At 44.2% G+C, this 58681-nt stretch overlaps 1 protein-coding gene across 2 annotated transcripts; it reads right to left on the reverse strand.

The window, feature by feature from the left end:
• Window positions 1-12227: 12227 nt before the first annotated feature.
• On the reverse strand, window positions 12228-46576 carry LOC144676121 (serotonin N-acetyltransferase-like). 2 transcript variants are annotated; one of them, XM_078536627.1, is made up of 4 exons: window positions 46201-46372; window positions 45727-45911; window positions 33152-33306; window positions 12228-13426 (listed from the first exon to the last, which is right to left on the reverse strand). In XM_078536627.1, exons 2-4 carry the CDS (start codon window positions 45881-45883, stop codon window positions 13121-13123), a joined length of 618 nt encoding a protein of 205 aa, XP_078392753.1. In that variant the 5' UTR covers window positions 45884-45911; window positions 46201-46372; the 3' UTR covers window positions 12228-13120. The 2 variants fall into 2 exon arrangements, with proteins under 2 accessions (XP_078392753.1, XP_078392754.1); XM_078536628.1 differs by lacking the exon at window positions 33152-33306 and having other exon boundaries at window positions 12235-13426; window positions 46201-46576.
• Window positions 46577-58681: the final 12105 nt, after the last annotated feature.

Raw genomic sequence — 58681 nt, forward strand, 5'->3', positions numbered from 1 at the left:
ATTTTTATTAACCAAAGGCATTAAGGGATGTGGGACAAAGGCAGGTATTTGGAGTTCGGTCACAAATTAGCCATGATCTCAGTGAATGGCAGAACAGGTTCAAGGGGTTGAATGGCCTCCTTCTGTCCTATGATCCACTACCCTCTTTGGCAGCGAGTTCCAGGAAACTACCACACTCTGGGTAAAAATGTCCCTTGTGTCTCTTGCCCAAAACATTAAATGTGTCAGTCCCAGAACTCCAGCTAATGAGAACAGCTTTCCTTTGTCCACCTTATCTAAACCTGTCATAATCTTGTACGCTTCTTTCAAATCTTCCCTCAGTTACCCCACTATTTAAGAAAGGAGGGAGACCAAAAACGGGGAACTACAGACCTGTTGGCTGATGTCAGTCATAGGGAAAATGCCACAATCTACTATAAAGGATGTGATAACAGGACACTTAGAAAAAATGGCAGGATTGGGCAGAGTCAGCATGGATTTATGAAAGGGAAATCATCTTTAACAAATCTGAGGATATAACAAGTAGAATAGATAAGGGGAGAGCAGTGGGTGTAGTATATTCAGATTTTCAGAAAGCTTTTGATAAGGTCCTGCACAAGAGGTTAGTAAACCAAATTATGGCCCATGGGATTGGGGGAATATACTGATATGGATTGAGAACTGGTTAATGGACAGAAAACAGAGTCGGAATAAATGGGTTATTTTCAGGTTGGCAGGCTGTGAATGGTTGGGTACCGCAAGGGTCAGTGCTTGGGACCCAGCTATTCACAATCTATATTGATGATCTGGATGTTGGGATTAAATGTAATATTTCCAAGTTTGCAGGTGGCACAAAACCAGGTGGAAGTGTGAGTTGTGAGGAAGATGCAAAGATGCTTCAAGGAGATTTGGAGAGGCTAAGCGAGTGGGCAAAAATTTGGCAGACAGAATATAATGTGGAGAAATATGAGGTTATCCACTTTGGTAGGAAAAACAGAAATACTGAGTATTTCTTAAATGGTGAGAGGCTGGGAAGTGTTGAACTTCAAAGGGACCTGGGTATCCTTGTTCATGAGTCACTGAAAGCTAACATGCAGGTACAGCAAACAATTAAGAAGGCAAATGGTATGTTGTCATTTATTACAAGAGGATTTGAGTAAAGAAGTAAAAATGTATATAGAGTTTTGGTGAGACTGCACCTGGAGTGTTATGTGCAGTTTTAGTCTCCTTACCTAAAGAAAGATATACTTGTCATACAGGGAGTGCAACAAAAGTTAACTAAATTAATTCCTGGGATGGAGAGATTGTCCTATGAGGAAAGATTAAATAGACTGCACCTTTATCAAACATACAAAATTCTTACAGGGCTCGACAGGCTAGACACTGGGGGGATGTTTCCCCTGAACTGGGGGGTCTAGAACTAGGGGACACAGACCCAGACTAAGGGGCAGGCCATTTAGGACTGAGATAAGGAGGAATTTCTTCACTCAGAGGGTGGCGAATCTTTGGAATTCTCTGTCCCAGAGGGCTGTGAAGGCTCAGTCATTGAGTATGATCAAGACTGAGATCGATAGATTTCTACATATTAAAAACATCGAGGGATACGGGGATAGTACAGGAAAATGGGGTTGAAATAGAAGATCAGCCATGATCTCACTGACTGGTGGAGTGGGCTCGAAGGGCTGAATGGCCTTCTCCTGTTTCTTATGTTCTCTCCTTAATTAACTCAAACCTGTAGAACAAAATTCAAGATTCAATGGGAGGTGGGGAGGGTGGTTGACGAATGCTGTGCTCATGGGTTCAAATCCCCACATGGTAGCTGGTGGAATTGTAATTAAATTAATAAATCTGGAATTAAAAGCTATCCTAATGGTGACTATGAAACCATTGTCAATGGTTGTAAAAACCCATCTGGTTCACTAATGTCCTTAAGGGAAGGAAATCTGACCTCCTGGTCTGGCCTACATGTGACTCCTGACCCACAGCAATGTGGTTGACCCTTCAGTGACCCTCTGAAATGGTGCAGCAAGCCACTCGGTTGTATCAAACTGCTACAGTGTCTAAAAGAAATGAAACTGGACGGATTCCGGGGCATTGACCTACGCACTGGATACGACAACAGCAAACCCATCCCTGTCATCCCAGCAAAGTCGTCCTTATTAAAATCTGGGAGCTTGTGCCAACATTGGGAGAACTGTCCCACGGTCAAGCAACAGCCTGTCATATTCACACTCACACAATCATACCCTGCAGACAATATCCCAGACATCACCATCTCCATCCCTGAGTATGTCCTGTCCCATCCAGAGGTGGCGGCACAGTGGTATTTAGTGGGAGGGACTTACCCTTGAAGTCCTCAACATTGACTCTGGATCCCATGGCATCAAGTCAAACATGGTTAGGGAAACCTCCTGCTGATTACCACCTACTGCCTCCCTCACTTGCCCATTCAGCTGATGAATCAGTGCTGCTCCATATTGAACACCAATTGGAGGAAGCACTGAGGGTGGCAAGTGCGCAGAATGTGCACTTGGGAATCTTGGGTACACTGGGTGGGGATCTTCAATGTCCACTACTGACCGAGTGGGCCAAGTCCTAAAGAACATAGCTGCTAGACTGGGTCTGTGGCAGGTGGTGAGGGAACCAACATTAGGGAAACAAGAGGGAAAAATATACTTGACCTCGCCCTTGTCAATCTACCTGCCTCTATCCATGACAGTAGTCGTAGGAGTGACCACCATACAATCCGTGTGAAGATCCTGTCTTCACATAAAGGATACTCTCTGTCATGTAGTGTGGCACTACCACCATGCTAATTTCAAACAGATTTTGAAACTGAAAACTGGGCATCCATGAGGTGCTGTGGGCCATCAGCAGCAGCAGCAGGACAGTATTCAACCACAATCTGTAACCTCATGGCCCAGCATATCCCCCACTCTACCATTACTATCAAGCCAGGAGATCAACCCTGGTTCAATGAAGAGCGCAGGAGGGCATGCCAGGAGCAGCACCAGACATACCTAAAAATGAGGTGTCAACCTGGTGAAGTTACAACACAGGACTAACATGCCAAACAGCGGAAGCAGCATGCAATAGACAGAGCTAAGCAATCCCACAAACCAACAGACTGATCTAAGCTCTGCAGTCTTGCCAAATCCAGTCATGAATAGCGGTGACTATTAAACAACTAACTGGAAGAGGAGACTCCACAAATATCCCCCACCCTAAATAATGGGGAAGCCCAGCACATCGGTACAAAAGACAAGGCAAAGCATTTGCAACAATCTCCAGCCAGAGGTGTGAGTGGATGATCCCTCAAGGCCTCTTCCAAAGGTCCCCAGCATCACAGATGTCAGTCTTCAGCCAATTCGATTCACTCCACATGACATGAAGAAACAACTGAAGGCTCTGGCTACTGCAAAGGCTAAGGACCTTTACAACATTCCACCAGAAACCATCCAATTTCATTCCTTTTAAGCTAATGCTCCAGAACTCATGGCACCCTAGCCAAGCTGTTCCAATACAGCCACAGCACTGGAATCTATTGACAGTGTGGAAAATTGTCCAGGTATGTCCTGTTATTTGTGGACAGGACAATCCAATCCGGCCAATTAATGCCCCATCAGCCTACTCGCGATCATCAGCCAGTCGACAGTGCTATTAAGTAGTTCTTACTCAGCAATAACCTACTCATTGATGCTCAGTTTGGTAGTTTTGCTAGGACCACTCAGCTTCTGACCTCATTACAGCCTTGGTCCAAATGTGGACAAAACAACTGATCTCCTGAGGTGAGGTGAGAGTGACTGCCCTTGACATCAAGGCAGCATTTGACAGTGTGTGTCATCAAGGAGCCCCAGCAAAACTGAAGTCAGTGGGGATCAGGTAGTAAAGTCTCTGCTGGTTGGAGTCACACCTAGCATAAGGAAGATGGTTGTGGTTGTTGGAGGTCAGATATCTCAGCTCCAGGACATCACCACAGGAGTTCCTCAGGGTTGTGTCCTAGGCCCAACCATCTTCAGCTGCTTCATCAATGACCTTCCTTCCATCATAAGGTCAGGAGTGGGGATGTTCGCTGATGATTGCACAATGTTCAGCACCATTTGCGACTCCTCAGATACTGAAGCAGTCCATGTCCAAATGCAGCAAGACCTGGACAATATACAGGCTTGGGCTGACAAATGGCAAGTAACATTCATGCTCCACATGTGCCAGGTAATGACCATCTCCAACAAGAGAGAATCTAACCATTACTCCTTGACACTCAATGACATTACCATCGCTGAATCCCCACTATCAACATCCTGGGGGTTACTATTGACCAGAGACTGAACTGAACTAGCCATATAAATACTGTGGCTACTAGAGCAGGTCAGAGGCTAGGAATCCTGCGCCGTCACTCACCTCCTGACTCCCCAAAGCCTGTCCACCACCTACAAGGCACAAATCAGGAGTGTGATGGAATACTCTCCACTTGCCTGGATGAGTGCAGCTCCCACAACACTCAAGAAGCTCGACACCATACAGGACAAAGCAGCCCGCTTGATTGGCACCCCATCCACCACCTTAAACATTCACTTCCTCCACCACTGATGCAGGGTAGCAGCAGTGTGTACCATCTACAAGGTGCACTACAGGAATTCACCAAGGCTCCTTTGACAGCACCCTCCAAACCCATGACCTTTTGCTACTCAGAAGGGCAACAGACACATGGGAACACCACCAACTGCAAGTTCCCTCCAAGTCACACACCATCCTGACTTGTAACTATATCGCCTGGGTCACTGTCACTGGGTCAAAATCCTGAACTCCCTCCCTAACAGCACTGTGGGTGTACCTACACCACATGGACTGCAGCGGTTCAAGAAGGCAGCTCACCACCACCTTCTCAAGGGCAATTAGGGATGGGCAATAAATGCTGACCTAGCCAGCGATGCCCACATCCTGTGAATGTATTAAGAAAAATGACCTGACCTGAATCTTCAAGGTAAGAATCATAACTCTCAGCTCTCAAATTCCCTGCTCAGACCTCTAATCTCACTACTCATAAGTCTCCCCTCCTCACCTTCTTACAATTCCTGCATTACATTTTACCATACCGCCTTTTGTTGATACATATCTGCTACTTTCAACAATATTTTCATCCCGCCCTTCCTCGCAATTGTGGAAGAATAAAATACATCTACAGGTCAACAAAGGGTTAAACAGTTAAAACCATAGTGGAACACTACAGCACAGTTCCCTCTTTTGTTCTAGCAGGCACACCTGCAGCTGCCAGCTAATTGAGCAGGAAAGGAGAAAAAGAGTATCATAAACAAGCTTCCTAGAATCCTTGAGACAAGGCTAGGATGTCTGCCCCCAACACAAAGAGACAGGATCAAGCAATGGTCATCTGTTCTCTAGAGTGTACACCCCCTAGCACTAAAGATAAGGTCAAGCATGGTTATCTATTCTCTGTCTCACTTTTTTATTACCAGATGGGCTTCCCCCAATATCCTGTATAGTCATAAATTTAGAGTAGACTAATTGTGTGTTGCATGCCAAAGCTCAATGTAATTGATCATTGAAAGTTAGACAGTCTTATCACCTTCAAGCTCTCTTCATATGTACAACTTCTACTATAAGTATTTGTGTAGTCTGATGCTTCCTCAGAGTGTCAGCTAGCTCCATTGTATGCTGCTGGTCTCTCCGTGATATCACGATTTAATAAAGGCTTCTGAGACAAACCTCCTGGGTCTGAGTGTTCACTCCGATTTCCGCGACAGCAATGCTTGCACACTACATAAATACTATTCAACCATGACATAGGCACCTCACAAGACATGTCACAAACACACCCATTCTTGCATGAGAGACATAGTGCTCACCAAACCCCAAAACAGCACCCCCCAACTCAAGGCTAGAGAGACAGACAATGCTCACCCACCCTTATCCCACAGGCTAAAGTTACAGAAAGTGATCTCACCTATATATACTTAAATGACATAAAATATTTACATCTTCGGCAAGAGTCTAGATTGAGCACAGCTGGAATATTGTGAGTAGTTGTAGGGAGGTAGCACCATTGTTTTTTTTACTGGGCTAAGAACAAAGAGGCTTGTACTAATGATCTGCAAACATGGCTGAAATCCCACCATAGCATCTGGGGAATTCAAATTCAATTAAATAAATCTGAAAGTTAAAAAAAAATCTGTAATGGTGACCATGAAACTACTGGATTATTGCAAAAACCCATCTGATTCACTGATGTTCTGATTCACTGATGTTCTTTATGAAAGGAAATCTGGTGTCTACCCAGATGCACAGATTGGGAAGAAGAATGAAAGTGCAATAGTGGTAGGGAATTTGATGGCAAGGGAAACAGACAGGTGTTTCTTCAGCCACAGGCATGGTTCCAGGATGGTATGTTGCCTCCCTGGTGCCAGGGTCAAGAATGTCATTGAGCAGCTACAGGACATTGAGGGAGGGAGGGACAGCCAGAGATTGTGGTCCATATCAGCACCAATGACATGGGCAGAAAGAGGGATGAGGTCCTGCAGGGAGTTTAGGGAGATAGGAGAGAAATTGAAAAGCAGGATCTCAAAGATAATAATCTATGAATTACTGCTGGTGCCAAATGTTAGTGTGTATAGAAATAGGAGGATTGAGTTTGGCTGGGCAGATGGTGCAGTATGTAGGGTTTTAGATTCCTTATGTATTGGGACCACTTCTGGGGAAGGTGGGACCTGTACAAACTGGACAGGTTGGACCTTAACAAGACTGGGACCAATATCCTTACTAGTGTTATTGGGGAGGGTTTAAATTAGTTTGACTGGGGGTTAGAAACCTGAGAATAGATTCAGAAGGCAGTGAAAAAAAATTGGAAATGGAAGGCAGAAACTTAGTAAGCGTATTCAGAAGGCAGAGGAAGCAAAGGCTAGAAAATGGACAACAAGGGAGCTTGGCAGTGCTAAATGATATATACTTCAATGCAAGAAGTTTAGGGAATAAGACAGATGAGCAGATGAGTTGAGAGCAGATTGACATGTGGGAGTATGATATTATCACTATTACTCAGACATGGTTGAAAGGAGGGTAGGGATGGCAGCTCAACATTCCTGGTTATAGGATTTTCAGATGAAATTAACATAGTGAGAGAGGAAGTATTAAGGGGTTGAACATCTTTGAAGTGGATAAATCCACATGCCCAGATGAAAAGCATCCTAGGCTGTTAAGGTAAGCAAGAGGAGAAATAGTGGAGGCTCTGACCATCATTTTCCAATCCTCTCTGGCTACCGGTGTGGTGCCAGAGGGCTGGAGGACATCTAATGTTGTACCATTGTTTATAAAGGGATTACAGGAGGTGATGGTGGGAAAATCATTGGAAAAAATTCTGAGGGACAAGATTAAATTTAATTTATAAAGAGGCAGATTAAACAAGGGTGGTTAACATGAATAGTTAAGAGGAGGTTGTGTCTGATTAACATGATTGAGGTTTTTGAGGAGGTAACAAGGACTGTTGATGAGGGTGGTTTGTTTGATGTAGTCTATATTGATTTTAGCAAGACTTTTGGTAAGGTCCCAAATGACCTCAGAGTGAAGGCACCCCTAGGTAGCAGCTACCACAATATGGTTGAATTTTACATCTAGTTTGAAGGGGAGAAGAGTGGGTCTAAGACTAGCATTTTAAACTTAAATAAGAACAACAATGTGGGAATGAAAGCTGAGCTAGCTGAAGTGAACTGGGATACTAGATCAATAGAGAAGCAGTGGCAGTCATTTAAGGGGATATTTGAAAATACTCAGAATAAGTATATTCCTACTATAAAGAAAAATTTTAAAGGGAGGACCCACCATCCTTGATTAACTAAGGAAGTTACAGAAAGCATCAAACTTAAGGAAAAAGCGTATAACTGCGTAAAGATGAGTGGCAGGTCAGGTGATTGGTCAGAGTATAAAGAATGGCAGAGAATGACTAAAGGGTTAATCAGGAGTAAGAAATTAGAGTATGAGAGGAAGCTAGCTAGAAATGGAAAAATGGATAGGAGTTTCTACAGGTATTTAAAAAGGAAAATAGTAAGTAAAGTGAGTGTTGGTCCTCTAGAGAGTTACAATAAGGAGTTAATAATAGATAATAAGGAAATGGCGGATGAAATGAACAAATATTTTGCTTCTGACTTCACTCTAGAGGATACAAAAAACATTCCAGTAATAGCTGTAAATCAGGAAATGGAAGGGAGAGGGGAACTTGGTGAAATTACAATCGCTGGGGAAGAGTTTATGGAGCAAATTGATGGAATTGCAGCTGACAAGTCTCCGGGTCCTGATGGACTTCGTCCTAGGATCTTAAAAGAGGTGGCTAGTGAGGTAGCACATGCGTTGGTGTTAATTTTCCAAAATTCCCTGGATTCTTGAAAGGTTCCATCAGACTGGAAAGTAGCAAGTATAACTCCTCTATTCAAGAAGGGAGGGAGGCAGAAAACAGGGAATTATAGGCCAGTTAGCTTGACGTCTGTCATGGGGAATGATGTTAGAATTGGTCATTAAGGAGGTTATAGCTGGGCACTTAGAGAAACTCATGGGCACTTAGAGAAACTCAAGGTAATTGGGAAGAGTCAGCATGGTTTGTGAAAGGGAAATCATGTTTAACCAATTTATTGGAGTTCTTTGAAGGAGTAACATGCACAGTGGATAAAGGGGAACCTGTAGACGTGCTGTACTTGGATTTCTGGAAGGCATTTGATAAGGTGCCACATCAAAGGTTATTGCATAAAATAAAAGTTCATGGTGTAGGGGGTAATGTATTAGCCTGGATAGAAGATTGGCTGGCTGACAGAAAATGGAGAGTATGCATAAATGGTTCTTTTTCTGATTGGCAGGATGTGACGAGTGGAGTCCCACAGGGGTCTGTACTGGGGCCTCAACCTTTTATAATTTATATCAATGACTTGGATGAGGGGAGTGAAGGCATGGTAGCTCAATTTGCAGATGACACAAAGATAGGTAGGAAAGTATGTTGTGAAGAGGGCATGAGGAAGTTGCAGATGGATATAGATGGGTTGAATGAGTGGGCAAAAATACGGCAGATGGAGTATAATGTGGGAAAATGTGAAGTTGTTCACTTTGGCAGGAAGAATAAAAAAGCAGAGTATTACTTAAACAGAGAATGGCTGCAAAATTCCAAGATACAGAGAGATCTGGGTGTTCTAGTGCATGAGTCACAAAAAGTTAGTATGCAGGTACAGCAAGTAATTAAGGCGGCTAATGGAATGTTATTCTTTATTATGAGAGGAATTGAACATAAAAGTAAGGATGTTATGCTTCAGTTATACAGGGCATTGGTGAGACCACATCTTGAATACTGTGAGCAGTTTTGGGCTCCTTTTTTAAGGATGTAAATGCATTGGAGGCGGTTCAGAGGAGGTTTACTAGATTGATACCTGGAATGAGTGGGTCGTCTTATGAGGAAAGGTTAGACAGACTGAAATATAGGCTTATTTCCACTGAGTTTCGAAGAGTGAGCGGTGACTTGATTGAAGTATATGATACTGAACGATATTGAGAAGGTGGACATGGGAAGGATGTTTCCTCTTGTGGATGAGTCAATGTCTAGGGGGCACTGTTTCAGAATTAGGGGTCGCTCTTTTAGAACAGATGAGGGGAATTTTTTTCTCTCAGAGTGTTGTGCGACTTTGGAACTCTTCTAGGCAGTAGAGGCGGGGTCACTGAATATTTTTAAGGCGGGGGTATTTAGTTCCTGTTAGGCAAGAGAATCAAAGGTTGTCGGGGGTAGATGGGAATGTGGAATTCGAAACACAAATCGGGCAGCCATGATCTTAATGAATGGCAGAGCAGGCTCGAGGGGCCGAATGGTCTACTTCTGTTCCTATTTTGTGTGTTCGTATGTTCATATGACATTCTGGTTATGAAAATAAACTCACATGGGATCCAAGGCAAGGTGGCAATTTGGATCCAAAATTGGCTCAGAGACAGGAAGCAAAGGGTAATGGTCGATGAGTGTTTTTGTGACTGGAAGACTGTTTCCAGTGGGATTCCACAGGGTTCCGTACTGGGTCCCTTGCATTTTGTGGATTTGAATGTAGGGGATATTAAGAAGTTTGCAGATGATGCAAAAATTAACCATGTGGTTGATAATGAAGAAGAAAGTTGTAGACTGCAGGAAGATATCAATGGACTAGTCAGGTGTGTGGAACAATGGCAAATGGAGTTCAGACTAGAGAAGTGAGAGGTAGTGCATCCCAGGAAAGAAAATACACAATAAATGGTGGGATACAGAGAAGTGCAGAGGAACAGAAGGACCTTGGAATTCATGTCCATAAATACTTGTCGTTTTGGCCAAGGTAAGGATTTTGAAGAGCAGGGAGATTATGCTGGGACAATACAAAACACTAGTTAGGCCACAGCTGGAGGACTGTGAGCAGTTCTGGTCACTATACTATAAGAAAGATGTGATTGCTCTAGAGAGGGCACAGAGAAGATTTACCAGGATGTTTCCTGGACTGGAGAATTCTAGTTATGAGGAAAGATTGGATCGGCTGAGATTGTTTTCTTTTGAATAGAGGAGGCTGAGGGGAAATCTAATTGAGTATATAAAATTATGAAGGGTCTCGGTAGAGTGGACTGGAAGGCCCTATTCTCCTTGATGGAGGGTTACATAACCAGGGGGAATAGATTTGGAGTAGGAGGCGGGAGGTTTAAAGGGGATTTGAGCGGAACTTCTTTCACCCGGGGGCTGGTGGGAATCTGGAACTCATTGCCTAAAAGGATGGTAGAGGCAGAAAGCCTCATTGGATTTTAAAAATACTTGGATATGCACTTGAAGAGGCGTAACCTAGAAGGCTACAGACAGAGCTAGAAAGTGGGGTTAAGCTGGATGTTCCTTGTCAGCCAACGTGGACATCATGGTCCAGACGGTCACCTTTTGTGCTGTAAGTTTCTATGATACCCGGTCTGGCCTAGGTGTGACTCCAGACCCACAGCAATGTGGTCAACTCTTAACTGCCCTCTGGCCTAGCAAGCCATTCATTTAAAAGCAATTAGGGTTAGGCATTAAATGCTGACCTTGCCAGTGCTGCCCAGGTCCCATGAATGAATTTTAAAAAAAGTTCTGGGTATCTCATTATTGGAGGTTCAGTTTACTTTAGCAAAGAGTCAGTAACCTGACATCACACAAAGAATAATTAGCAATAGAACTAGAAAGAAATAAGGAGAAATGAATTTGAAGTTGGGCTGTTAATATTTGGAACATATTTATTTCAAGGGTCTTGGAATTAGATCCCATAGGAACTTTTAAAAAGCGATTGGAGTTGTTCTTGAAGAGGACGGAGGATGAATTTACAGAGCTATGAGATAAGTTGGGGGATGGGACTTAACTGAATGAAACAGCTGTTTTAACAAGTCTGTTCAAACATGATGGATCAAATGATGACCTTCTGTACTGTACAATTCTGAGATTCTACAAGTAGTTGAGGGGATTTTAAGCAGACAGTGAATGGTCAGTCGAAGGCTATTGGGAACAAGACGATATAGTTATGGGGGTTATGGGGGAAAGTTTGAAAAATTGAGATTTTCCATTAAAACAGAGGAATTGAAAGTGCAGGAAATCTAATGAAGGTTTGATTTAAGGGTAGATCTGTATAGATTGAGGATTTTCACTAGGGAGGGAAAAATTACAGGAAATATTTTCAGAGGGTTGGTTGTTGGAACCTTTGACCAGTAGACTGCTGTGACTAGAAATCATTTAAAGAGGATTTGGAGAAGTGTAGGGAAAAGAAGAATGTAAAATGGTGGAAGGAGGGCAGGGAAATGGGATTAAACTAGACTAATTTAAAGACCTAGTACAGCTATGACGGGCCGAATGGCTTGCCTTGTCACATTAATGATTAACACAGGGATCGACAGAAGAGAACCTCCATTAGCAGAATATTGACAAATATTCAAAAATAAATTTTTGATTTGCTAAACATCAAAAGTTATTTAATGAAGCCTCAGGAAGTTAGAGTAGGACAGATCGATTTTACATTCTGGACAGGAGAATGATATGGATATTCACTTTACCGCAAAATCCTGGAACTCTCTTCCTAACAGCACAGTGGGTGTACCTACACTGCACGGTCTACGACGGTTCAAGAAGGCAGCTCACCACCACCTTCTCAAGGGCAATTTAAAAACTCTCACTTCAGCTGCCAAACTCAATTTTAACATTTTTCTGACAATTAGATTCAACAATTATAACAGACAGTAACACAGTTCACTTTTGATGCTTTAATATTTGAGCACTAAATACAACGAAATTGAACTGATCTCACAGCTAGCAAATGAACGAGATGCTCCAACGAGAGATTCAGCACTTCTAACACCGGCTTAAGGAGCAATAAAGGATGGAACTGGGTGGGCTCCAAACAACAACTGGGAGCTGAGAATAGGTAAACAGGATTGATTGCAGCTACACTGGGGTTGGGCACCGCGGGGACTGGGGTGATTTGTTGACCCCTTTAATCACATCTTGGTTTGATGTTTGTAAGGTTCCTTTAAAGTTTTTTTCCTTGATTTTACAGCTGACCTGACTTAGGGGCTGTGCTTAATTTCTCCCTTGTTATTGTTCATTTAGTTAATTGTTTTGACTCGAAAAGAGTTACACTGGGGTTGGGCACCGCGGGGACTGGGGTGTTTTGTTGACCCCTTTAATCACATTTTGGTTTAATGTTTATAAGGTTCCTTTAAAGTTCTTCCTTGATTTTACAGCTGACCTGACTTAGGGGCTGTGCTTGATTTATCCCTTGTTTTTATTAATTTAGTTTACTGTTTTAACTCTACAAGAGTTACACTGGGGTTGGATACAGGTTTAACCTGGAGCTATCTGGTGATATTTGGGACATCTTCTGTACTGATTTACACACTAAACGTGAGAGCTACATTAGAAGCAAACCCAACAGACAATTTAATTCCCGGATCCAACTGCCGCCTCACTTCTGGATTGTGGGACTTGATGAGATTGAAATATTTGGGCTGAATCCAGACGCAGTATAAATTCTAGCCGAGGAGCTACGGGCAGTTTGGGCCGAGAGGTTATTTATTTATTAACTGAGCTCCAATAGAGAAGGTTGTTTCCAGTAGGAGCTGCACTAACATTGAGAAATGGGCTCTAACAGCCACTGTTCCGGCGCATTAGCGCATGTCCCCGGACCGCGGATTCCATTTCGACGAAGGTCAGTGATCCCACCGAGACAGCGGACGGCCCCAGCTCCTCAAAGCCGCACTTGCTGTAGAAAGAAACCAGGAAATCCTCGCACATCAGGACTGCCCGGTGAACATGGGGCAGGCAGCGGAGGTACTGCAGGTAGCGCCAGAGTAAGATGGGTCCTTTCCCCTGCTGGCGGGAGGTGCGGTGCACGGCCAGGACATGGATATGCACCGTGGAACCGTGAGGAACATGCAACACCAGCGCCTCCTGCAGAACAAAGAGGAATAGCAGCTTAACAGCATTGACACAGCTGCCCCACGCAGAGGCTGAACATTGCTCAGAGAAACTGCTGGATTGGGAGGATAAAAGCAGCAACTGAAAATATATAAGGAAGACAGGATTGATTTAACCTTTCAAGGAAGTCTCTTTCAGACGCTAATGTTTCTGTGTATTTTCAGCATTATTATCTCTGATTTAAAAAAAATACATCGACATTTTCATGAACGCAATGACCCAGCAACTTTCAACAGCTGTTTGTACAATCGCCCCAGGTCCAGCTTGGTTTAGCAGCGGTTTATTCAAGGGACGTAGTGGTGTCGATTGGTAAAGTCACTAAATGCCATGGCAGCTGATACAATTTAAATTAGATTTAATTTATTGAATGAATTAGTTTGGAACTGAAAGCTAGTCTTGGTAATGGTGATCATGAAACTATAATCGATTGTTGTAGAAACCCAAAACAAAAACAGAATTACCTGGAAAAACTCAGCAGGTCTGGCAGCATCGGTGGAGAAGAAATCAGTTAACGTTTCGAGTCTTCACGACCCTTCGGCAGAACTTCTCCACCGATGCTGCCAGACCTGCTGAGTTTTTCCAGGTAATTCTGTTTTTGTTTTGGATTTCCAGCATCCGCAGTAGCTTTTAGCTTTTTGTTTTTATCTCTGTGTTGTAGAAACCCATCTGGTTCACTAATGTCCTTTAGGAAAGAGAATCTGCCGTCCTTACCTGGTCTGGCCTACATGTGACTCCAGACCCAAACGCAGACTGGGAGACCGCTTTGTGGAACACCTTCGGTCTGTCCGTAAGTATAACCCAGATCTCTCTGTCGCTTGCCATTTCAACACCCCACCCTGCTCTCTTGCCCACATGTCCGTCCTTGGCCTGCTGCATTGTTCCAGTGAAGCTCAACGCAAACTGGAGGAACAGCACCTCATCTTCCGACTAGGCACTTTACAGCCTTCCGGACTGAATATTGAGTTCAACAACTTTAGATCATGAACTCTCTCCTCCATCCCCACCCCCTTTCCAATCCCCCTATTTCCAATAATTTATAATTTAAAAAAAAAAATATTTTTCTTTTCCCACCTATTTTTAAATTTATTTCGATCCATTGTTTTATCTCCACCTTTTAGCCTATTTCGATCCCTTCCCCCCACCCCACCCCCACTAGGGCCATCTGCCACTAGCTTGTCCTGCTTTCTACCCTTAATGTCCCCATTAGCACATTCCTTAGCTAATATCACCACCATCAACACCCCTTTGTCCTTTTGTCTATGACATCTTTGGCAATCTCTTCTTTGCCTCTACCTATCACTGGCCCTCTATCCAGCTCTACCTGTCCCAACCCCCTCAACCAGCTTATATTTCACCTCATTTCTCTATCTCCTTAGTTCTGATGAAGAGTCATATGGACTCGAAACGCCAACTGTATTCCTCTCCTCAGATGCTGTCAGACTTGCTAAGTTTTTCCAGGTATTTTTGTTTTTGTTCCAAAATAATGTGGTTGACTCTTAACTGCCCTCTGAAATGGCCTAGCAAGACACTAAATTGTACTATTTCACTACAGGAAAAACTGCAGTGCTTTAAGAAGGTGGCTCACCACCACCTTTTCAAAAGCAATTAGGGATGGGCAATAAATGCTGGCCTTACCAGTGATGCACATATTCATAAAGTCATAGAGGTCTACAGCACAGAAAAAGGCCCTTTGGCCCATCGAGTCTGTACTAGTCAAGCAAGTGCCTAACTATTCTAATCCCATTTTCCAGCACTAGGCCCAGAGCCTTGTATGCCATGGCATCGCAAGTGCACATCCAAATACTTCTTAAATGTTATGGGGGTTTGTGCCTCTACCACCCTTTCAGGCAGTGAGTTCCAGATTCCCACCACCCTCTGGGTGAAAAAATTCTTCCTCACATCCCCTCTAAACCTCCTGCCCCTTACCTTAAATCTATGTCCCCTGGTTATTGATCCCTCCGCCAAGGGGAAAAGTTCCTTCCTGTCGACACTATCCATGCCCCTCATAATTTTATACACCTCAATCATGTCCCCCTCAATCTCCTCTGCTCCAGGGAAAATAACCCCAGTCTATCCAATCTCTCCTCATAACTAAAACTCTCCAGCCCAGGGAACACCCTGGTAAATCTCCTCTGCACTCTCTCTAGCGCAATCACATCCTTCCTATAATGCAGATTCCAGAACTGCATTAATACTCTAGCTGTAGCCTAACCAGTGTTTTATACAGTTCCAGCATAACTTCCCTACTCTTATATTCTATGCCACGGCTAATAAAGGCAAGTATCCCATATGCCTTCTTAACCACCTTATCCACCTGTCCCGCTACCTTAAGGGACTGGTGGACATGCACACCAAGGTCCCTCTGATCCTCGGTACTTCCCAGGGTCCTACCATTCATTGTGTACTCCCGTGCCTTGTTTGTCCTGCCCAAGTCCATCACCTCACATTTATCCGGATTAAATTCTATTTGCCACTGATCAGCCCATCTGACCAGCCCGTCTATATCCTCCTGTAATCTAAGGCTATCCTTCTCACTCTTTACCACCCCACCAATTTTTGTGTCATCCGTGAATTTACTGATCAACCCTCCTATATTCAAGTCTAAGTCATTTGTATATACCACAAACAGCAACGGACCCAACACCGATCCCTGTGGAACCCCACTGGACACAGGCATCCAGTCACAAAAACACCCCTCGACCATCACCCTCTGCTTCCTGCCACTCAGCCAATTCTGGATCCAAATTGCCTTGGATCCCATGGGCTCTTACCTTCGTTATCAGTCTCCCATGCGGGACCTTATCAAAAAACTTGCTGAAGTCCAAGTAGACTACATCAAATGCATTGCCCTCATCTACACACCTGGTCACCTCTTCGAAAAATTCAATCAAATTGGTCAGACATGACCTCCCCTTAACAAAACCATGCTGACTGTCCTTGATTAATCCCTGCCTCTCCAAGTGTAGATTAATTCTGTCCCTCAGAATTGCTTCCAATAGTTTCCCCACCCCTGAGGTTAGACTGACAATTCAGTGAAACAATACAGAAATTACACAAAAAATGAAATCTCCACAGAGTGGAATTTCTGAAATGTATAGTTTCACCACATTTTGTTTTCTCAGACCTGCCATTTAATTACCTTGAGTTCAATTTATGCTAAATTGTGGGCTGTTTACACCTTTTGGCCAGAATTCATCCATGGAGGTGAGGGAGTGGTTAGTGTGGGCTTGTGTCAGGCAGGCTCATTGACTGCTTTCTGCCATTGGTCTATTTTCCCAAAAGCAGCCACAGTGGTGAACCATTGGCTGACTGATCAGACATGGGCAGGTACTTTACCAAATAGGCCAGGATCTTCCCTGGTTATTTCGATTTTACCAGTGACAAATGGGAAGCCATGGCGGGTCAGAGGGTCAGAGGCTCATGTACCACAAGCTGAGGAATGAACCTGCAGAGTTGTCTCGATATATGGTAGGTCTCGGAATCTGCATTCAGCGTGTGTCTGCAACCAAGCTACTGGGTGTACTGTACATGGATTTCCAGAAGGCATTTGATAAAGTGCCTCATTAAAGGTTATTGCGGAAAATAAAAGCTCACTGTGTAGGGGGGTAACATATTGGCATGGATAGATTGGCTGGCTAACAGGAAGCAGAGAGTAGGCATAAATGGGTCTTTTTCAGGTTGGCAGGATGTGATGCATGGTGTGCCACAGGGATCAGTGCTGGGACCTCAACTCTTTACAATTTATATAAGTTACTTGGATGAAGGGACTGAAGGAATGGCTGTTAAATTTGCTGATGACCCAAAGATAGGTAGGAAAGTAAATTGTGAAGAGGATGTAAGGAGGCTACAAAGTGTCATAGGTTAAGTGAGTGGGCAAAGATCTGGCAAATGGAGTATAATGTGGGCAAATGTGAAATTGTCCATTCTGGCAGGAAGAATAAAAAACAAGCTTATTATCTAAATGGTGAGAGATTGCAGAGCTCTGAGATTCAGAGGGATCTGGGTGTCCTAGTGCATGAATCACAAAAGGTACAGGGATAGCAGGTAATTCGGAAAGCTAATAGAATGTTATAATTTATTGTGAGAGGAATTGATTACAAAAGTAGGGAGGTTATGCTTCAGTTGTACAGAGCATTGGTGAGACCACATCTGGAGTATTGTGTACAGTACTGGTCTCTTAATTTAAAGAAAGATGTAAATGTGTTAGAAGCAGTTCAGAGAAGGTTTACTAGACTAATACCAGGAATTACCAGGTGGTCCTAAGGCTGGACAGGTTAGCCTTGTATCCGCTGGAGTTTAGAAAAGTAAGAGACAACTTAATTGAAACCTTTAAGATCCTGAGGGTTCTTGACAGGGTGGATGTGGAGAGGATGTTTCCTCTTATGGGAGAATCTAGAACTAGGGGTCACTTTAAAAATAAGGGGTCGATCATTTAAGACAGAATTTTTTTCTCTCAGGGTTGAGTCTTTGGAACTCTATTCCTTAAAAGGTGGTGGAAGCAGAGTCTTCTTAAAGCAGAGCTAGACAGATTCTTGATTAACAAGGGGGTGAAAGGTTATTGGAGGTAGGCGGGAATGTGGGGTTGAGGTTACATTCAGTGATCAGCCATGATCTTATTGAATGGTAGAGCAGGCTCGAGGGGCCGAGTGGCCTACTCCTGCTCCTAATTCATATGTTCATATGTATCACATTTGGTTGCTCTGTAGAGGATGGGGGCAAAAGTGACTTGCTGCTTTTGGAAAGATTACTTAGGATCTGGGAGTTATCACTTAGGGGGCAGGGCAAAGATCCCTAGGAGGCTCTGAGGCAGTGGAGGTTTCATCTGGTGATGGGGTTAGTGTTTTCAGACTCTGGCTCCTGCAGTGAGGAGGAGAGTGGCCCAGAGATTGTAATGCAGCCACATAGTGTGGTTGTACAGTGGTCAAGTGAGCTCCTGTAGCTGGAGGAAGCCACAAGAGGTGGACAAGAAGTGTGAAGAGTTAACCAAGGTAACCTGGTAGCAGAAGGCACAATAGGTGTCTTAGGAGGTGCTTAGCACCATGGAGATGTCCAAGTCTATGCAGACTGCACCTTTCCAGGGAGGTGTTGGTGAAGCTGTGTGGAATAATGGAACCGGAGTTGAGGCCACAGCAAAGTAGGGGTACCTAGTGCTCGTCATCTTAGAGATGACGTTAGCACTCAACCTTTTGGCCAGTGGGATCATTCTAGGGATCATCTAGAGACCTACAGGGCATCCCTCAATCAGCAGCCCATCGCTTCATAAAGAAGGTTTCAGATGCCATGTACTGTCGGACAGGCCAATATATCAAGTTTACAACTGATCAGGCCAGTCAGGCTGAGAGGGGAATCCGCTTCGGGGCCAAGGTGCAGGGAGTCTTTGACTTTACTCTTGTAGCTATCAAGGCTCCCTCACAGCAGCCTTGGTGAACAACATGAGTTTCCACACACTCAGTGTTCAGGTTGTATGTAACCCATGCAGATAAGTGCAAGGTTTCTAGGAAGCTGCTGTGACTCCGACATCCTTAGGCAATCTGAATTACCACGGCTCTTCGGACCACCCGTGAGCCTTCATGGCTTGATCTTGGAGAACAAGGGGTATCCTCTGAAGACATGTCTTCTGACTCCAGTATGCAACCCCAACGCACAGGCAGAGGATACATATAACCATGGACACATACATCCACTACCACCATTGAGCAGGACATACGTGGCAGGGAGATTTGTCAGCAGGCATTTCACTTGAGTACAAGAGGAACGGATGATGAGCTAATTTCTTTCCCAATGGCATGTTGCCAACCTGTCTTCGGAGACCCTCAGCATCTCGAGTGCCCATGACCACCATGCGCAAAGGTCATCATTAAAACAGGAGAGAGAAATCAGGGACCTGGAGGCCAGTTAGCCTAACATCAGTGGTTGGGAAAATGTTGGAATCTATTATTGAGGAAGTCTTTACAATGCACTTAGAAAAAATATAGTATGATTAGAACAAATCAACATGGTTTTAAAAAGGGGAATCCTGTTTGACAAACTTATTAAAGTTTTGTCAGGATGTAAGGAGTAGAGTAGAGTATATGGAGGAACCAATAGCTGGATATACCTAGATTTCCAAAAGGCAGAAGAGCTTAGGAGCAGGAGTAGGCCATTCAGCCCCTCGAGCCTGTTCTGCTATTCAACTAGATCATGGCTGATCATCTACCTTAATATCATTTTCCCACATTATCCTAAAATCCCTTGATGTCATTAGTACCTAGAAATCTATTGATCTCTGTTCGAACATACTCCGTGACTGAGCCTCCACAGCCCTCTGGGATAGAGAATTCCAAAGATTCACCACCCTCTGAGTGAAGAAATTCCTCATCATCTCAGTCCTAAATGGCCTGCCCATTATTCTGAGACTGTGTCCCCTGGTTCTAGACCCACCAGCCAGAAGAAACATCCTTTCTGCATTTACCCTGTCTTGCCCCTTAAAAGTTTCAATGAGATCACCTCTCATTCTTATAAACTCTATACAATACCGGCTCAGTCTCCTCAATCTCTCCTCATAGGTCAGTCCCGCCATCCCAGGCATTAATCTGGTGAACCTCTGCTGCAGACTGCAGCAGTATCGTATAAGGGTCTGGCCTATATAGGGTTAATGTGGGACTGAGTACAGTACCACCCACACGGTGATCTAAAACAAAACATGACCCACACCTAGGGGTCAGTCTAGTGTTGGACAGAGGCAGTGGCATAGCGGTATTGTCACTGGGCTGGTAACCCAGAGACGCAGGGGAATACTGGGTAAATCACTGCAGATGGTGGAATTTGAATTCAATAAATATCTGGAATTAAAAGCCTAATGATGACCATGAAACCATTGTTGAATGTTATAAAAATCAATCTGGTTCACTAATGCCCTCTCTTTAGGGATAGAAATCTGCTGCCCTTACCTGGTCTGGCCCTACATGTGACTCCAGAAAAATGTGGTTGACTCTTAAATGCCCTCTGAACAAGGGAAGGGCAATTAGGGACAGGCTATAAAAGCTGGCCTAGCCAGCGATGCCCACATCCCACAAATGAATTTTTTAAAAAAGCCATGTGCACAAGTGTGAAGACAGTTCCTAGCTTGAACCCTTTACTGTATATATGTACATAGTTCTTATAGTTAATAAATACAGACAGTGAACCTACATTAGACTAGAACATCAAGATCTACCAAGTGGTATCTAATACCTCACAACTTGGTGGCAGCAAATGGAAAAACCTAAAACTTTGCAAAAATGCAGAGAAAACTGAAATGCTTTGAGACTAAAGAAAAATTGGAAGAAGCATTCTGATCTGAAGAGAAGTTTGAGAAGCAAACGTGCAGAGGAAAATCACCAGGGAAAATCTCCAAAGGAAGATTTGGAAGCTGAAGGCCAAAATTTAAAATGCCTCACTGCAGCAGAAGACGCTGTGGAATCTCTTGGAAGTCCAGAGTCAGCAGGGGTTAGCTAAAACCTTACATTCCAGGATACAGCAAGTCGTGAGAAACTTATAGTTCCATGGTCAGAAATTGCCATTTAAAAGCTCTGTCAGAAAATCCAGATTTCCACTCCGCGTCTGAACACGTGACAGCTGAGCTCACTCGAAAAGAAAAAAAAAATTAATTTGGAAGAATTGCAAGAATCTGCTTTAAAAACCAACAAAGCACAGTGCTGAAACGGAGAAGTCTGCACTTAGTCCATTCAGGCTGCTATTGTTGAAGATTTGTTTCTAGGCTGAGCGCGAGTTCCATTGCAGCGGGAGCTGGCCAAACCCAGCAAGCACTGGCTAAACCCTTTGTCTTCAAATGAACAGTGCCGCCACCTTGAATTTCAGCAACTTCTTAAAGCTGAACCTAAACTTTAACATTTTCTTAACCATGGATCAGAAATCTACTCTTCCAGATCAATTTGGATTTATCCAAGGCCCAGATTAATCACATAATCGGAAACTTTGGAGAAAAAGATTCCTGAGATACATGAATGCTTCAGGTCTGAATAAAAAGACAGAAGCGAGCAAGTTAATACGCCGCTTTATTTGGTAGGCCCAATAGCAGATGACATGATTGCCGCACAAGGAATCAACGAATCATCTGATAAATTTGAAGTACTAAAATCATTCAATGTTTATCTTAACCTAAGAAGTAATAAAATCCTCAAAAGGTCTAAATTTAATAAGCGTGTCCAGCAGACAGGAGAACCTGTCGACTTGTTCATTAGTGATTGGTACAGGGTGGCTGAAGGCTGTGAACACAGAGACCTAAAATCTGAACTTATCAGGGATAGAATAGTTGTAGGAGTAGTGGACGACACACTCTCAGACATGCTGCAAACAAAGGAAGATCTAACCCTTGAGAAAGCTATCCAGGTTGTTAGACAGTCTGAACTCTGTGTGCAGCACAGCTACACTTTAAGAGCAGAAAGTAAACTGTGGTACAAAGTAAATCCCACAGTCCATTTAGTTAAACACTGAAACAGGAACACTCCAGGCCAAGAGAAGCAATACCCTAACCAGTAAAGTGATCATGCCAGTACTGTGGAGCAAAGGGCCCCCACAGGCAAGATCAATACCCTGCAACTTCAGCCAATGCTTCCAACGTAACAGGACTGGACAATTGAGCAAACTGCAAGGTCAAAGCATCTAAACGCACAGAAGATCCAAAGATGATTCATGAGGTTGAGGCAGTGTACCAATAGGACACACAGCCATGCTTCTTGGGTGAGGTCAAAGATCCAGGATTTTCCTATCGGAATGTGGACATTTCAGTTAATGGCCATCTCACAAACTTTAAATCGGACACGGGGTCTGTATTACGGTCCTATTGGACAAAGGATATCTTCCTTCACAGAGGACATTGCGATGACCCACAAAGGAAGAATAAGCAAACAATGAGATGGAGATGAGTACAATGCTCAAACAGCCCACACAGAATGGGATGGAACAACAACCATCTATCACTACAGCTGCTGAATCGACAAAGAGCGGTTCAATACCAAGGAAAAAGAGCATGAAAAGAGACCCAGATTCCAGAACAACCTCCAATCCAAGTTTACCTGTAATAACAGAGCCCACAAATCCTCTGACAGACAGTGGTCTGAACAGGATATGGAAGGGTTATAAGGCCTCCGGACTGCCTGAACCTATGAATGCTGAGATTTGAAGGGGTAGTTTGGGTAGTGATAATGATGTAAATATAAGGGGTAAACTAGAATAACATGAAATATATTGGATAAAGGTTTGGGGTGAGGTGTAGTATAAAGATCTGGCACATATAGGGTTAACATGGGACTGAGTACAGTACTGCCCACAAAGTGATGTAAGAGAACACATGGCCTGAACCAAGGGATCAGTCTAGTGTTGGTCAGAGCTGTGTGCACAAGCACAATGGAGACAGTTCCTGACTTAAACCCTTTACTATGCATATGTACATTGTTCTTGTTAAATACATAGTTAACCTAATTAAGATTCCAAAGATGTCATTAAAACCTACTGATCAGTATCCAAAATCCTATAAACAGTAAATATATCCTTCCTTTAGGTAAAGGGATCAAAACTGTACACAATACTCCAGGTGCAGTCAAACCAAGGTTCTAAATATTTGAAGCAAGACATTGTTACTCCTGTACTCCAATCCTCTCTGGATAAGGGGCCGATCATTTAGGACTGAGATGAGGAGAAATTACTTCACTCAAAGGGTTGTGAATCTTTGCAATTCTCAGCCCCAGAGGGTTGTGGATGCTCCATTGTTCAATGTATTTAAGGCTGGGATAGACAGATTTTTAGTCTTGCATGAAATTAAGGGATATGGGGAGCGGGCAGGAAAATGGAGTTGAAGCCCAAGATCAGCCATGATTGTATTGAATGGCAGAGCAGGCCCTACAGGCCATATGGTCTACTTCTGCTCCTATTTCTTGTGTTCTGTGTTCTTATGAAGGCCAACATACCATTTACCTTAATTGCTTGCTGGCTGCATGTTAGCTCTCAGTGACTAATGAACAAGGAAACCCAGGTCCCTTTGGACATCAACACTTCCTAATCTCTCAGCATTTAAGAAATTTTCTGCACCTCCGCTCCTACTGCCAAACTGGATAACCTCTCACTCACCCACATTATATTCCAGCTGCCAGGCTCTTGCCCACTTACTAAGTCTGTCCAAATCCCCTTGAAGCCACTTTGCAACTCCCTCACAACACACATTCCCACCTAGTTTTGTGTCATCAGCAAATTTGGAAATATTATATTTGGTCCCCACATCCAAATCATTGGTATAGATTGTGAACAACTGGGGCACAAGTATTATTCCGTGTGATACCCCACTAGTAACAGCGTGCAAACTTCAGAATGACCTGTTCATTCCTCCTCTGGTTAATGAACAGAAAACAATCAGCAATCCATGCCAGTATATTACCCTCTATCCCATATGCACTAATTTTGTTTACTAACCTGTGTGGGACCTTATCAAGACCCTTAGAGCCATAGAAAAGTTATGGTGCAGAAAGAGGCCATTCAGCTCATTGTGTCTGTGCTGGCCAAAAAGAGAAAAAAGAAATAAAATCAAAAAGACTGGAAAAACTCAGCAGGTCCTTCTCTCTCTCCACAGACGTTGCTAGACCTGAGTTTTTCCAGCATTTTAAAAAAAAATTTCAGATTTCCTGCATCCTGCAGCATTTTACTTCTAAGAGAAAAAACTAGCTGTTCATTTTAATCCCACTTTCCCACCACGGCAAATGGCAGAATTTGAATTTGATAAAAATCTTGGAAATATATCGCCGTTCCTTCACTGTCGCTGGGTCAAAATCCTGGAACTCCCTCCCTAACAGCACTGTGGGTGTACCTACACCACATGGACTGCAGCGGTTCAAGAAGGCAGCTCACCACCACCTTCTCAAGGGCAACTAGGGATGGGCAATAAATGCTGGCCCAGCCAGCGAAGCCCACATCCTGTGAATGAATAAAAATATATATTCTATTCTCCTTTCCTTTGTTTTTTGGTCTCTTTTGCTACATTCTAAAATGCTCCCAACCCTCAGGCTTAATACTTTGGCAACTTTGATCTAATACAATCTTTAACTTCTTTTGTTAGCCACAATTGGCTCACATTTCCTCTTGGGTTAGTGTGCCATATATTTGTTGTAAATCATATATTAATTCTTTCTATAATTGCCATTGCCCATTTACCATCATACCTTTTTAATGTATTTTCCCAATCCAGCACAGCCAACTTGTCCCTCATACCTTCATGGTTTCCTTTGTTTAGATTTAAGTCCTTCGTATCGGATTAAACTACATAGTTTTCAAACTTCAAGTAAAATTTTATCATATTATGGTCACTCTTCCTTAAAGGTTCTTGTATAACAAGATTATTAATTAGTCATTTCTTATTGCATAATACTAGATCCAAAATAGCCTGTTCCCTATTTGGTTCCTTAACATGCTGCTCTAGAAAACCATTTCATACACATTCCAGGAATTCATCATCCACAGCATTGGTGCTCATTAGGTTTACCCAGCCTACGTGTAGATTGAAGTTCCCTATGATTACTGTATTACCCTTGTTATGTACACCTCTAATGTCTTGATTTATACCATGCCCTACAACACCACTAGTGTTTGGTAGCCGACAACTAGCAATGTTTGCTGCCCCCTGCTGTTTCTTAGCTCCACCCAAAAGGATTCTACATCTTGTTCCTTTGATCTCTCATTAATGTACTGATCTCATCCTTTATTAACAATGCTACCTCAGCTCCTTTTCCTTGTTGCCTGTCCATCCTACCCGAATATCCTTGAATATTCAGTTCCTAGCCTTGGTCATCCTGAAGCCAAATCTCCGTAATGGCAATTGGATCATACCCATCTACTTCTATTTGTGCCATCAATCCAGCTACCCTGTTGTGAATGCTGCATGCATTCAGATCGAGTGTCTTTATGCTGTATTTTGACTCCATTTGATGCTGACGTTTGTTTCTGCTGCCCTTCCACTTTTGTTTACTACTTCCCATTATCAGCTTTGTTCTTCTCCTCTCTGAATTCCCTCTCAGATTCCCGTCCCCTGACAAGCTGGTTTAAACTCTCCCCAACAGCACTAGCAAATCTCCCCACAAAAATTTAATCCCGGTCCTGCTAAGGTGTAACCTGTGCTCCTTGTACAGGTCCCACCTGCCCCAGAACCACTCCCAATTCACCAGAAATCTAAAGCCTTCCCTCCTACACCATTTCTCCTGTCATATGTTCATTCACTCAATCCTCCCAATTCCTTACTTACTAGCACTTGGGACTGGGAGTAATCTGGAGATTACTGCCTTAGAGATCCTGCTTTTCAATCTCTTTCCTAGCTCCCCAAAATCTGCTTTTAGGACCTCATCTCTCTTTCTACCTATGTCACTGGTATCAATGTGGACCATAACTGCTAGGTGCTCGCCCTTCCCCAAAAGAATGTCCTGCAGCCACTCAGTGACCAGGGCTAGGAAGAGAAATCATCGGCCCTGGTATTTCTGTTTCCGGCCCTCAGGTGTGACTGCGACAGAACTTTTAAGAGGCCAGAGAAGAAAGATTGAATGGTTCACAACTGTATCTGTTTCTTGATCAGCCAGTCTGAAGACTCTGCTGATTGTTGCTTTTTCCTGTGGTATATTTTCAATATCTACTACGCAACACAACTTTATCACGATATTTCAATACCTTAAAAGACTAATAAAAAGCACCAAGATGGAGTGGGATAATAGGTAAGTAGACAAAAGAACAAGATTGAAATGAATGGAAAAGTTTCTTGAGAATCATGTGCAGCATAAAACAGGTTACTGATTCACTATGAGCTCATTACACACTCCACAACACTTACACATTTACACACTGGCATTCTCACTCCACAAAACACACTCACAGTAAACTTTCATTAACAACAAAATACACAGAACTCTAGCCATGATTCCACCCTATGTTCGCAAGATCATTATAGATGACCAAGGCCACCTAGCCCAGTTCTTCTCATTCATCCCAGAATGACATACGAACATATGTATTAGGAGCAGGAGTCATTCGGCCCCTCGAGCCTGCTCTGCCATTTGATAACATTACCTACATTGTACCAGTGACCACAACTGAATTGGCTGGAAAGCGATTTGGGACATTGTGAAAGGTGCTGTATAAATGTAGATTTTGTCTTTCTTTCATTCTACCTGCATGCAGTAGGCAGAGTGACTGTAGCATTGGTGAAATTGGAGGCCCAATGCTGATTCTCGAAGGGTAACTAGTCACAGAGCAATCGACTGATGTCAGCAAAGTGGCTAAAAAATCACTACATTTACAAAAACAATTCAAATCTATAGTTAATCTCCCCCTAATGCTACCCCTCTATACCCCCTAACCTTTTTTATTCATTCACGGCATGTGGGCTTCGCTGGCTGGGCCAGCATTTATTGCCCATCCCTAGTTGCCCTTGAGAAAGTGATGGTGAGCTGCCTTCTTGAACTGCTGCAGTCCATGTGGTGTAGGTACACCCACAGTGCTATTAGAGAGTTCCAGGATTTTGACCCAGTGACAGTGAAGGAACGGCGATATATTTCCAAGTCAGGATGGTGAGTGACTTGGAGGGGAACTTCTAGGTGGTGGTGTTCCCATCTATCTGCTGCCCTTGTCCTTCTAGATGGTCGTGGTCATAAGTTTGGAAGGTGCTGTTGAAGGAGCCTTGGTGAATTCCTGCAATGTATTTTATTGGTGGTACACACTGTTGCTACTGTGCGTCAGTGGTGGAGACAGCAAATGCTTGTGGATGGGGTGCCAATCAAGTGGGCTGCTCTGTCCTGGACAGCGTCAAACCTCTTGAGTGTTGTTGGAGCTGCGCTCATCCAGGCAAGTGTGGAATATTCCATCACACTCCTGACTTGTGTCATGTAGATAGTGGACAGGCTTTGGGGAGTCAGGAGATGAGTTAGTTATTCATTGCAGGATTCCTAGCCTCTGACCGGCTCTTGTAGCCACAGTATTTATATAGTCCAGTTCAGTTTCTGATCAATGGCAACCCCCAGGATGTTGATTTTAGAGGATTCAGTGAAGGTAATGCCATTGAACATCAGGGGGCGATGGTTGGATTCTCTCTTGTTAGGGATGGTCAATGCCTGACACTTGTGTGGTGCGAATGTTACTTGCCACTTGTCAGCCCAAGACTAGATATTGTCTAGATCTTGCTGCATTTGGACAAGGATTTCTTCAGTATCTGAGTTGTTGTGAATGGTGCTGAACAATGTGCAATCATCAGTGAACTTCCCCACTTCTGACCTTATGATGGAAGGAAGGTTATTGATGAAGCAGCTGAAAATAGTTGGGCCGAGGGTACTACCCTGAGGAACTCCTGCAGCGATGCCCTGGAGTTGAGATGACTGACCTCCAACAACCACAACCATCTTCCTTTGTGCTGGTATGACTACAACTAGTGGAGAGTTTTCCCCCTGATTCCCATTGACTCCAGTTTTGCTAGGGCTCCTTGATGCCACACTCGGTCAAATGCTGCCTTGATGTCAAGGGTAGTCACCCTCACCTCACCTCGCGAGTTCAGCTCTTTTGAACCAAGGCTGTAATGAGGTCAGGAGCTGAGTGACCCTGGTGGAACCCAAACTGGGTGTCAGTGAGCAGGTTATTGCTAAGCAAGTGTCACTTGATAGCACTGTTGATGACCTCTTCCATTACTTTACTGATGATCAAGAGTAGACTGATGGGGTGGTAATTGGCCGGGTTGGATTTGTCCAATTTTTGTGTACAGGACATACCTGGGCAATTTTCCACATAGCCAGGTAGATGCCAGTGTTGTAGCTGTACTGGACCAGCTTGGCTAGGGATGTGGCAAGTTCTGGAGCACAAGTCTTCAGTACTTTTTGCTGGAATATTGTCGGTGCCCATAGCCTTTGCAGTATCCAGTGCCTTCAGTAGTTTCTTGATATCACATGGAGTGAATCGAGTTGGCTGAAGACTGGCACCTGTGATGCTGGGGACCCCCGGATGAGGCAGAGATGGATCATCCACTCGGCACATCTGGCTGAAGATTGTTGCAAATGCTTCAGCCTTATCTTATGCACTGATGCACTGGGCTGCTCCATCATTGAGGTTGGGGATATTTGTGGAGCCTCCTCCTCCAGTGAGTTGTTTAATTGTCTACCACCTTTCACAACTGGATGTGACAGGACTGCAGAGCTTAGATCTGATCCATTGGTTGTGGGATCACTTAGCTCTATCAATTGCTGCCACCTCTGCTGGATCTGCCCTGCCAATGGGACAGGGTGTACTTAGGGATGGTGACGGTGGTGTCTGGAACATTATCTGTAAGGTATAATTCCAGGAGTATGATTATAACAGGTTGTTGCTTGACTAGTCTGTGAGACAGCTCTCCCAATGTTGGCACTGGCCCCCAGGTGTTAGTAAGGAGGACTTTGCAGGGTCGACAGGGCTGTGATTGCCGTTGTTGTTTCCGGTGCTTAGGTTGATGCCGGGTGGTCTGTCCGGTTCCATGCCTTTTTTGTGACTTTGCCGCGGTTTGATACGACTGAGTGGCTTAGCCAGGCCATTTCAGAGGGCATTTTACACATTTTGGGGGGGAGGTAGGGGGCCTGTGGGCCTGCCACATATAACCAGGTAAGGATGACAGATAATTTCCTCCCCTAGTGAACCAGATGGGTTTTTACAAATATCGACAATGGTTTCATTAGACTTTTAATTCCAGATTTTTATTGAATTCAAATTCCACCATTTACGATGGTGGGATTTGAGCCCCAGTCTCTGGTTTATTAGTCCAGTGACAATACCACAACACCAATGCCTCACCACTCCAACCTTCCTCTCCAACCTCCTCTTCCTCCAACCACCCCCCCAACCCTCCCTTCAATCTTCCCCCCCCCATCTTCCCTCCAACCTTACTCCCTACAACCCCCCCTCCAACCTTACTCCCTCCAACTCCCCCTCCTAACTTACTGCCCCCCAACCCCTCCTCCAACCTCTCCCTCCAACCTTCTACCCCCCAACTCCATCTACCCCCCAAACCACCACCTCCCCCCAAGCCCCTCTAACTTGCCCCCCAACCCCCCACCTCCCCCCAACCACCCTCCAATCTTTCCCCCCGACTCCCCCTGCCCTACCCCCCAACCCCTCTCTCCAACCTTCCTCCCCAACCTCTCTGTCCTACCCCTCAAGCCCCCATCTTCCCCCCCAATCCCTCCCTTCAACCTTCCTCCAACCTATTCCTCCAACCATACCCCCTCTAACCTTCAGCCTCCCCCCACCCCTCAACCTCCAGCCCCCAATGCACCCCCCCCCCCCCCCCCCCCCCCCACTGCCCAACCCTGCAGCATCTGATTGGTTGTATAATTACAGGGATGTGACTGAGTATTTTTCAAGCCGGAATACATTCACTCAGGCTACTTCTCACCTCAGGCAGCTTCGTAGTTTCCTGACGAGCTTTTTAAAAATCAATTGGAATTGCGAAGCTGCCTGAAAGTCGGAAGCAGCAGTGAAATTGATTTGACGCTGACAAACCGGCTTAAAGAATAGCGCAACTCTCAGCCTATGGATAGAGAATTGGTTAACGGACAGGAAATAGGGAGTGGGCATAAATGGGGCATTTTCATGTTGACAGGTAGTGACTAGTGAATTGCTGCAAGGATCAGTGCTGGGGCCTCAGCTATTTGCAAACTATATTCATGACTTTGATGAAGAGACAGAGAGTAAGATATTAAAGTTTGCTGATGATACAAAACTACACGGAAAGGTAAACTGCAGGGAGGACACAGAGAGACTGCAAAAGGATATGGACAGGTTAGACCGATTAAACAACAAGGTACAGATGGAGTATAATGTGGTGAAATGTGAAGTTATTCACTTTGACCATAAAAATTGAAAAGCAGATTTTTTTTTTAAAAAAGGTCTGAAACTTATAAATGTTGATGTTCAAAGAGACTTGGGTGTACTGGGTGTACAAGGAACACAGAGAGTTTGCATGTAAGTGCAGCAAGCAATTAGGAAGGCAAATGGCATGTTCACCTTTATTGCAAGGGGATTGGAGTACAGTCGAGTTGTACAGGGGGTCTTGGTGAGACCACATCTGGAGTATTATGTGCAGTTTTGGTCTCCACATTTAAGGAAGGATATACTTGCATTGGAGGCGATACAGTGAAGGTTCACTGCATCGGTCCCTGGGATAAGGGGGTTGTTTTGTGATGAGAGGTTGAGTAAATTGGGTCTATATTCTCTGGAGTTTCGAAGATTGAGAGGTGATCTCATTGAAATATTCAAGACTCTGAAGGGGTTTGATAGGGTAGACAGATAAGAGATTGTTTCTGCTGGCTGGGGGATCGAAAACATGGGGGCACAGTCTCAGAATAAGGTGCCAATCATTTAGGGCTGAGATGAGGAGAAATTACTTCACTCAAAGGGTTGTGAATCTTTGGAATTTTGTATCAAACACGGTTGTGGATGCTCCATCATTGAAGACATTTAAGGCTTTCTATCTGGGATAGACAGATTTTTGATCTCTCGGGGAATTAGGGATATGGGGAGCAGGCGGGAAAGTGGAGTGAGGCCTAGGATCAGTCATGATCATAAGGTCTGCTCCTGCTTCTATTTCTTGTGTTCTTGGGGCCGGCACATTCAAAACAACCTATATCTATGCAGGGCCACACTCAGTCATCAGAGCAGTATCCAGCATGTGTGTCACCATTGAATGGGCTGAGGATGTGTCTTTAGCTAGGTAAGCACCCTGACAGGAGCCCCCATTGCCTGAAGCCTCCCTCTCCTTTGCCCCTTGAGGCTTCACAATCACACCCTGTCACCTGGAATGGCTGCGCTCATGGTGAAAGGGAGATATGTGGCCCACCCGTCACTCTATTAACCTCAAAGAAGAGGCCATGCTTTGGATATCCACCCATGACCACTGTGTCCCCTCAGTGCTACACTCCATATGTGTCTCCTTTACGGTTAGCACAATGAAGGACACCATGTGTTCACATGCCAGAGATATGGAGCCACTCATGTAATGGACTCACTGCTCCATCATTTGCACATGGGACTTCACTGCCTCTGGAAACTTTGGCACATCTTCACTCATTTGACTTGATAGCTTCAGCCTTTGTTGCTTTGATGATTACTGAGACTCGCAATCTAAATGGAGCTGAGCATCACTGGGCCTCTCCTCACTCCTCTGAGGGCAAGATTCCACAGCTGTCAAGTCTGTGTCTGTGATACTCATTCTACATACCCAATTGCATTCACCGACATGAGTGTATCTGTGCTGGTGGAGGGTGTGTAGGAATGAAGGGACGCAGTGTCTTCAGACTGCATTACATTCTGTGAGCTGTCAAGTGTGGCTGGCTCCCATCTGCTGCTGGACCTGGCGGAGATAAATAATCAAAGTGAAACATGTTGCCTTTCAACCAAGGCCTCTTGCCTCCCTTTGGTAAGGAGCTTATAGTGTTGGTGAAGGCTCACACAGGTCCTCATGCCGGACATAGTGTAAGGAATGTTAAGTGCAATCAAATCTTTACACATTCTCCTTACTCTCTACACCTGACTCTCCGTCAGCAACAGGGTGCCCTGCAGATAACAGAAACTCCAACTCCAGTCCATTGGCATTCTTCTCCTGCAAGTATGAACATAGGCAAAGTCAGTGCTGTTTCCTAGTGCCTATGTGCTGCTCACTCTCAGACACTGTAAATGTACAGCACTGCACTGCTGCGATGGCAAGGTGATGTGGCTATTCAGCCATCCCAATGCAGTATTCACCCCTGCCTCAGCATGGGTCTCGTGTGTATGATAATTGGACACCTCATTGTTAAAATTGGTGTCTGGTGCTGACCCATCCATGGGTCTACCATCTGGCCTCAGATTTCACCGCACCCTTCAGTTAGTGCTGGGCCGACAGTTTACACCAATCACCTTTCCAGACTACAGCAGGTCACTAAATCTCTTCCTGCACTGGATCCAGGTTCTGGCAATAATCCCTCGGCTACTCATGATATCCGCCACCTCCAGCCATGCCTTCTTAGTGACTCTTTCTGGCCTCCTCCTGTCTTCTGGATAGAGGATCTGCCTCATTTCACAGACTACTTCCAAAAGTGCTTCAAGGGAGTTCTCACTGAAGTGTGGTGTGACCCTTCCTCATTCTGCCATCATTTCTCTGCTCTCTCAGCTTTCATCCCGCCTTCATTCTTGCTTCTGGGTTCTAGCTGGCTGACTGTCGGGTACCTTTTAAAATCCTAGTTGGTGCGAGTTAGTTAGACTGGAACCCGCCCACCATCATTAGTTGGATGGCTCTCAGAGCAGCCCCTTATTTGGCTGCTGATGGGAAAACACAGGGGGAAGTCCCGCTGCCCATCCGTGTGTGTCAGCTCCGTGCATTTCCACCTGATGTCAGGATCTAAGGGCAAAATCCTGGTCCTTGCTTCTGTGCAGAGCTTTATTTGTTGCTAATTGAAAAGCTCCCTCTTCTTTAAGAGCCTTCTTAAAACCCACCTCTTTGATCTTGCTTTGGTCGTTTTCCCCAGTAGCACCTTTAAGTCAGTGTCTGCCTCTAGAGCCCCTTGGGAAATTTCCTTGAATAAAGTAACTGAATAAAGATAGGTTATGGTCAGGGTTGTTGTTGTAATTGTAGTTCAGGGCTAGGTTAAGTACCTCAGAAGATATGATTATGGGAACAGCGCTGTTTACTTTGCTCTATACCTGAGAGAGCTTCTCTTTATCCCAGAGAGAACCAATGATGAACGCCACCAGTCTCCCCTGTTCAAACAAGCCTAGGGAAAGCTCTGGGCACAGAGTGAGGAAATGACGAACTTCATCGAGATGTAGAGGGCAGTCTCCAGAGACTGAAATAAATGCTGTAACAAAACAAATTATGTCAATGGCACAGAACTAAAACACTAACCGTAAATAAAGCTTTGAATGTGGAGAGAGCATTTTGGGATCATGAAGAGACAGAAATATTTACGAGACTCAAGGAAGCCATTTGACCCAAGGGCCTAGATTTTCACCAATACAGAGATCCTCTCCATTGTGGTGAAAATGGTGGACGGGGACAGAAATTCAGCCCCAAACTGGAGTAGTGCTGGGGTTTGCAGATCCATAGTTTATAGAGGCAGCCGGGCATTTAAATGTCCCGCTGCTTCCACTGAGGTGAGATTTTGATAGGCCAGGAATGTGAAACATGAAGTGTGCAGATTAGACCAGGTAGAGGCTGGTCTGAACTGGAGGGATTTGTTTGGATAGCAAACATGATTATGCACAATCTCATTGGAACTGTCAAATGGTGGGTAAGGGAAAAGGGTGGTGGATATGGGCATGGGTTGGCATGAATTGGCACTAAGTTGGCATAGGTGCTATGAAGGGCCATAGTGATGTGGGGCCATGGGGGATGGATAGGGGGCACTGGTTGGCCTAGGGGGTTTGAGAGGCCATGGGGGTGGGTGGGTGGGGGCATGAGGTGGCATAGGTTGGCATGGGTGGGACATGGGGAATGTGTGAGGGTGGGATAAGAGGGGGTGAGGGCTGGAGAGCTTTTTAAAAAATCTTATTTTTAAAACTTAATTCAACAAAGTGCCGGAGCAGAGTCAGGCCTTCTGCCCAGCCTGTCCCTGTAGCTGGCATACTCTGCACCCGTTCCAGGGGAAGTGGGCCCGATTTCTAATCCAGCCCACATCTCAGGAACAAAAATCTGCTCTGCAGGCAGCAATTTATAAAATAAAAACAAAAAAAAAATAAAAACAGCGCCCGTGGAGAGAGAAACAGGGTTAACGTTGAATCCATGTGACTCTTCTTGAAACGTTAACCCTGTTTCTCTCTCTCCACAGATGATGCCAGACCTGCTGAGTTTTTCCAGCATTTTCTGTTTTTATTTCAGATTTCCAGTCTCCGCAGTATTTTGCTTCCAGTAATTTATAAAGGTCAGGATCGTAGAGCCTGGAATTCTCCTGTCGCTGTGCACCCGACCCCAGCAGCAAAAATCTGGGGCTGCACAGGCAGAGAAAAAGCTATCCTGTCTAATCTGCATTTCCAGCTCATAATCGCAATTCAAGCAAAAATACACATCCTCTGGGGAAGCAACTTCAAAGCTCATCATTCATTCTCAATGAAAATAAAACTGGGGACAGAGGTCAAGCCGGCTGGCAACTCGCCATTGTCGTTTAACACTATCACACCAAGTCAACATGACACGCTCTATGTCCAGCACAACAAGATTCTCTGTGTTTCATATCACGGGCATTGTGTCCTGGGAGGAGAATAGCTTCTTTCAGGAACACCTGGAGAACCTCAGGTTCTGATCTACAGCCACTTCCAGATCTACAAGTTCTGTTACGTTGTCACCAACCTTCCCTGCCCAGAAATTTCCCAGTTGGGAGTAAGTAGTTAATGAGATAAATGGATTACCACTGGGCAATGTGCTAAACGCTGATGAGAATCAGAATCTGGAAATGGAGGATGGGGAGAGTGCCTTTACTCCCTGGACCCAGTCTTCAAAGGAATTCTGATTAAGCAGCCTCGAGTTCCTGTTCAATGTGTGAAAGTGGAATTGCTATCCTTCTATATGGTTAAATGTTGGAGAAGTGGAAGAGTTTAGTACACACATATACAAATCAATCCAGAAGTTTCTCTCAACTCATTAGTACACCCTGAAGAGTGTAACAGTGCGGCACAAAGGGGCCAGACTGAGAGCAGCCACTGCTGCAACAGATGCCTTGAGGGTTAGTCTGAATCCCAGACTTGCACTGAGGGTTATTGTGTCTGTAAAGACATCACTAGGTGGTACTCTGAGAGTGTCCTTAGCACCAGTAAGCTATGAGGAGAGGGCACAGATGCTCCAGGTTGACCCACTTTCTTAAGGCCTGTCAAATGCCTGTACATGAGTGAGTTTAAACCATTGATCTGCACTCATTGACACTGCAAGAGAAAAAGCTATCAGAAGCTCGTCCATCTGGAACAGCTGTTCCACCCTAGGCCTCTATGGTTCCAGGGCACCACCCAGCATGGAGCACCTGGTGGAAACAGCTTTTTGTGGACAGGGTATGTGGAAGATTGCCCAGGCATATCCTATATATGAAAAGTAGACAAATCCAATCTGGCCAATTACCGCTCCTTCATTCTACTCTCAATCATCAGCATTGTTGACAGTGCTATCAAGCGGCACAAACACAGCAATAAACCGCTCACTGTTGCTCAGTTTGGGTTCCGCCAAGGCTACTCACCACAGACCTCAATTACAGTCCTGGTCCGAACATGGACAAAAGAGCTGAACTCAAGACTGGTGAGGTGAGAGTGACTGCCCTTGACATCAAGGCAGCATTTGACTCAGTGTGGTATTAAGAAGCCTTAGCAAAACTGGAGTCAAAGGGAATCAGAGGAGAAAACTCTCCCCTAGCTGGAGTCATGCCTAGCACAAAGGAAGATGGCTGTGGTTGTTGGAGGTCAATCATCTCAGTTCCAGGACATCAGTGCAGGAGTTCCTCAGGCTGTTTCCTACAGACCAACATCTTCATCTGCTTCATCGATTACCTTCCCTCCATCAAGGTCAGAAGTGGGGATGTTTGCTGATGATTGCACAGTGCTCTCTCTCTACCATTCGCAACTGCTCAGATACACATGCAGCAAGACCTCGGGTGAAAATTTATACCGGCTGGATTTGATGGTCCCACCAAAGTCAATGGAGTTTTGAACAGCTCCCCGCATTTTACTGTCCTGCCCCCCACCACGACGGAGCCATAAAATTCTGCCCTGCATAACATTCAGGCTTGGGCTGATAATTGGCAAATAACATATGTGCCACACAAGTGCCAGGCAATGATTATCTCCAACAAGAGAGAATCTAACCATCGCCCCTTGACATTCAATGGCATTACCATCACTGAATCTCCCATTATCAACATCCTGGGGTTACCATTGACCAGAAACTGAACTGGACTAGCCATATAAATACTGTGGCTACAAGAGCAGGTCAGAGGCTGGAAATTCTACAGAGAGTAATTCACCTCCTGATTCCCCAAATTCTGTCCAGCATCTACAAGGCACAAATCAGCAGTGTGATGGAATACTCTCCACTTGCCTGGATGAGTACAACTGGAACAACTCTCAAAAAGCTTTACACCATTCAGGAATAAGTAGCCCAGTTGATTAGCACCCCATCCACCACCTTAATCATTCATTCCCTCTGCCACAGGTACAAGATGCACTGCAGCAACTCACCAAGGCTCCTTCAACAGCATCTTCCAAAGCAGTGACCTCTACCAGCTAGAAGGACAAGGGCAGCAGACACAGAGGAACACCACCACCTACAAGTTCCACTCCAAGCCATGGAAAAAGACAAGAAACAATCTAGTGCAAATTACTTAATTGGAGGGGGGCCAATTTCAGTGGGATGAGAAAGTCCCAGGTAAATTGGAATCAACGACTGTAACAGAAGAATGAGCTGTGTCTTTCAAGAGGGGATGGATACAGTCGAGTTACATTCCCATGAGGGAAAAAGGTAGAACATCCAAAGCCAGAGCTTTGAGAGTAAAACAAAGCAGAAAAGTTGTCCGTGTGACAGATATTGCACTGATAATACAAGTGAGAACCAAGCTGAATATAGAAAGTTCAGAGGGAAAGTGAAAGAGGAAATAAGAGAAGCAAAGAGAGAGTTTGACAAGATACAGCAGTTAAAATAAAAGGGAATCCAAGACTTCAATAGGCATATAAATATTGGTTGGTAAAAGGAGGGGTTGGGCAAATCAAGGACCAAAGGGGAATCTGTGGATGGGGGCGGGGCAAGGCTGAGGTACTAAATATGTATGTTGCATCTGTCTTTACCACTGAAGAAGTTGCTGTCAATGTCATCATGAAAGAGGAAATAGGTGCGATACTGCATGGGCTAAAAATTGATGAAGAGGAGATATCAGAAACCCAGGTTAGATGCATCCAAGGATGCTAAAGGAAGTAAGGGTGGAAATTGTGGAGGTACCGAACATAATCTTCTAATCAACCTTAGATACAGGGATGGTGTCAGAGGACTGGGGAATTGTAAATATTACACCCTTATACAAAAGGTGTAAGGTTAAACCCAGCAACAACAGGTTTGTCAGTGGTGGGAAAGCTTTTAGAAACAATAATCCTGGAGAAAGTTAACAATCACTTGGATAACTGTGGGTTAATTGAGGAAAGCCAGCATGGATTGTTCAGGGAAAATCATGTTAAACTAACTTGATTGAGTTTTTGGTAAGGTAACAGAGAGGATTGATGAGGATATGGTATACAAGGATTTCTAAAAGGTACTTGTGTCATACAATAGGCTTACCAGCAAAGTTGAAGTCCATAGAATAAATAGGACAATGGCAGAATGATACAAAGTTGGCTGAATGACTGGATTTAGCGAGTAGTGGTGGACGGTGATCTTTTGGACTGGAGGAATATATACAGTGAGATTTCCCAAGGGTTTGTACCAGAGCCATTGCTTTTCTTGATATATATCAATGCTGTAGACTTGGGTTATAAGGCACAATACAAAATTTGCAGATAACACAGAGCTTGGAAGTTCCTCATCCCTGGAACCATTCTCGTGAATATTTTCTGCAATCTTTCTCATACCTTCACATCCTTCCTAAAGTGTGGTGCCCAGAAGTGGATACAATACTCCAGTTGAGGCCGAACCAGTGTTTTATACAGGTTTATCATAACTCCCTTGCTTTTGCATTCTATGCTCCTATTCGTAAAGCCCAGGATCTTGTATGTTTTATGAACCGCTTTCTCAACCTGCCCTGCACATTATTTATTATTATTATTTATGCACATACATGTCCAGGTCTCTCTGCTCCTGCAACCTCTTTGGAATTATATCCTTTATTTTATATTGCCACTCCTTGTTCTTCCTAACAAAATGAATCACTTTACACTTCTCTGCATTAAATTTCCTCTGTCACTTGTCGGTTCATTCCACCAGCCTGTCTTATATCCTCTTAAAATTTATCACTAACCTCCTCACAGTTCAAAAACTTCCAGATACTAGAGGTGTTCTTTCATAAAGCTATTAATGTATATAACGTTATTGGAATTTTTTTTAAAATAGAGGGTTAGTCTGTGGGTGTGTCTTAATTAGAGTAAAGCCAGCTAGTCTGGGTGCTTTGTGTATACTAGTTTTGAGATGTAAGAGAGGTAGAGTGCATTCAAGAAGGGCAGTGAAATCTGGCACCTAGTTGGCAGAGACAAAGCAATATTTATATTACTAATAAAATTGGTACTATGAAAGGGGTTTTATTGTTAGAAGAGAGGAGTTCAAAGGGGCTGGTGACACAATGAGAATTTACATTCAATGAGATGTGCTAGGTATAACAGACAGCAGTTTTGTGTGTGCGGAGCAGAGGCAATGTAAGATCAAAGCCTGTAAGCCTATCACCGTGTCTGCAAAGGAACCAAAGTGAAAGGAACCTCATTTTGAATTTGTAAGATGAAAAAGCTTTGCCTGGTGTCTGCTTAACGTCCAAGGGTTGCTGTTGCAATAATGGAGATTAGTTTGGGAATTTGTTAAAAGTTATGATAGTAATTTGTAGCCACATATATATATTTAACTTGTATAAATTAATAAATATCCCCTGTATTTTGATATAAAACATCTCAAGAACTGGTGGTCTGATTCCTGAATTTAGAGCTGCATCTCAAACATATCACTTAAGAATATAGGTTATGACAGTTGTTTAAAGTTTCCCTCTGGGATTTTTAAATAGCTTTACCAACTGCTGTGTCATAACAACTAGGGGCCAGGATAAATATTTCTAATTCCTTGATTGGTTTGAAATTGGTGAATCTTAAGGTTATGAGTATGAGAAGCACTTTGAATTCAGGAGTTGGTGAGGTATTTTAGAAGTGGTGAGACTGCAAGAGGCTTTGGCAATTGCTAAGACTTGTCTGGGAGTAGAAGAGTTAACTCTGATTGGGTTGGAAAAAATAACCAAAAGTAAGTTAACAGAGTTGGCAGATAAGGTAAAATTGGGGTTACCTGAGGGTGCTAGGACAGCAGATATAATTGAGAGTATAGCATAGCGTCTACAGTTGGAAGTGAAACCTGACACTAGACTTCAGTTACAAATGAAGACGCTTGAATTTGAACAAGCAAAGGAACTGAAAAAAATTGAATTAGAAGCAAAGGACAGGGAAATGGCTTTTAAAAGGGAATTAGAAATTGTGCAGATTGAGAAGGAGGAAAGAGAAAAAGAGAGAGAGAATTCCTACTGAAAATGTTGGCAGTTAAAAAAGAGACACCAATAGGTGAGGAAGGACTTATCTCCAGAGTAGAACCTAATGGGGAAATGTTTAAATTTGTACAAGTTCTTCCAAAGTTTGAGGAAAAAGATATTGAAGCATTCTTTATTTCATTTGAGAAGCTAGCTAAAAAGATGAAATGGCCACAGGAAAACTGGACATTATTATTACAGTCTAAGTTGTTAGGTAGGGCGCATGAGAGAAATGTTGGTGAATTATGATGTGGTGTAAAAGGCTATTCTGAGTGTGTATGAGTTGGTTCCTGAAGCAAACAGGCAGAAATTTAGGAATATGAGAGAACAGCCTGGGCAAACTTACACTGAGTATGAAAGAGTAAAACAAAGTAATTTTGACTGGTGGATACGGGCGTTAAAAATAGAGACAACCTATGCAGCTCTTAGGGAAATACTTCTTTTGGAAGAAGTTAAAGATTCAATCCCTTCGGTAGTGAGAACTTGTGGAGGAACAGAGGGTTGATTCTGTAAGACAAGCAGCAGAGGTAGCTGATGATTAGGGGTTAGTTCACAGAGCTAAACCTTTTTGTCATCACCCTTTCAAATTGGAAAAGGATAAAAAGTGGGAAGGTGAAAGGAAGGAAGGGAGGGAGGGAAGAGGAGGAGTAGCTGGAAGTTTCCAGGAAGTTGTTTTTCTCAATAAAAAGGAAGGTGCTGAAGGTAGAAGTGACATTCAAAAACTGAGGTGTTTTCATTGTAATAAAGTGGGGCACGCAAAGTCAGTGTGATGAAGATTACAGGAAAAATCTGTTGGAATTGTTGGGGTACAGAAAAGCTCTGGAAGTAAAAGCACTGTGGGTTCTGAGGTTCAGGCACAGGAGAAACCAGTAGTTTGTGTACAGGTGAAACAGGGAGAATCAGTTACAAGTGAAGAAGTGAGAATGTGTTCACAGTTTACTCGAGAATTCTGAGCAGCAGGTTGCAGAAATTTGTAAAGACTTTGTGTGTGAAGGGAAGTCTTTCCATGTGTACAGGATGGAGTAGGTAAAGATCTTAACATTTTAAGAGACACGGGCTAGTTAATGTTGTGGAATAGTGATATTTGTTGTTCAGAGGGAGTATTGCAGGAGCAGGTAATAATAAGTAGGGTTCAGGAGATGCTAAATCTATTCTGTTATGGAAGGTAAATTTAAAGACCAAATGGAAGACATGTGAAGTTAAAGCTGAAATGCTGGAAAAATTGCCTATTGCAGTGGTTCAATTTATTCTGAGTAATGATATAGCTGGATCACAAATGTGGGTGATGCCTATGGTAGTTGAGCAGCCTGTAGAAGTGTTTTCAACAGAGTTGTTACAGAAAGAACATCCAAGATTGTTTCCTGATTGTGTTGTAACGAGATCAAAGGCTCATAGGGACGAACAAGAAAAACGAGATAAGCAGGTAGTTCAAAGGCAAGAAGAAGGTGTCGAAGTCCAATGAGCTGGCACTGTGATTGATAACATTACTCAGGAGGAAGGGATGCAGGAAAATTCAACTGAAATGTTTAACTCAGAGGTTAGTGGAGTTATAGAAAAATGATTTGAAATTAAAACAGTTATACCAGAAAGCTTATTCAGAAACAAGCAAAATGTATTCCAGTATGTTATTATCTTTGAGGAGATATTTTAATGAGAAAATGGTGGTCGGATTATGTCTCAGTAAATTAAAGCTGGAGGGAGGTGCATCAGATTGTTATCCCATTAGGGTGTAGAAATGAGATTGAGGATTGCTCATGAAATTCCAGTGGGGGTACATTTAGGAATTAGGAAAACACGGGAAAAGAAACAGAGGTATTTTCTTTGGCCAGGATTGTGTAGGGATGTAGTCCAATTCTGTAGAACCTGTTAAACATGTCAAATAACAGGAAAATCACAAGCAGTGATTAAGCCAGCGCCTTTAATCTAATAGCAGCATTTGAAGAATCTTTTACCAGGGTCATGATTGATTATGTAGGACCCCTCCCTAAGACTAAAAGTGGAAATCAGTATTTATTGACAATAATGGATGTGTCTACCAGGTTTCCTGAAGGGATACCTTTAAGAAATATTACAACTAAGAAGATTGTGGAGGAGTTAATTAAATTTTTTACAAGATATGGTTTACCTAAAGAAATACAATCAGATCAGGGCTCAAATTTCATGTCACAGCTGTTTAAGGAAGTAATGAACAGTTTGGGGATAAAACAGTTTAAGCCAACAGCTTATCATTCGGAGTCACAAGGAGCTTTGGAAAGATGGCATCAGACTTTAAAAACTATGATAAGAGCGTACAGTCAGGATTATCCACAGGATTGGGATGCGGGAATTCCATTTTTGTTATTTGGTATTAGAGATGCTCCTAATGCAGCGACTGGATTTAGCCCTTTTGAACTAATTTATGGTCATGAGGTAAGGGGACCACTGAAATTAATTCATGAGAAATTGGTGAGTCAAAATTCAGAAACTATTCTCCTGGATTACGTATCACATTTCAGGGAAAGATTGAACAGAGCACGTGAGTTGGCTAGGGAACATTTAAAGATATCACAGCAAATGATGAAAGTGAAAGCAGATAAGAAAGCTAAAACTTGCAGTTTTATTTCTGGAGAGAAAGTACTAGTTTTGTGACCAGTACTAGGTGATTCATTAAATGCAAGATTTAGTGGGCCTTAGAGGATTGAAAAGAAATTGAGTGAAGTAAATTATTTAATAAATACTCCAGATAGAGGAAAGAAGCAGAGGGTGTGTCATGTAAATATGCTTAAAAAGTACTTTGACAGGGAAGAGGAATAAAAAGAGGTCTTAGTGATGGTGGATGATGAGAAAGACATAGAAGTGCAGGATTCTGAAATTGATTTTTCTCTAATCAAATTGGATAATGAGGGGGTGCTTGAAAATTTGAGTTACCTTCCAAGCAAGTGTCAAAGTGATTTGGAAAAGCTATTACAGTTACACAAACCTATTTGTGGAAATAAGTTGGGAAAGGCGCATTTAGTGATGTATGTACAGAAATTTGATCTTCAATAATGCAACATCCTTATAGATTAAATCCGGCAAAGTTATCACAAGTACGAAAAGAAATTGATTTCATGCTTTAAAATGATATCATTAAGTCTAGTTGCAGTAACTGGAGTTTGCCTGTTGTACTGGTACCGAAACCGGATGGATCACAAAGACTGTGTATGGACTATCGAAAGATGAATTCGATGACAAAAGTGGATTCATATCCCATACCACGGTTCAAAGATTGCATTGAGAAAGTGGGACAATTGAAATTTATCACAAAGGTAGACTTGCTAAAAGGATATTGGCAGGAAAGAGCAAAGGAGATATCAGCTTTTGTAACATCAAGTGAACTATATCAGTTTAAAGTCATGCCATTTGGCACGAAGAATGCACCTGTGACATTTCAAAGACTGACAAAGTAATTGCAGTTCTAAGCAATTGTGCTGTTTATATTGATGATCTAATCATTTTCAGTCAGATGTTGGAGGAGCATTTACAGAATTATTTACTTGACTACAAGAAGCTAATTTGGTGATGAACTTGGCTAAGTGAATTTGCAAAAGCGCAAGTTACGTATCTGGGCCACACCATTGGAAGTGGTAAGGTGGCTCCAAGAGATGCAGAAGTCAAGACTATAACAAAATGAGAAGTTTTGAGATTTCTGGCCATGAGTGGGTTTTACCGGAAATTTGTACCAAATTTTAGCTGAGTGGTCACTCCACTGACTGAACTATTAAAAAAGAACAAGTAGTTTCAATGGACACTAGAGTGTCAGAAGTCATTTGATACTTTGAAAACTGTATTAGCTACTACACCAGTTTTGGCAGTACCCAATTATGCCAAGCAATTTAAGTTGGCCGTTGACGCAAGCGATATAGGCATTGGGGCTGTACTGTTACAAGATGATGACACTGGAATTGAAAAACCAGTGGGTATTTTTCATGGAAGCTGAATGTACATCAGAGAAGATATTCAATGATCGAAAAAGAGTCTTGGAGTTTGGTGTTAGCATTGCAGCATTTTGAAATTTATGTTGCAAACAATTCATCAGAAACAATTGTTTATACACACCATAATCCTTTGCAGTTTTTGGACAAATTTCGAGACAAAAGTGCAAGGTTTTTCAGATGGAGACTATTGTTACAACCATTTAATCTATGGATTATACATATTGCTGGAAGAGAAAATCTGTTGGCAGATATGTTATCAAGAGTTTGAAGCTTAAAGGAAAATTGGACATTTTTAAAACCTAGACACTGAACGGAGTGATTTCTGTTGATACCAAGGACTTGTGTATATGTATTATTATGTTAATGTATGCATCTGGTGATGTAATAGTGTGAGATGGGTTATTAAAATGAAGCTGTCTTTTAGAATTATGACGGTTCAATTTTCGATAGGGAGGGGGATGTCATGAAGAGTGGGTCTAGACAGAGAAGATAGAGAGACAAAATGCTGTCATTCATGAAGAGTCAAGAACCAAGAACATCGATTTAAGGTTAATGGCAAAAGAACCAAACGCAACAAGAAAGCTTTTTTATGCAATATGTGGTTCGAATCTGGAACACACTGCTTGAGAGTGTGGTGGAGGCAGATTCAACTGGTGCTTTCAAAAGGGAATAGTATAAGCACCTGAAAATGAAATATTTGCAGGACTATGGGGAAAGAGTGGGGCATAGGACTAGCTGAGTTGCTCTACAGAGAGCTGGCAAGAACACAGTGGCCTGAATGGCTTCCTTCTGTGCTGTAACCATTCAATGATCCTATGAGTACAAGCCTATATTGTAAACAGTCCTTGTAATTTAATCTCCTTAGCCCTGGTATAATTGTATTGAACCTACACTGCGTCCCTCAAGTGCCAATATATTCTTCCACTGAAAGCGGTACTCCAGATAGGTTCTAACCAGAGCTTTATAAAACTGTAACATAACTCTCTTCTCTTTCTATTCCATTCTCCAAGATAAAGGCCAACATTCCATTTGTGCTTTTGATTCCCAGAAGAGTGGTGATGGCTTCAATGGAGAAGCAACTGTTGTCCTGATCACTCACTTCACCTGTGCCCTTGTTGGTGCCACACAGCCAGCTGTCTCATCCTAAGCTGGGAGGCTGCCATCTAGCTGAAGCCCCCACAACCAGAGCTACTCGGTCACCCACCATCTGCAATATCCCCTATTGGAACCTGATTCTAAATTCATGGAAATAGAGAAATTACAACATGCACCACACATTGTACCTGACCCAGTCTTCAACTGGGACCACTTAGCTCTAACTCCGTTTTGCTGCTCATCCCCATATCCTTTCAAATGCTGATGCAACTCTTAAACTATAGCCCTTGGGAACACACTACTCTGAGGCAAGGTGAAATAGGTAATCATCCTCAATCTGTGCTCCTAGTTATTGGCTCATTGAGGATGATTCTGGACAATCTGTACTTGTTGGCTCACTGACCAGGGATATTTTTGTGGGATACTTATTAATGAGAGGGCTGGTTAATAAGCTGTAATTATTGAGTTTTGTGGATAACTAAATTTAATGAGAGAAACCCGAATAAGTTTCAAGAAGGAACTAATCTGGTTCTTTTCAACAAATGGAATTCAGGTTGAGCCTATACCCACTTGTTGAAATATATAAGATCCTGAGGGGACTGGATAGGGTAGATACTGGGAGAATGTTTCCACTTGGGGAGACCAGAACTTGAGGACATAGTTTAAGAATAAGAGGTCTCCCTTTTAAGACAGAAAAGTGGAGTTTTTTTTCTGAGTGTCATTAGAGTGCAGAATTCTCTTCCCCAGAAGATAGTGGAGGCTGGGGCAAGTAGATTTTTGCTAGAAAAGGGAGTCAAGAGTTATGGGGGGCAGACAGGAAAGTGGAGCTGAGACCAAAGCCACATCAGCCATGATGTTATTGAACAGGCTTAAGGCCTACGCCTGCTCCTAAATCCTATGTTCCTATTATTAAAAATGCATCAAGAGAACATTGGGGATAGGTTGGCTAGATGGGCTGAAGGGGCTGAGATTCCTGAGCAAAACCACAGACTCTTACCTTCTCTCTCTATCTCGAAAACACTGATAGCATCCTCGGGGCTGAGGCAGCGGAGTTCATTGGCTGGCAGAGTGTGACGCCTCTGTCTCCCTGGACTGGTAGCTGGGGGTGGTGAGTACAGGGGCATCAGGCAGGGCACTGCTGTTAACACAGACATCTCTGTGTCCACTCCACTGGCCAGTGATCTGTGAAACACAGCACAACATTACTGCCCCTTCAGCACAAGGGTGATTCCTGAACATGTCCCCAATGCAAGAGGAGGAGGCTATTCAGCCCCTCTAGCCTGTCCTGCTATTGAATTCGAGCGGAGGGAAAGTGCAGCTGGTTGGACAGGGAGCTAGGAGTGGGTGGATTGCTGTGCCCTATCTGGGCGCTGGCAGTGGGCAGCAGCCCCTTGAGCCACCCCCTCAATCCGGGAAGCGCATCAATCTCCCGTTACACCGGAATCGAAAGAAAAAGACTCTCCCGCTTTACCTGAGGTGATGCTGAGAGGTGGCGGCTCCGGGACTGAAGGCGGCTCCTGAGCGCCGGGATTTTATCGGATTGGCCGGATTAAGCAGCAGTAAATCGGAGACGAAATGCGTCAGAGAGGCGGGCGTGCCAAGGCTAGAGACAAGGATTACAGCAGCTGCAGGCTGACAATCCATAATGCTTCATACATACAACATCTAATACATTCTATAAATATAAGAGACGGCAGCTGATAACTAATAAATAAGGTAACATGTCGGATCAGTAAAAGTGGCCACTGAACTGTCAGATTGTGTTGGTTCACCACTGGCCTGGGGAACTCTGCCCTCCTCGCCAGCTCTGACTGCAGAGCCTCAGCAATGTGCCTGACTCTCCCTCTGAAATGCCTGAGCTAACCATTCAGTTACATCAAACCCACTGTCAGCATCAGAACAATCCCACTGACAATCCCACTGTCTCATAAATCAAAAGGCACACACATAAAAATGAAGAGATTTGGTATAAAAATCAAGAGTTGTTATTATTTCCTTGATAATATAGATTGACAATTGGGTTATATCGTCGTTCGTGGTTTCTTTATTACTACAACTGTATTACTGACAATGCTTTATATAAACCTTTAAAGTGATATCTATTATTTCTGCATGAGTTCCCCCACATTGGTTGATACAGCTGCTTTAGAATGAAACCTAATCCGGGTGTCCCAACAAAATGTATTAACACATTTAAAATAATTTATCGACAGTAACTATTTTCAACTCCAAATTTGAGTTATTCAAGATATGACAGTGGCAGTGAAGTTAGTACAAATACATGAACAGTAACGGACTGGTGAAGAACCCCTGCTCCAACTAGCCTGTCCCACAAAATGGCCATACCTTGTGTATCAGTTTTTTAATTCTCTCATGGGATGTGGGTGTCACTGGCAGGGCCAGCATTTGTTGCTCATCCCTAATTGCCCTTGAACTGAGTGGTTTGCTAGGTCATTTCAGAGGGCAGTTAAGAGTCAACCACATTGCTGTGGGTGTGGAGTCACATGTAGACCAGACCTGGTAAGGATGGCAGATTTCCTTCCCTAAAGGACATTAACGTACCAGATGGGTTTTTACTACAATCGATGATAGTTGTCATGGTCACCATTACTGAGACTAGCTTTATATTCCAGATTTATTAATTGAATTTAAATTACACCAGCTGCCATGATGGGATTGAAACCTATGTCCCCAGAGCAATTGCCTGGGCCTCTGGATTACTAGTCCAGTGATGTTACCACTACGCCATGTCTCTCCCATATACTGTATATACACATTGTGATGACTTTTGACCAGGAAGCAGTACAGTAAGGAAAATTTGAAATGTCTTTAAAATGTCTGTGGAATCTGTAATTGTTTTAAATTAAGAATGTTTGAAAAGAACTTTTAAAAGTTTGCATCAATTTTAATGGGATCAATTGTAATTTTCTTGGATAATAAGAAACACTGGTTCATGTGACCTGGCAACCCTTAAGCTGGAAGCAGTACCAGCAGAAAGGAGGTTAAGACCAGAAGCCATTTGGCTGGCAGACACAAAGGAGAGCAACAAGTAGAGGACCTGGAGGGTGAAGGCAATCAGTGCACCGATACAGACACAAAGAGATAGTAGACAGAGACAGAAAGAGGAGCACAAAGAATTCCTGTGAGGAGAAGAAGCAAATCTCTTTCAGAAAGAGGTCAGTTTTTCTGTTTGACAGAAAAGTAGACAGGAATCTTGGAGGTACTGTGCGTGCTGGCTAAAATGGGCTATAGCCTGGAAATCTGTATGACTAGCTTGGAAACACTAAAGAGCTGGGTGTTTTACCAGAAGTTGCCAAACCATGAACTGAATGTCATTGGTTGGTTGGTTGGTTGGAAAGGAACACTGGAAAGCTACACTGACTGCACAATCTTGACCCGAGGGAGAGAGGGCTCATAGAAGTTTGCCTTGCAGATGTTAATCATGTCTGTGAAACTCTTAAGGTGAAAGTTGTTGCTGGATAGGACTCCTGACCTATCCCACATGAATAAAGAATGGCATATTGTGGAACTGTATAGCTATGTGGTGGCACATATCTGCGAGCAATGATGCAGGTGGTTGTGTAAAATGTATCTATGTTGTATTGACTATTTAAAATGTAATTTACTTTTTTATTCAAAGTATCATTTGCCTGTTAATTAATGTTGGTTCTTATTCGTGTTCAAGCAAAAGTTACAAAAACTGAAATCTTGTTGGTTATTTCTTCATCTGGGGGTTGTTTGGTAAATTTGGTTATTTTGATTATGGTTCCCTCAAGTGGAATGCAAAAGAACACTCCCACCCATAAAATGTAAAGATTTCAATCATTAGTTACAACGATCAGTTTTAATCATTATTTTCATGTGCAATATCTTGAAATAATTGGTATAGCAAATGAATGTGTCATAGCACAAAGGAAGATGGTTGTGGTTGTTGAAGGCCAATTATCTCAGTCCTAGGACATCACAGCAGGAGTTCCTCAGGATAGTGTCCTAGGCCCAACCATCTTCATCTGCTTCATCAATGACCTTCCTTCAGAAGTGGGGATGTTCGCTGATGATTGCACAATGTTCAGTACCATTTTCAACTCCTCGGATACTGAAGCAGTCTGTGTCCAGATGCAGCAAGACCTGGACAACATTCAGCCTTGTGCTGATAAGTGACAAGACCACACAAGTGCCAGGCAATGACCATCTCCAACAAGAGAGAATCTAACCATATCTTCTTGACATTCAATAGCAATACTGTCACCGAGTCCCCCACCAACAACATCCTGGGGGGTTACCATTGGCTAGAAATTGAACAGGACCAACCATATAAATACTGTGGCTACAATAACTAGTCAAAGGCTTGGAATTCTGCAGCAAGTAACTCGCCTCCTGACTCCCCAGAGCCCATTCACCATCTACAAGGTACAAGTCAGGAGTGCGATGGAATATTCTCCACTTGCCTGGATGAGTTCAGCTCCAACAACACTTAAGAGGTTTGATACCATCCAGGATAAAGAAAGCTATTTGATTGGCAACCCATCTAGCACCTTGAACATTCACTCCTTCCATCACTAGTGCACAGTGCAGCAGTCAGTACCATCTATTAGATGCACTACCACAACTCACCAAGGCTTCTTCAACAGTACCTTCCAAAGCTGTGACCTCTACCACCTAGAAGGATAAGGCATCAGATGCATGGGAACACCACCAACTGGAAATTCTGCTTCAAGCCCCACACCATCCTCACTTGGAAATATATCGCTATTTCTTCACTGTCACTGGGTCAAAATCCTGGAATCCCCTTCCTAACAGCACTGTGGTTGTATCTAGACCACATGGACTGCAGTGGTTCAAGAAGGCAGCTCACCACCACCTTCTCAAGGGCAATTAGGATGGACAATAAATGCTGGCCTAGCTAATGACACCCACATCCTGTGAACACATTTTAAAAAAGTGGAATAACAATAGAGTTGACCTCTTTCAACGCTAAGAAACAAAATATGCATTTCCATAACACTCCAAATGCAGGCTCACACTTCAGAGTGCTTTAATTGAAGAGTGCAAAACAGGGGAAGAAAAGCAGGAGGGGATAGTTTAAAATCAAAGAATAGATTGGGAAATGAACGGCACAATAAAAGAAAAGTTTTTTAAAGAAAACAAAGAGAGTGGAAAGCTGAATAGAATGTAGTGTCTCAGTAAAGGGCCATAAACAGTGAAGAAGTGAAAAACAGGCCAGAGTGGAGGGACCATGCAGGAATTTGAAAATTAGGCCAAGAATTTAACGCAATTCCCCAGAGATTCCACAGTATCGGAGCTGAGAGTAAGAGAGAAAGGTGGTACCTAAACTCTGGCCTTCTTGCTCACCATCTTCAGCCTTTCCTCCACAGGATACTTTTCCTTACCTCATTAAAAGACAAGCCAGTGGCAGCCTTGGGACCTGGCAGAGCTTCACTCCGTAGCCAAGTTGTCGATTAGCAGACAGAGAGTCATCAACCCTGTCTTAACTTGGCTCCCCAAGCAAATGTTGGCAGTAGAAAAATCCTGAGATTTCTCATGAAATTGCAAATGAAGCTGAATTTGACTGAGAAATAGCATCTCTTGTGATCAATTCATCAGACTGGTGTGTCTGAGCAGTTCAAGAAGAAGGTTACCACAAACATATGTATGAAGGGCAACCCCTTATTTTTAAACAGTGACCCCTAGTTCTAGATTCTCCCACAAGAGGAAACATCCTCTCCACATCCACCCTGTCAAGACCCCTCAGGATCTTATGTTTCAATCAAGTCGCCCCTCACTCTTCTAAACTCCCGTGGATACAGGTCTAGTCTGTCCAACCTTTCCTCGTAAGACAACCCACCCATTCCTGGTATTAATCTAGTAAACCTTCTCTGAACTGCTTCCAATGCATTTACATCTTTCCTTAAATAAGGAGACCAGTACTATATATAGTATTCCAGATGTGGTCTCACTAGTGTCCTGTACAACTGAAGCATAACCTCCCTACTCGTTTATTCAATTCCCCTTGCAATAAGCAATAACATTCTATTAGCTTTCCTTATTACTTGAATTACTTGGATTCCTAGCCTCTGACCTGCTCTTGTAATTATTTGGCTGGTCCAGTTCAGTTTCTGATGGTCAATGGTAACCCTCAGGATGTTGATAGTGGGGTATTTAGCAATGATAATGCCATTGAATGTCAAGGGGAGATGGTTAGATTCTCTCTTGCTGGAGATGGTCATTGCTTGGCACTTGTGTGGTGTGAATGTTACTTGCCACTTGTCAGCCCAAGCCTGGATATTGTCTAAGTCTTGCTGGTTTTGGACATAGACTGCATCAGTATCTGAGGAGTCATGAATGTTGCTGAACATTGTGCAATCATCAGTGAACATCCCCACTTCTAACCTTATGATGGAAGGAAGGTCATCGATGAAGCAGCTGAAGATGGGCCCAGGTCACTACCCTGAGGAACCCCTGCAGTGATGGCCTGGAGCTGAGATGATTGACCTCCTACAACCACAACCTTTTGCGGAAGTGGGTTGAGTGGAAGTGCCAAAATCTTCCAATATTCCCTAAATATGGGGGAGCTGACAGAGGATTGGAGACTGGTAAATGTGATACCCTTATTCAAGGGTGTACGGACATTCCTAGTAACTACAGGCCGGTCAGTGTGACATTTGTGGTGGGTAAGGTTTTAGAAACAATGATCATGGAAAGAGTCAATGGGCACTTGGAGAAGTTTGAATTAATTAAGGAGAACCAGCATAATTTGAAAAAAGACAGATCATGCTTGACTAATCTAATTGAATTTTTTGATGAAGTAACAGAGAAGGTTCATGGAGGGAAGGGAATGGATGTTGTCGATATGGATTTTAAGAAAGGATTTGACAAAATATCAGATAAAGGCTGGTCAACAATTGAGGTTCATGGAATAGGAGTCAGCTTGAATAAAAATTGGCTTAAGAACAAAAAACAGCAAGTTATAGTAAAAGTTGCTTTTCATACTGGAGTATAAGAACCTAGGTAGCAGCAATCATACTATGATCGAATTTTACATTCACTTTGACAGAGAGAAGAGTGGTTCCAGGACTAGTATTTTAAACTTAAACAAGGGTCATTGTGAGAGCGTGAAAGCAGAACTAGCTAAAGTGAACTGGCAAATGAGGTTAAGAAATAGGTCAATAGAGACGCGGTAGCAGGCATTTAAAGGAATATTTCAGAATACTCAGAATAGATACATTTCGACGAGAAAGAAAAATTCCAAGGGGTGGATCCACCATCTGTGGTTAACTAAGAAAGTTAACGATAGATCAAACTTAAAGAAAAAGCATATAGTTGCTCAAGGATGGGTGGCAAGTCAGAAAAGTGGACAGAATATAAAGAACTGCAAGGGAAGATAAAAGATTAATGAAGGAAAATTAGAGTACGAGAGGAAGCCAACTAGAAATATAAAAACAGATATAAGAGTTTCTATATATATTTAAAGAAGAAAAGAATTAACAAAGTGAGCATTGATCCTAATGAAAGTGAGTCTGGGGAATTAATAATGGAAAATCAGAAAGTGGCAGATGAATTGAACAGGTATTTTGCATTGGTCTCTATCATGTGATTTGGGAATAGGTGGGAAAATGGAATTATAGCCCAAGATCAGCCATGATTGTACTGAATGGCAAAGCAGGCTTGGTGAGCCATTTGGTCTACTCCTGCTCCGATCTCTTCTGTTGCTATGAGTACAAAAGCAGGGAAGTTACACTGAACCCTTATAACATTCTGGTTTGGCCACAATTAGAGTATTGCATCTAGTTCTTGTCACTACATTTTAGGAAGGATATGAGGGTCCTTGAGAGGGTGGAATGGTTCCTGGGATGGAGGATATTTGCTTCAAGGTTAGGTTGGGGAAGCTGGGTTGTTCTCCTTGAAGCAAAGGAAATTGAGTGGAGATTTGATAGAGATGTACAAGATTATGACAAGTTTAGATAAGGTAAACAAATAAGCACTGTTTCCATTAGCTGATGGTAAGAAGAGCCAGGGAATACAGGTATAAGAGTTTGGGCAAGAGATTCAGGGGGAATGTGAGGAAGAACCTTTTTACACAATGCGTGGTAACAATCTGGAACTCCTTGCCTGAGAGGGCGGTGGACATGGAGATGATGAATGCTTTCAAAAGGAAATTGGTGGGTACTTGGTGGATATAAACTTGTAGGACTACAGGGATCGAGAGGGGGAATGCGACTGACTGGATTGCTGCACAGGGAGTCAGCTTGGATTTGATGGGCCAAATGGCCCCCTTCTGTTCTGTTATGACTCTCTGATGCTATGTTTGACAACACTGAGGACAGAGCCACCTTCTTGATTGGCATCATAATCACCACCTTAAACATTCACTCCCTGCACCACTGGTCCATAGTGGCAGCAGTGGTACCATTTCCAAGATACAGTTCAACAACTCACCAGGGCTCCTTTGACAGCACCTTCTGAATTGCCATCTAGAAGGACAAGGGCAGCAGGCACATGGGAACACTACCGCCTGCAAGTTTCCCTCTAAGCTACACACTATCATTGTCTGCAGGTCCCTTGAAACGAGGATGACATCTGCCAGGCTTCATGATTTGTACGTCCTAAGGTGTGAAGGCAGGCCAATCCTGCAGCCACAATTCTTTGGCAGAGAAAACAAGGATTGCTCCGAGGACTGTTGTTCTCGAGCCAGGGTTCTGATCGCTTTCCTTTTGCTTTTGTCACTTCTCTGCAGCAGTGTTTATGTGGTTAGTTTTCAACTGCGTTGTGACTTGTTAGGTGAGGCACTGCCACATGGCATGGTTAGTAGAAAGTTCCTCCCAAGCGCTGATGTCAATTTGTCTTCTATTCAATGAGGCCTTCAGAGTGTCCTTAAAATGTTTTCTGTGTCTTCCTTGAGAGGGCCATCCTTACGTTGTGAAAAGTGGATCTGCTTCAGAAGCAGATTATTTGGCATATGGATGCAGTGCCCAGACCAGCGGAGCTGATTTCGCATGATATGGTTGCGATATTGGAAGGATTGACTCAGTGAGGATGGTGGACTTTGTTCAACTTAGAAATCTATTACCTTTGCTGTTGCTGGATCAAAATCCTGGAACTCCCTCCCAAGCCAAGCTGTTCCAGTACAGTTTCAGCACTGGCATCTTCCTAACAATGTGGAAAATTGCCCAAGTATGTCGTGTCTACAAAAAGCAGGACAAATCCAACTTGGCCAATTACTGCCCCATCAGCCTACTCTCAACCATCAGTAAAGCATTGGAAGGGGTCATCAACAGTGCTATCAAGTGGCACTTGCTTAGCAATAACCTGCTCACTGACGCCCAGTTTGTGTTCCGCCAGGGCCACTCAGCTCCTGACCTCATTACAGCCTTGGTTCAAGCATGGACAAAAGAGCTGAACTCCCGAGGTGAGGTGACTGCCCTTGACAGCAAGGCATCATTTGACTGAGTGTGGCATCAAGGAGTTCCAGCAAAACTAGAGTCAATGGGAATCAGGGGGAAAACTCTCCACTGGTTGGAGTCATACCTAGCACAAAGGAAGATGGTTGTAGTTGTTGGAGGTCAGTCATCTCAGTTCCAGGACATCACTGCAGGAGTTCCTCAGGGTAATGTCCTTGGCCCAACCATCTTCAGCTGCTTCATCAATGACCTTCCTTCCATCATAAGGTCAGAAGTGGGGATGTTTACTGATGATTGCAAAATGTTCAGCACCATTTGCGACGACTCAGATACTGAAGCAGTCCATGCCCAAATGCAGTAAGAAATGGACATATCCAGGCTTGGGCTGACAAGTGGCAAGTAACATTTGTGCCACATAAGTGCCAGGCAGTGACCAGCTACAACAAGAGAGAATCTAACCATCGCCCCTTGACATTCAATGGCTTTGCCGTCACTGAATCCCCCACTGTCAACATCCTGGATGTTGTGCCTTGTTAGGTGAGGTTAGCAGAAAGTTCCTCTCACGCGCTGATGTCAATTTGTCTCCTTTGAGACAAATATCTTCTTCAACATCTGAAGAAGAGTCATCTGGACTCGAACGTTAACTCTTTCTCTCCACAGATGCTGTCAGAGCTGCTGAGTTTTTCCAGCAAGTTTTGTTTTTGTTTCAGATTTCCGGCATCCGCAGTATTTTGCTTTTATCCTGGGGATTACCATGGACCAGAAACTGAACTGGACGAGCCATATAAATACTGTGGCTACAAGAGCAGGTCAGAGGCTGAGAATCCTGCGGTGAGTAACTCACCTCCTGACTCCCCAAAGCCTGTCCACCATCTACAAGGCACAAGTCAGGAGTGTGATGGAATACTCTCCACTTGCCTGGATGCGTGCAGCTCCCACAACACTCAAGAAGCTGGACACCATCCAGGACTAAGCAGCCCAGTGGATTGACACCCCATCCACAAACATCCACTCCCTCCACCACCGGCACACAGTAGCAGCAGTGTGTGTACCACCTACAAGATGCACTGCAGGAATTCACCAAGGCTCCTTAGACAGCACCTTCCAAACCCACAACCGCTACCATCTAGAAGGATAAGGGCAGCAGACACATGGGGAACACCACCACCTGGAAGTTCCCCTCCAAGTCACCCACCATCCTGACTGGGAAATATATCACCCGTTCCTTCACTGTCGCTGGGTCAAAATCCTGGAACTCCCTCCCTAACAGCACTGTGGGTGTACCTACACCACATGGACTGCAGCGGGTCAGGAAGGCAGCTCACCACCACCTTCTCAAGGGGTAATTAGGGATGGGCAATAAATGCTGGCTTTGTCAGTGACACCCACATCCCGAGAATGAACACCCGGGACTGGCTGCGATCTTTGAATTCTCCCCTGCCTCCGGGGTACGCGAAGGGGCGGAGCATGTAAGGTGGGCGGAGCATCTAAGGTGGGCGGGGCCCCGCGTGGATCAGTTTGTTGAAGCGGGTGGAGGTCCGCGTGGGCGGGGCTTCGTGTGGGCGGGGATATCTCGGGAAGGGCCGGCTCCCTCGTACTGTCCTGGCTTTGGGAAGTGGCCAATCGCAAGCTGAACTCTCGGCGTTGAACATTTTCATTGGCTGTGGCGGCTGTCGTCTGGCGTGCTGTGACGTGAACATGCGTCTACGTAAATACGTCAGCGGTTTGCCGGGCGGCTTCTTGGAGCGGCGGAGATGGAGGCGGACGCGGATCTAGAGACCGGTGGCAGCGCGGGTACTGAGGGCCCCGGGCCCATCACCCCGGGCACTGAGGGCCCCGGGCCCATCGCCCCGGCTTCTCCCTCCCCTGCACCGTCCCCCGGGCAGTCCCCGGCCCCGGCCCCGGCCCCGGGCAGCCAGCGCCTCCTGTTCGTGGATGATCTGGTGTCCGGCACCTACAAGGGGGCCCTGCGGCACGGCATCGTCGGTCTGATTCATGGTGAGGTGAGCAGCGGGGAGAGCTCGGACACGGATGAGGAGGGAACCGGCCGGGAGCGGCCTCTCAAGAAAGGCTATGTCCGGGTGCAGTGGTACCCAGAGGGCGGTAAACAGGACGTGAAGGAAATTAAGGTGAGTCGAGGGGATGCGGATGGTGATGAAGCCGGGGGAGGGGCTGGAGCCAGAGTGGGGGGGGGGGAGGGAAGAGACTGCAGACGGGCAGGGGGGAGGGGGGAGAGGAGGGAAGGGACTGCACCCAGAGTGGGGGGGGGAGGGGGGGGAGGGGAGGGACTGCACCCAGAGTGGGGGGGGGAGGGGAGGGACTGCACCCAGAGTGGGGGGGGGAGGGGAGGGACTGCACCCAGAGTGGGGGGGGGGAGGGGAGGGACTGCACCCAGAGTGGGGGGGGGAGGGGAGGGGAGGGACTGCACCCAGAGTGGGGGGGGGGAGGGGAGGGACTGCACCCAGAGTGGGGGGGGGAGGGGAGGGACTGCACCCAGAGTGGGGGGGGGAGGGGAGGGACTGCACCCAGAGTGGGGGGGGGGAGGGGAGGGACTGCACCCAGAGTGGGGGGGGGAGGGGAGGGAGGGGAGGGACTGCACCCAGAGTGGGGGAGGGGAGGGAGGGGAGGGACTGCACCCAGAGTGGGGGGGGGAGGGGAGGGACTGCACCCAGAGTGGGGGGGGGGAGGGGAGGGACTGCACCCAGAGTGGGGGGGGGAGGGGAGGGACTGCACCCAGAGTGGGGGGGGGAGGGGAGGGGGTGGTGGGGAGGGGAGGGGGGGTAGGGAGGGGCAATCATGATGGTCCCTTTTTGTGGGGGTGGTGTAGTGAGCTTCCTCCTCCTCCTCCCCCCTGGGTTGGGGAGGGGATGTTGGGAATAATGATGATGGCCCCGGGGGTGGGGTGGGACAGTGGCGATGATGGGCCCTGGGGCGGGGGGGTGTGGGCACATGGGATGCAATGACAGCCCCTGAGGGGGTGGGCAGGGATGTGATGAAGACCTCTGGGGTCGGGGTGGGTGGGTGGGGGTTAGTGATGACGGTCCCGGGGGTGGGAGGAGTGATAGTGGTACTGGGGTGGATTGATGATGGCTCCTGTCGGGGAGGGGGGGAAATGGTGATAGTCCCTGGGGGAGGGTGGGATGCCAGTGATGCGGATCGCAATGGTCCTTGGGCCCCTGTGGGGTGGTGAGGGGTGGTTATGACTCTCCCAGAGGTGGGTAGGGGTGAATTTGATGGTCCCTGGAGAGGGGTGTTGTAGGGGAAGAGAGAAGATAATGGTGGTCCCTGGCATGGATAGAGGGGAGACCATGATGGTCCCTGGGGTGTGGGGGTGATGGTGATACAGATGTAACATTTGCAACCCTCCTGTCCCTTGGCACCTTTCCCATATCCAGACATTTGGCAAATGTGAAAGCATTCTGATATGGATAGCATCTGAGTTTGGGGACTTTCTACTTTTAGGGCAATTAGCATTTTTGATCATTTCTTTTTTAAACTAATCTCCAGTCGAGGCTCTTTCACATTATCATACAACCCCGCTTTCACCAACCTCAAAAGGATGCAACATACTGGACATCTCTACCATTCTCACTGTCAGTTACATGATTATGCCCTTAGTTTGCTATCTTGTTACTTGCACATAAAAGTCTTACTATTTATTTTCATTTTGATTGCTGGTTAGCTCTGCATTAGTTTTACCAATGCGTTTCTAGTATATTTTTCCACCTATAATACGCTGCTGGTTTTCCTTCCTGTTGCTCCTGGGTTGGTACTGTCAGTGTAACCATTAGCTGCTGCTGACGAAGTCATTATGGTGGAAATGAAGAAATTACATTCTGAATTTCAGCAGGAAACAGCCCTTGATTATATTTGACTGTTAATGTAACACCCCAAGTTAAAAGCTTTGAAAATTTGCACTACCCTGAATAAAGACAGGGCTGCATCAGGCGTTCATTGTAAACGATCTGATATTCCCTCTGGAATAATGCAAATGGTTCTCGGAGTGATGTAATGGAAAATGCTCAATCCATCTTATTGTGGTAACACCTTGATCTCGAGTTATTTCTTATGAAATAATTATATTCCTTCCCTAACCTTTCCATCTTTTAAAATCCACTTTAACGTGCACCTTTTTGACCAAGATTTTGGTTGCTCATCCTAATGTCTCCTCCTTTGGCCTGGTGTCAATTTTTTCTGGTTCTGTTTTTGTAAAGCACCTTGGGACGTTTTACTGCATTAAAAGCACTATAAATTGTTGATCTGGTTGGTGTTCAAATTCACCATGTTTCCATACGTGTTCTCACATGTAAACTGCAATTTATGAAATATCATGCTATCTATAGAACAGAGGTAGCACCATATAATGCAGCCTATTGTTGTATTCCCAGTTCAGTGCCACTTGCTGGAGATCACAGGCTTGAGCAGCCTTGCACCATTTTAGGAAATCTTTAGCTCTGAAATAATGACATTCAGCGAAAGCAACATTTTGGGAAAACAGCTTGAACTCCTACCCATATGATGCTCTGATATAGTTTGTTAACATAACATTGTCAT

This window comes from Cetorhinus maximus, unplaced genomic scaffold (assembly GCF_964194155.1).
Source record: "Cetorhinus maximus unplaced genomic scaffold, sCetMax3.hap1.1 HAP1_SCAFFOLD_1368, whole genome shotgun sequence".
In the NCBI taxonomy this organism is placed as follows: domain Eukaryota; kingdom Metazoa; phylum Chordata; class Chondrichthyes; order Lamniformes; family Cetorhinidae; genus Cetorhinus; species Cetorhinus maximus.

Coding starts and splice junctions, on each gene's coding strand:
- LOC144676121 (XM_078536627.1), bottom strand. CDS start 45,883: ATGTCTGTGTTAACAGCAGTGCCCTGCCTGATGCCCCTGTACTCACCA. Junction 33,307..45,726: donor TTTCGAGATAGAGAGAGAAG/GTAAGAGTCTGT, acceptor GTTTTGTTACAG/CATTTATTTCAGTCTCTGGA. Junction 13,427..33,151: donor ATAAAGAGAAGCTCTCTCAG/GTATAGAGCAAA, acceptor TTTGTTCTGCAG/GAGGCGCTGGTGTTGCATGT.